Consider the following 60,948-nt stretch of genomic DNA (forward strand, 5'->3'; position numbering starts at 1 on the left):
TACGAAGATTAATACGTCAATTAACACTTTTGAATTATATATTTTATGAAATGCATTTAACTGTTTAAATTTTTAAAATAACTTTAATGCTTTGATTATAATTTTACTAGTACTTGTTTGCGTTAAATTGAAAATTTCCACCAAACATTGTGAGCTTGGATCGCAGGGAGATTTAATTCTTAGGACAGAAATAGTAGAAGAAAACTGCAAATTCAACTGATGATTGCAGGGATGGAGTTAATTCTTCTTTGGACAGAGATAGTAAAAGCAGACCTTACGGCAAAATTTCTTACCTCTGCTGGAGTAGAAATAATCAATTAGCAAACTTTGATTATTGCTACTGACTGGTGGCACTTCATTGTCCACATTTCTTATCCTTCGCAAACTAACGCGGTTCGAATATTAAAAAAAACAAAAAAAAATACTTTACGCTGATTAAAAAAAGTTAGTAGCATTTTACACTTTACGCTGATTAAAAAACTATCATTTAATTGTACTAATCTCATTTTAAAAACAAACATTACTAAACTAGCTTTTCGTGTAACTTTATAACAAGATAAAAGAGAAATAATTAAGAATATTTTAAAAATGATTTTATTAAATAAGTTAAAATTTGATTATATTTGAAGTCAATATAAAAGTAGAAGTCTTTTTTTTTCTTTATATTTTAGACGAGAGAGTACTTCTTCCCTTATAGCGTTTAACCGATTTTGGTGTACAAGCTGAAGCTAAAAACCTTTTGGTGTATGAGGCACTCAAAGCAAAGAATGGGAAAACTGTGATTGTTAGGGGAGGATACATAGGTCTAGAGCTTAGTGCAGTTTTGAGACCCAATTAGTGTTAGTCCTACGTTAACTTATAATTTTAAATTATAAGAATATCATTTATGTTGGAAACTTGGAGTGTCACGACTATTTACATATGGTATTAAAACATTTTCAGTAATAAATTTTAAATTAGAATTTGAGGGACCTTATCATACCACATAAATTTAAATTTGTTTTTAGTGATACATCTCATTTTGAGATCTTAAATGATTTTTAATATGTTTCACATGAATACTATTTTTAAATATTTAATAAATTAAATATAATTAAGTAATTAAATTTGATTAAAATGAACAAAAATATGTAAATATTAAAAAATAAGAAAATGAACATAAATTTAATTTTTATTTGCAACTAAATGTTAAACAAATGAAAATGAAAATTAGGTATACAAATCTCTACTATTTGATTCAATTTATAGTGTATAAATTTTCAGACCGATATTATGCATTTTTTTTCCGACCGTTCACGCTTCTTCCTTCGTGATTTGTTCTCCTCCCTCTCTCCTTCCTCCTCTTCTTTCTTTCTTCCTTCCTCCCCTCTGCGACCTCCCCCTTTTTCCTCCTTCGCCCTCCATGACAGTCCACAGCCACCTCAGTGACCTCCAGGTAAGTCCATCTTTATTTTGTTCTTTGCCTCTTCTGTTGGTTTGTTTTTCTTCAACAACCTTCTTCTTGTGGGTTTCTGTTTTGAAGTTTTTTTTAATTTTTTTTCAAGCTCTTCAGGTTTCTTGTAGAAGAATCCATTCTCCACCTCAGAGATCTCTATTCCCCTTTATTGCAAGATCCACACAAGATCAGATCTTGAACTATAAAGTTGCTCTTAACTACTTTCTATGAGGGGTACCGGGATACCATGCAAACACAAACATGTATTCAAAATTAGTAATAGCTGTTGGATTTGCTAAGGCGCTTTTTTTTATAAGCAACATATATATTCATAATGCTAATTGGGTGATTTGGGTCATAAGTAATTTCCCAACTAGACAAAAACATAGTGTCAGTACATCAGCAGAAAAACAGATACCATTAGGCACCACGTCGCCTAAGGCACTACCGAAACCATCCCACACAAGAACATACAGACCAAACATAAATCAACACCAGAAAACATAAAGCTAATTAAATCCCCACAACACCCGTCAAAGTATTAACAGGTCCTCACTTAAGATCCCCTGCTACAACAGGCACCACGAAGAGGCATGGTTGCCTCTAAAACTATTGACGATATTGCATTTGAAGTACTGCAATAAAACTTAGCATGCTTTCCATCGATCATTCAGGTAAAGGAAGTCATGTTAAAGGACAGCTGGGTCCTGCAAGCTGATATCGTAGCTGTTGACATTGAAGGAAGGACTATCACAGCCATGTTCAAACTGTGAGTCTAAACATTATCCCAAAAATGATAAATTTTCAACCGTAATTGGCATGACACTAGTCATGGATTCATACTGTTTCTTTCAAACAAGCATGCTGCAAGTGATGTTACTACTTGCTACTTTTCCATCAAAACTAAGGTGATCTGAGACGAACTGAACGTGAAACACATTGATAAAACTGCAGAACAGGTTACATTTGTTTACTCCAGATTTCTCAAGCTACTTGATGCATGTTTGCTCACACGTCTAGAGGCAGATTAAGCATGAATTCTACCCAGTTTAGCTTCTGCAATTTATATTCATTTAACATAGCCTTCTGTATTCAAACATACTTCTAAACACACTATACTCATTTATTTTTTCATGCTCTTCCTAATGAAAGCCTCTTCTCTAGTTTCATACTTGCTGAAGTTGTTACTCATTGTGTAAATGTTTGATTCATATAAGGTGACCAAGGCAACTGAGGATGGGAAAACAGTAGATCAAAGCCTCTCCTCTAGTTGAGTATGATTAACTAGTACACTTCAATTCTCATGCATTTTGATGCGTCTTGGAAATTCTTAGGTGACGTCCCAAGTCTGGAACATATAGGATTAAAGACAGGGAAAGTTGTTGGGGCATTTTTAGACAGTAGAATTCCTATGGAGAACAAGGCTATTGCAAAAGTTGAAAGAGAATAATACCAGTAAAGGTAAATAACCATTGTTTCCTATATAGAGGGAGAAAGATTTCCTGGTCCCTTTTTTCGAACACAAGATTTGTTTAACCGATAACAGCACAAATCTATTGCAATTTTCAAGCACTCTTCAGACTTCAATATCATTATTCACAACACTAAAAAACCTTGATCGCAAATTTTAATAGTATATAACCTCTATTAATTCCGGTGGCTAGACACACTGAATTACAATAAAAGAAACATCCATCGACGAAAAACTAAATGAAGGATAGATATATAACAGTAAATCACGGAAGAAAGTTCAACAACATCACGAAAGTAATCAATATTAAACCGAAATCTTTCAATCACACAATTCATTGGCTACGAATAGTACTACTTTACTCAAAAATAAAAAAGACAAACTAAGGACCTCTAAATCAACAATATGTTCCGAAAAAAGGTTGAAAACCCTACCAATTAATCAAAGAGACTGAATCCCATATCCTGCAAAGCAAAACAAACAGAAAATGAAACAATCAGATACTTTTCACAATAATCCAAGCCATTGCAGTACACAACATTGTGTTCAATCCAAATCTAACGAACTACAATTATTATAATAGAGTTAAAAAGCATTAGAGGAAAAAAAAACTTACGTCATCCGATTCCTCCTTCTCTTCCACCTTTTCCTCCTTCTTAGATTCGGCGGCAGCCGGTGCAGCAGCGCCACCACCGGGAGCAGCGGCCACGGAAACCGCGGCGCCACCGCCAGAAGGCACGGAGGCCAACTTTTCCCTACCGGCGGCGATAAGCTCCGCAATGTCTTTGCCCTTAACTTCAGACAAGAAGTTGCTGATGTTGTCATCATTCGCGTCAGCTCCAACTGAACATCGAAAATTCAAAGCCAAATCAAATCAATCAATGTAAAATTTAAATTCGCGTCGTGGAACAAATAAATCTTTAAAAAATAATGAAGAGGAAAAAAACGGTGTACCGGAGCCAAGGATGGTCCTTAAGTCATCAGCGGAAGGGGCTGCATTGCCTCCCAATACGGCGAGCAAGTAGGCGGCGATGACCTTCATTTTGCACCGGAATGTGAGTGTGTGACAGAAAGAGCGATCTGAGAGTGAAGTGAAGGTGAAGGAATATAGGTTATGTATTCTGTGATTTCATAAATAGGGTTTAGGGCTCCCTTCGGCTCAATAATCGGGTTCTAGGGTTTTGATTTTTTACCCATGGGCCATGTATTGGATTGAATCCAACAAATGTTTTGTGTCACAAACACGCACGCTGGCCCTGTTGAGCCTATTAACTATGGGCCTTCTTCAGTAAATGTATTCTATTTTAGTTTTTTAAAAAAAGTTAAATTAATTTTTTATCTTCTCTTTTTAATTCAATTTGATTCTTTAGTTTTTTTTATTTAATTTAATTATATATTTTTTAAAATTGATTCAATTTGATCATTTGGTCTAAATTTTAAAAATTCACACATTGTGATGATTCAAACCACCACAAAATATATATTTTTCAAAAAAAAAAAGAATCAATTTTAAAAGTTAAAAGATTAAATTGAACAAAAAAAATCAGAACACTAAATTAAATTAGTTTTAAACATTAGAATACCAAATTGAACTTAAATAATAAATTATAGAAACAAAAAAATAATTTAACCTGAAAAAAAAAAGCTTTCTTATAGAAGTTGCTATTCTCTCCCAACATTATTATTCACCACCCATGCGGATGACTTTTTGCAAAATTCCAAAAATACACTTCCTACTAAATTATGATTTTTTTACATGTGTACAACAGAACATACTTGTGTTGTAATGTATGAGGTGAGAAATAAATATATGCAATGGAAATATGTTTCAATTATACACATGTACGATGGAATTATATTTTTGTTGTATTTCTTTTTTTCACTCCTTACATTACAATGAAAGTGTGTTTCCATTGTAGACATGGTGAAAATCACACCTATAACTAATAAATTATAATAATTATTCCTCACTATTATCCTTGTTACTTGTAATGAAGCAAAACCCTTATAATTGGGATTTTACGCCTATGCATCACAATATTTTTTTCTTTCTCATTATGATTTTGGTTTTCATATGGATTTTGTTTCACACTTTATGGCACTGAAACTATAAGAAAAAATATTAAAAAATATTGCAAAAATTTATTACCTAAACTTATAATTTAATCAAGAAAACTTTTAAACTCCTCAAGTGTCTTATCAAATACATATTAACAAATAGTTTTGAAGCTTATATATTTCATCTTATCATCCCAATTACATTTTTTCTACCACCAATTGATTTGTTATTATAATATACTCAATGGATGAGGTAGTAGTAGACTCAACCAATCCAACCAACACTATTAAAGTTCATAGATTAGTATATAATAATCTACAAAACCTTGCACATAATAGAAAAATTAATATGTATTTATTTATGTATTCGAAATTAACTTAACATTTAAAATCTAAGTTTGACTTGTTTATTTAAAAGTCTATTTAACAAGTAAAAAAAATACTTCTAATTAAGCTAACATGCTTGCAAATTAAAAAATATAATTACATTAATCATAAAAATAACTAGGGCCGCATGATTCTGCCCCATTCAATAATTATTCCAAAAAGGGAGCAATCACTGTACTAATGATTTAAAACTTAGCAGCATATCTATCGTACATAAGTAGAACTTAGCTAAAAGGCAAGAATGACCTACTCATCTATTGTTACAAAAAAAAATTGGCAAACATAAATATTACGGAAATTAGTTAATTTAATCAGTAATATTAATTTTATTTAAAATCTATATATTTTAATTTATAACGTTTTGATAATTCAATATTTTTAAATTTCTCAAACTATAATATATATATATATATATATATATATATATATATATATGTATATATTAAATTCTTGTTAATAATGCATTTGAATAATTAAAATAATATTTTTAAAATACGCTGTATGAAAAGAAGTAAAGTTAAATTTCCTAGTCTCGAAGTAGTATTAGACGTTAATTAATTTATTCTACGCTTACTGTTTACAGAATTATTTATTGAGCATAACAAATAATTTATAATATAAAATATCTTATAAAAGAAAATTAATATAAAAAAAATTAAAATTTATCCCTATAAAAGTAACTAAAAGAAGTTGTGATTTAGTTTTTTTGGAAGGAGGGGATAATTTTGATAACCCCACAACATTTAAGAGAAAAAAGCACATAATAGAGGGATTTGAATGGCTATGAAATGAAGTGTCCCTTTGTCCAGCTTGAAGAACATCATGTCCAGTGAGTGGAGGTGCACTCCTTTTATTGCGATCACTCTCACACACTAATTGAATAATTAGCTAACTACTGTGATAAAGATATAAATGTCACCTACTAGCTATAGTCATTTATTTTTGTCCATGGAAGTTCAAACTCACTCCCTCTCCCCCACCTTTCATTTCCACCTTCTCTCCCAATCCACCACCGACACCAACCAACCTTCTCTCGGCCATGCCACCGCCGCCCTCAAGCTGCAAAAGGTCTACCGGAGTTACCGTACCCGCCGCAGGTTGGCCGACTCCGCCGTTGTCGCCGAGGAGCTATGGTCCGCATCCTATGCTTTCTCCATCAACCTTTACTACTACTACTACTAGAAATTATTATATGGTTCCAAAACCACATGTTTTCACATGTCACAACATCAAAATTTTAATCTATGAATAAAAAACTTACTATAAAAATAGATTATGTGTCACGCAAGGATAAAGATATAGACGTCTATTATATAATAGTCAGGAAGCTATATAGATAATTTCTCCTTTCATGTATCAGAATAGTGATTATTTTCATTATTTGAAGGTGGCAAGCCATAGACTATGTAAGACTAAACCACAGCACCATCTCGTTCTTTAATTTGCCGGAAACTGCTGCGTCACGCTGGAGTCGGGTTAAATTGAACGCTGCCAAGGTATATATCGCATATCGCTTCTGTCTTGTAGTTTAGCTAATATGAATTTTGGTACAACAATAGCTAAAGTCCAAATACTTTATCTAATGTTTTAGCTTCGGTTATTTGCGCAGGTGGGTAAAGGTTTGTCCAAGGACGCCAAAGCACAAAAGTTGGCTTTCCAGCATTGGATAGAAGCTGTGAGTGTATTATTATTACTATTACTATTTTTTTTTTTATTCGAAAACAGACTTATATATTATTTAGTTTTTTATGTTTTTATTTAAATATTATTTGTAGATTGATCCCAGACATCGCTATGGGCATAACTTGCAATACTACTACAAAGAATGGTGTAAAACAGATGCTGGCCAGCCGTTTTTTTATTGGTAAGATTATTTTATTTTACTGAAAGAAAGGTTGTTACTCTTTGTAACCTTGCGTTAAAGTTGAACCGGGTTGGGTTGTGATTCGAGTTGGCAAATGAAGTAATCATTCAGATTTAATGGACCCTGTGTTTTATGCGCACAGCTATTTTCACCTGCGTATGTTGTTTCAGTACTGTAAGTTGAATTATCTGGCTGGTCTCTTGGTAATTAGAAGCTTTGTATGGACAAACAAAACAACGTCATTTTCCATTGTGGGAACAGGGGAATCTTATTATCATGCACTTGTGCTGTACGGTTCAGCATCTAATCCCCCTCAAGTTTGTCCATACCATATTATCATTAATTATGCTTTTGTATTCAAATATGGTATTTATATCTAGTTTATGATTTAAATAAGTTATAAGGGTTTGTAACTTTGTTTTTTGTCTAGTTTATGATTTAAATAAGTTATACGGGTTTGTAACTTTGTCTCTTATCTAAACAAAGGGCTTAACATAGTGGCGTTAAGGTGCAGACTGCATAGTTTGGTTTGTGTCACTAAAACTTTTTATTTCTTTCCCTGCAGGTTGGATTTAGGAAATGGGAAGAATCTTGATCTTGAACAATGCTCTCGATCAAAGCTTCAAAAACAATGCATCAAGTATCTGGGACCTGTATGTGCATCTCTGATTTGGATGTGTGTGTATATATATTTTTCAAATGTAGTTGAGTTTGGCATTGCTGCTTTTTTGACATGTTCTATTTTTATATTCCTTTTTTCTACTGGTTCTTATTTTCCAAAATTAGCAAGAGAGAGAACAGTTTGAATACACTGTACGCGCGGGTAAAATTATCAACAAGCAATATGGAGATTTACTTCATACAAATGAAGACTCTGAAGATGCAAAATGGATATTTGTAATGAGCACCTCTAAGAAACTTTATGCTGGCAAGGTAACAGTTTTAAGGGCGCAGTTACATTTTAAAGTTACTTATTTTCTTTAAAGGCAGCTACCATGTCTTTCTTGTACCACTAATACATTGCATTACCCTTCTAGAAAAAGAAGGGATTATTTCATCATTCTAGTTTTTTGGCTGGAGGAGCTACATTAGCTGCTGGAAGGCTGGTGGCCGAGAATGGAATTCTTAAGGTGAATTAACTTCATAGGGTGCATGATTATATTATTGTGCTGATGAAACTTCTTATGATATTTGCCTGTTAGCTTTTATAGTGACAAGGAGATGGTGTATTGCTATCTTTTGCATAAATGTCCATGGAATCATATTGACTAACTAAGAAATCTGACAACTCCAATTTATGGGCATTGCAAATGTCTGATTATCAATGGCACAATGACTTTGACTTTTCAGTCCATCTCTGCTTATAGTGGACACTACCGGCCAACAGATGACACTCTTGACGGTTTCTTATCATATCTCAAGGAAAATGGTGTCAAGCTTGATGAAGTTGAGGTAATTGATCTGCATTAGGATATTTTCTGTACAACTAAATTGCAGTGTGTTTTCAATACCTTTGATCATTTAGCATTTTCTGTAGTTGACTTGGGTTATATTAATTATATAATAGTCTTTTTTGTTACTGTAGATAATGTTTATGGTCATGGTTATGCATGGCCTAAACATTATATTAATAATTAAAGCGAAGACTAGGTGGCAATCACTTGTTTTAAAGACTCTGATTCATGGTTTCAGTTGCACAAGGCAAATGAAGACTCTGATATGTATGAGGACAACAATCTTAGTAGAGCAGCAACATCTGAAGTGTCAAACGATGCTAAAATGTATGTGCCTGAAATATCTGAGGGAGCTTCCAATACTTCATCCTCAGTTGAGGAGGATCCTCTACCTGAATCTGTTACTTATACAAGGACTTTATCAGGTGGTCTTCAGAGTCCGAGAGCTGTGGTGCCCAAGACTGCAATATTGCAAAGAATCAATTCCAAGAAGGCTTCGAAGTCTTACCAATTAGGACACCAACTTTCGCTTAAATGGTCAACAGGAGCTGGACCTAGAATTGGGTGTGTTGCTGATTACCCTATAGAGCTTAGAACACAGGCCTTGGAGATGCTTAACCTTTCTCCCAAATTTCCCCCTACCCCTTCTTCATACGTGCGAATTGGTGGCCTTGTATTGCCTTCACCTTATCCATCCCCTAGTAACATTGATGGGACTTTGTGTTAATTGATTTATATGTAATGAACTCAGGTAAATGTTTATGTTTTTTTTTATGGTAAATGTTAATTTGTTAGTTTTGATAGAAATATCAATTGGAGATTTAAACTATGATCTTTTTTTTCCTCTCTTCTCCTTTTATTCTTCCCCACCACTAATTCAATCTTATATTTCCGAGTTTATACTTAATGTCGCTTTAGGTTTTAAAAGCCCAGCTTAAAGGTGCTTTAGTTAATTAATATTGAAAAACAACTGGTCTTTATATCATCTGAACTTTCTTTAGGACTTTGGTGTTATCCTATGAGGTCCAATATATCGTTGTCATGATCTCTCGCCTCATGCTTTTCTTTCTCCCACTAAACGTGAAGAGATATTTGATATGACCACCAATTGTGAAACTTTATGCTAGATTAAGGTGACATTTAAATGACCTTATTTGGATTTATATGAAAGTACTTTATAACATTTAGAATACTTTAAAAAGTTTCATGAAAAAGTCTATCAAAATAATATATTCTTTTAACTTATTTATAATTAAGCTTACGAATAAGGTATAATTTTATAAGAACTTTTCAACAAGTACTTAATTAAACTAAACGTGCTCTAATGAGATGCTACTGTGCATGGTTGGTAGTTAGATCTCGAATGTCTTCTGCACCTGACTTAGGCACAAAATATTATGCATATCAACCGCGATGAGTGAGTGACTTTAACATATTTAGCAAGGAAAATTTCTTGACTTCACAACGACAGTTCCATAATACTTGTTCTTCCTTGATTATTTTAAGAAAAATAACGAAACAACCTAGTTAGATTTAGCAATGTGCTTCCTATCCTGAAACTTTTGCTTGCTTGACCTGCATGCATGTCGAAGATATCCTTCTCCAGCTGCAAGGAAAGATTATGACAGCTCTAAAAAACGACATAACCATGAATCTCTGAGTCAGCATGAGTTATAAGTCCTGATCACAGCCAAACCACAATAAATAGATAATAACAAGGGACGACATAAGGGGACGTAAAGAAAATAAAATAATAGAAGGGACTTAAAAGTTGAACGACGACAAAAAAAAAATGCAAATATATTATATTTTGTCATTGACTTGGAAACTGTGTACAGATCAATAATTAATGGCCTAGAGACAGTCGTGTTTCTTGTGACCACTTTTGTGCCATCAGCACCACCAATAAGTAGATGATTCAATAGATGGTTTCTGTTAAAAGACAAAACTCAAAAGTCAGTATGATGATTGCTGTTAAAAAGTTTTTTTCTCTGAGATGTGTTGAATAAATCCCAATTGGGAGTTATTTTTTTTTGCTACTCAATTGGGAGTCATATATAATGCATTTCCCGTATTAATTACAGCATGAAGAATGCTTTACAAAAAAGGGTATTCACTATTCAGATACGATTCTATTCATTGCTTGTGGGTAGCTGCTAGAACAGAAATAAAAAACAGACAGTATATAATTAAAAGGTCAAAATATATTGGAAGTCATTTTTTTGTAAACTAAACTTTGGAAGTCATTTTTTCTTATAGTTTCAGAATTTTATATTTTTTTTGGAAGTAATTTTTTTTATAGTTTCAGAATTTAAAATTTGAAGTCGTTTTTTTTTAACTTTTGAAATGTAAATTCTTAAAATTATTGTTTTAATAGATGTGAAATTTAACTTTCAGAATGATAAATTTAATCACGAGTATAAAGCTTTTATTAAAATAAAATTTGACACAAAAAAGCAGGGAGAGAAAGTGCTTAAAAGAACAGAAGTGCAAATGTGCAAATAGTTTGGGCCCCTTTTCAGACTGCTGGGCAGCTCTTTGGGGGTCTTCAGCTTGTCCTTTGGGCCAATTTTGGGAGAAAAAACCTACAGCTAATGATAATTATACTTCTTCTATTTAATAAATATACCTCCTTTTTTTCCTACGATATTTTCCCCTGAATACCTTTCTTATTTATTCCCAATTTCAAATGATTATGGTTGCTTTCAGAAAATAACTTTTTGGTTACCTCCCTTACAAAGTGACTCACCCCTCTGACGTGCTTTCACCCGTACAAAGTATCAGCTACCCTTCTCAACATATACATATACTTTGATAGGCTCAAAGAAACTATTTTACACTACTCCTAAAATCTCTCGTTAAAGCTACAGAGAAAAACTAATAAAATAAATTTCATATTTTTTCATTAATACTTCAATAGAGTGCAAACCTTATATTAAATAATAATTCTAATGGATGATAACCATATGTGTATCATCATCTAGTATTTTAGGAAATAAAATAAAATAAAATCATATAAAAAATTATATATCTAAATTATCTACTCTTTAAAAACAATCTATTTGGGCCTCTCTACTCATCCTATAATACTCCCAAGCCCGAAACTGCTTAGGATCAATGATAAACCACAGCCGAAATATTGTCAAGTTGACATATGAACAAGTGGATATTTTAATATTTATTTTTAATTTCCAACCAAGAAAGAAGTGACTGTGACTGTAATTATTTGTAGTTATTTTATTTTTTTGATTAAAAATCATATTAGTTTCATGATACATAAAGTAGATTTTAAATGCACATTATTAATAAGTACGAAGAAAAAGTTAATAGATGTTAATGGTGTAATAATAAATATTTGACAATCGTGCACTCATTAATTGAAATCATCCATCCATTCATTTATTATATCATATAAAATATTATTTTTATATAATATTACCTCTTCCTTATTTTTAAAATAAATAAATAAAAAGATAATCAATAATATTTAAAGCAAATGAAAATATAATATTACTCCTTCCTTATTTTTCCTTCTCCTTTCTCTCACCCTTCCCTCTGACGTTCTCCATATTTTCCGCACCCTATTTCCTACTCTTATCCCACGCTTTTTTTTTTTTTTTTTAACTTTTAAATATAACACAATTATAATTCAAACGGAATCCATTATGTTATAATATATATTTTTCGTTTTTAATTATTTTATAATGGTGTAATTTATTTAATAATTAAATTAATTATGATATAAATTATCGTAATGACACATGTTATTTTTTTAATACTAATAAAATTAATTGTGATATAAACTATCTTTTTAATTAAAATGTAAATTAGTGATGACATAAATTATATTTTTTAATTATAATCAAATTAATCGTGATACAAACTAATGTCATAATTATTTTGATTACTGTTACTAAAAGAAATTCAAATAATAATTGATTTGATTACTTTTATAAACAGAAACTTCTGTTATAATTAATTAAAAGTATAGTTTATATGATACTGATTAGTATTAAAAAGGTAAATTGTATCTTAATAAATTTAATTTTAATTTTAAAAAATATTTTATACCATTATTAATTTGATTAATTTTAAAAAATTATTTTACAGTTATAGTTATTATAATTTTTTTCATAAAAACTTAACAAACCGAAATATAATTTCGTTGTTATTAACGAGGGTAAAAGAAATGTACAAAGAAAAATATGATTGTATAAAATAATTAATATACAAAATCATATTAGATAATATATAACAAAATAATATTTATATTGTATTGCGTGGAGAGCAACAAAATAACAACAAGGGAAGGGTATTTTTTATACTTTCAATTTATTCTAATTAAACTAAAAGATTTAAATTGAATTGTTTAGTTTATGGTGAGTGGTGGCGAGGTATTGGAGTTTGATTAACGTGGTAACCTGAATTAATTAATTTAAAGAAAGAATATTAAAAAGGGGCCGACTTTTGCAATGCGGCAAATCGCCTACGTGGTAATTCCCTCAACGTGGCCATCCAAGATACATCGCTGCTTATTATCACACATGTCCGCTTCTAAGCTCCAACGACACGTGGCACTCATCTACTATCTGTCTGCTTCCCCTGCTCACCACTCAGTGATCTCATACCCTCTCCTTTTCTCTCTTCTCTTCGCTTCTTCGCTCTTCCCACCGTTACTTGAACAACTACACTAATATTCTCTCTCTCTCTCTGTTGCAACGCCATCAACAACGTCACCATGATGGATGCGGAATCGGACAAGCGCTCTGCTTCCACCTTTTCTCCTTCTTCATCTTCTTCTTACTCCTCTTCCTCGTGCCTCCGTTTGGATCGGCTCGTCGACTCCGAGGAGATTGAGGCGGCGGAGACTCTGGCGCAGTTGGCAAACTGCAACACTCACTCCTCCGATAAATGGTGCACCAAACAAGACACAACCCGAGTCATGCGCGAGTCGCCGACTCTTCTTCACTCGGATCTCTCTCTTGGGCCTGGGGTTCGTTTTCCCTCACTCTTCTTCTTTCATTTATTTATTCGCATCATTTCAACCCAATTTCAACACGCATGACCTCGCTCGCTATCACAAATAGTTACACACACTGATACTATTGAATTATGCTATGTATTTTTATGCAATCACAAACACGAGTCCAAAAGTATGTGGATATATATTTTTTATTTTTTTTATATTGGTGCGGAAGAAGCGACTCAGATAAGATAACTATTTCAATTTCAACGTAGACATACGGCATCGGATTATGTAAGACAGGTTTTCCAAAATTGACCGAACCGTAAACAAAATAATAACAATTCTTCCGCAGTTTTGAGCCACAGCTTTGCAGTAGGGACCAGTGTTTTTCTATTTAAGACTCATCCATTGTCTGGGTTGCATTTTTGTATCTTTTTTTTTTTTTTTTAAGAAATAGAGAGACATAGTCCCGCATTCTTTTGTCATTACTGGTTATGTTCATTGGTTTTGTTAGCATCGAAAGAAAATATTTATAACATGGATATGCCTCCTCTAAAATTAGCAAATTACTATAGAGTAAAGGAAGTAATCTAATGAAATAATCAATGGTCGATTACTTTTTACTTTAAAGAGAAAAGTAAGTAATTTGATAAAACAAATTATAGATGTGTTGGAATATCAACAGTTGATTTTCTTTTCCATACATAACAGTGGACTTAGAATCTTAGATTACTTTATCTTTGCATGCTTTAGGAGAACCAAATCCACAGTACATCATATACAGCTATTTTTGGTACTCTGCTAAAGGGATATTCCTACGGTAAAATTTATGCACATGCCTGCACTAACAAATTGTATGGTAAAGCTAGTGCCTATGAGTAAAACAAGCTAATAACATGTCTAATATTGGTTGCTTGAATTTATTTCCATTTTCTATAATTGGGTAATATTCAGAATACATAGTGTGAGACTTTGTTAATGTGACATCCATGCCTAAGTATATTTTCTTCACTTTCTTTTGGTTTCCTCACTTTGCATAATATTGATTAACATTTAACATCTATGTCCCTGCATTTTCTGGAGATTAACATGGTCGATTTTCTTTTCCTTGGTATAAAAATGGATAAATCAATTCAATAAAGCTCACATCCAATAACTAAGAGAGTATTACCAAGTTGTAACATTTTATGCAGGAATTTAGAAATGGTTTAATTTATGGCAGGGCCAAGCTATTGCAGGTCAGCAGCCAGATGAAAAAATATCCACTACATCTGTAGAAACAGAAATGTTTCAGCAGGATGACTGCTCGAGGCACATGAAGGTCGAGCAGGATGCTGATGTATTACCTAACACAAGTTACTCTTTAGTTCGAACCACCAAGTCAAGGCGAAATTTAACCGAGGTATAAGATAATAAGAACGTGAATTTTTTTCTACTGCACATTCTGGGTTTAGTTGATACTTGTAATTTACTGGGCTTTCTGTTTAGGAAGAAAAAGAAGCAAGGAGGATACGCAGGATATTGGCAAATAGAGAGTCAGCTAGACAGACAATTCGCCGTAGGCAGGTATTTACATAGGCAAATCAAAATACTATTGTTAGATTTACTTATGTCCCAAATCTAAACCAAGCACACACCTAGCACATGCTTGATGTGTTTTGCAGAAATGCCAGTGTTGACCTCATTTTTTTCAATAGACCACATGGTTTGAATGTCTATCAAATTTATAGTTTGTGCCTTTTAATCATCATTTCCACTTTAGAGATCTTCAGATTAACTTATTTATTATTCATTCCCTCCCTGATACAGTTGTTCATTGGACATGGCTTATTCACACTGTACTTAGTAATTGGATGGCAATCTAAACTGTTCTTGTAGCAATGAATGTACCATGATCATAGAACAGCACATCTTTTAATGTCCTTCAAACTTGTAGCATAGTCCCAGTCCCTGTTGTGGCACTAGCCATGATATGATTGTTTTTATAAGTCCCAACTTCTCACAAGACAGAAAGATTGGAATTTAAATTTCTTAAAACATCTAATCAGAGAAGATGCAGGGATGAATCTATTGCCCCCACATACTTTTTAATTTTCTTAATACAATATGCATGTGTAATTATAAATTGTCTTCATAAATTGAAATAGTATAAAAAATATTCCATAATCAGAGTATTGCCCTCACAACATAAAATTTCTAGATCTGTCGCAGCCAAGTTGCATGTGGTTTTCTACCCAAAACTAACATGGTTAAGCATGTTTTTCATAGTGCATCATAACTATAAGCCTATTTTGATTGTATTAACAGCTAGGCAGTCAGAACAAAAATTTGGTTATAAACAACTTGACTCCTCCTTCGTGTCCCAAAATACAGAAGTTGACAAATAGTCAATAGCACGCTGTGGCAGGATAGAGGATTAAGCATGTTTTTCATAGTGCATGATAACTATAACAAGCCCTATTTTGATTGTCTTGAGAGTTAGGCAGGCAGAACGGAAATTTTGTTGACCTCTATTCCTTTGCACTTTACGATACTATTTTTTTATCCTGTCCTGTGTTCTGTTTCTTTCTTTCTCCTTTAGACTTCTCATTCACATTCTGCTAACTTTTTAGTTTGAATTAATAATATTAATTGGCAATACATGTTATGCCAATAAAATATGAAATCTATCATTTTTATTGGCAAGATTTTTGAAGCAAAACTTTCAGATTAGGAGTTCCATTTCTATATTATTCTGTATAGCAACATATTTTTAGCTCGACCAAAAGGCTCTTGAATCTATAGTTAAATTATGAATTATAAGTAAAGGTTATTGCAGATTTCAATCCCATATTACTTATGTGAATGATAAATTTAAAATAAACCTGATATTTAAAAAGAACTATTATATAAAAAAAAAACTTTGATTCTTTTTTAGCTGTCTATTTGTTCTGGTTGATTGATCTCTCATTGAATTTTTTAGAAGTTTCCCCTTTTTATGTCTGTATATATAAAAATGTTTCAGGCTCTGTGTGAGGAGTTAACTAGAAAAGCTGCCACTTTGGTGGCAGAGAATGAAAACCTAAAGAGGGTATGGTACTATCTCTTATTTGATATCTTATTAACATTTTCCTTTTCCACTTCCTCTTTATTTTGTTGCACTTATTTGTATGAAACATCTATTTAAGATATTTATAATTTCTCAATTTATTTAATCCCGTTTGATGTTTACCTGATCATTCACGCTATCTCATTTTGTGGCATTTCTGACAAAAAGGAGAAAGAATTGGCTTTGAAAGAGTATGAGTCTTTGGAGACTACAAATAAGAACTTGAAGACACAGGTAAGATGTTTTGCTGTGGTAGAAATCTGTAAGCATAATATAACTTTTGTTTGCAAAGAAAGTATATCAATACAGGTAAATCAACATTATCTTCCATTTGCAGATAGCCAAGTCAATAAACACTGAAGTGGAGAAAACTCCTGTTGAGCCTGTGTCATCTGTGGCTGAGATAACACCTTCATCCGGTAATGGTCCATGGTTCCTTTATAACCATTTTCCAGTTTCACAAATATTTTGGCCTTCCATCCTTCAGTCTTCTAATCCAGTTCATCTACAAAATACATCATTTAATTCCATCGCCATTCCACCTAATGCTAATGTTCCATGTTCTTCTGAGTCTGAATCACGTCACAAGCAAAATAACCTTATAAATGATAATCGAACTCAAAATCCATTTTACATGTTTCCGTGTCCTTGGTTATTCCCTCTTCCACAGTTTGGAAATGGACAATCATCTCCTTCCAATAGCCTGAAAGATGAACAAGATAATCTTTCTCTATGTAAACCTTGTAGTTCTAGTTCATCTTTGAATACACTGGCAAATGTGGATTATCAAGCAGCTTTACCTATCAAACTTAAAACAGAAGCTTGTGGCTGGACAGAGGCCATACCTATTAATAACCCTGGTTGTGCCACTCCAAGATCATCTTTGGATGGAGGTGAGAAGAAAACAGGATGTTACATTATAGAAAAATATCATGGACCTGCACTCGGTTGTAATGGTCATGCTTCTGCTGTCAAACAAGAACATGATTTTCAATTACTTTCTGCTCCTAACAATAAAGTATCTTCAATAGCTTATATTTCAACTTCTTCACTGGAAAAGAAACAAGAAAAGTTCATTTGCCAGGAGAAAAATCTAGTGGATGCAGTTGCTGCTGCAGAAGCAAGAAAGAGGAGAAAGGAGCTAACGAAGCAGAAAAGCATCCATAACCGCCAGTCCCGGATGCACTGTTGACTTCTTAATATGCAATATTCAAAGTTCAAAGGGAGCAAGTTCCGCGACACAGGTTAACTATTTCCATTGAGGACCTTTGAAGGAAAAGAACTGAACTCCAAATCATGTATAGCGCTGACTTAGTTGAAGGTTTAATTTTTTTTGCCAACAATCTTGCTTGTTTCTTTTTTACTCATACAAGGATTTTTTTTTCCTCCCGCGGAGGAGAGAGGGGCATAGGGAAGTTGGTTTCTTGAATGGTGAAACTGACCAAATTTTTTATTGATAGCTATTATGTTCCGGATTCTTTAAATTTCAATTTCTGATCAGTAAACCTCAGAAATTGTGTTATGTCTTGTAAGGACAGGAGGAGAGAAATTTAGGTCTATGTACCGTTTTATCCTTACTTGAGAACTGAGATATCTTTCAGCGGAAGTGGAGATATTTAATAATGTTGAGCTCAAAATGCCGTTAACTAGGTTTTTCGGTGCTTGCGGACAACGGCTTTTATACTGTGTGTGGATCCTATTACATTTCAGAGCATGGATATCTGCAGGTTGTTTATTAGGCTCAAAATTTGGCCGTCCCCTAGGGTGAATGACATGAAATAATGTCGGTGGTATTGCTCATAATCGTTTATGGCTTGAGTTGAGGCAGTGTTTGATCCTACAACTTAATTACGAAGGGAGTGTGAAATAATGAATGGATTGATCATTCGTGCTGCTAAATTCTTTTTCGTTAAGCTAAAGCAAAAATATACACAAGGCAAAAAGAGGAAAACTATTGAACCTTTATTTTTTGTCGCCAAATAAACTCATGAATCTATTTCTTTTTAATCCAAAAACTCCTGAACTCAAATTCCTAGATTATACGATGTGTCCACTACGGGATTCGGTTCAATACATTGGCTTAAAGACAAGTATCGGACTTCCGACAGTGTGTTTAGAGTCATTCCATTCAAGTGATGCAGATTCCATATATTTATCCTTCGGCATTGGAGGCCCCTTCAGCACAACCTTAAACGACAGTTTTTGTGCAGCCGACTAAACTTCGACATATCTGGGATGACCTTCACGGAAAGACCCTTGGGTGTTGTAACTTTGGCCTTGTAAGTTGAATTTCGAGATCCTACTACATTAGTTATGGTTCGAAGAAAAACTGCAGAAATTCTATCACTTGCCCTCGAGAGCTGGATATGCATGCTGGGGTAGTTGATTCCACCAGTGCCTGGCGCAGGCTTAATGCTTGTGCAATTGAAATTTTTTTTTAAAAATGAGATATATAAAATATGAGCTGAATTTAAAAAAAATGAGATATATAAAATATGAGCTGATCTTATCTAATCCAGTTTTTGCTCTTAACATTAGGTCGTCCTGCTCATTTTGCCACCATGTTTTGTATTATTATTTGGTATGCAAGACCTTAGACAGAGCCATAATGAGAATTGCATATAAACATGGATGTTTTAATTGAATTTATTTCATTTTCTTAAAATGTTATTTCTCATAGAGAGTAATGACCCTAGTTAACAAAAAAATCAGGAAACTAGGAAGCATCTCTCAATGGTTGTGTCTAAGGCACTGGTGGTAATCATGAGATATCAATGGTATTTTTTTGGATTGGCTTGATGATGACTCTAAAATGCTTCTTGTTGGGACTAAAAAATAGAAGAAAAAGGAATAGTCAAAACTTTTCCATCAGTTGAAAAAAGAACCGATGTGAAATCTCTTTGACATCGATTAGACTATAATCAATATAAAAACATTTCACTTATTACAAAATTGTCTTCATATTTTTTTATATAAGTTATTTAATAACTGATGCAGTAACTTTTTATAAAATCCATATTTTTTACTAGTGTTTATAATATAAAATAATTAAAATTATAATATAAATCAATTTATATTATCTCATATCATCATTTGATTAAAACGTTTCAAAATGAGAATAAAATTTTAAAAAATACGAATTTTAAGATGATAAATTATATGAAATTAATTAAAATATGAAAAGTAATAATTATTTAAAAATATATAATAGTTAGCAAATTTTAAATTGTGACCAAGTAATTAGATATATTCTTTTATATCATTTTTCAACTTTCAGCTTCTAAACTTTAACTAACTTGAAATTATAATTATTAGCTTATTCGTTAGTTTTTGGCACATATATACATTCTCGATCAGCATCTTATTCAAACAATTGGCGGCGCTAGGATATGGTTTAATTCACGCTTCCTAGCTCGCTTGTTTTTCTGTTCTCCTTTTGTCTTATTATTCCTATGTACCAAAAAGACAATGGGTAAGGCCAAGCATACCTTGGTTTGATCCAAATTTCATTGAAAATCGTTAATGAAAGACTATTATATATATTGATGGAATTTGTCATATAATCAAAATGATTAATAATACTAATGTTTAAGATAGGTTAAATATTTAAAAAGGCATGTAACGAATTTGTTTTCAATTGAAAATTAAGAAAGTCACAAAGATTGTCTAAGAATAATTCTTATCAAGCATGTTTTGATGCTAAAAATGATAATTTTAAATGAAACTTATTTGGAGCGAATACGTTGTAGCATGGACAACAAGAGAACATTCTATTTGCACATTGCACCACCCACAGTCCGAATAAACAAAACACTATTTGAGGAACAATCTAATTACCAAAAAGACATGCATTATTTGAACACAAAACAAAAAGAGCAAGTGATCACAACTAATGAACTAACTAGTAAAGAATGTGTTGAAGAGCGTTCATGGTTCGCAACTTGTTATACACTGCATGCCATCCAGCCTGCGTAGGGTGCACAAGATCCCAAAAGAAAGCAGATTTGGGGTCATCACAAACCCTATATTTCTTCACATTGTTCTTGTCCACGCTCCCACACGAGTACCCACTGCTTACGCCAACGCAGCACGGCGTCAACTTGTTCCGAATGTTGTGGGTGGAAGGGTGGTTCAACACCGACATGAAGCTGTCGAAAAGGTTGAGGATTACGAAGGTGGAATAACGGTCCTTGGTGGTCTCTAATTGGTTCAACTTGGTCACTGCTTGGTTCAGGAGGCTGTTGTGGAGAAGCACGAGGGCGTTGGAGGTGGCGTTGCAACGTTGGAACGAGCTTGTGGCTGTCTCCTGGGGAAGGCATCCAAGGGGTTGTAGAGCACCCACCACTATTTTCTTCACCCCCAACCCTTTGATGCGAATAAGATTGCTTCTTGTTTGATTAACAACTGAGGCCACGAAAGATGGTAAACCCTACATACATATATACATGCAAATTAAGAATGCCACGATTAAGTTGCAAAATTATTTATGTAAATGCTAACAAGTTTTCTTATGACATTGATTAACAAATTATTAAGATATGTAAAATTTTTTATTTATGATTTTTTTTCGTTTTTTTAATAATTTTTAGGATAAATTTTTTTTTATTTTAGTTTATTAATCAATGTTAAGGACACTTATTAGTAAAATTTAATTATTTATAATATGACTTTTGTTTAATATACTTTGGTTTATTTCCTTGGGCTATTGTTAGAATTTGACAATTGTTGGACCTAAAAGTGAAGGTGAATTTTCTTCCCAGAATAATTGTATACCTAACCCACCTAAATCTAAGTAAGCCTACTAAAAAGAAGATGATACTATTGAAAATGTGAGCACAATGAGCCTTCTGTTTTATTCTAAAATATATTGAATTTACTTACGTTTTTATGACTTTTAATGATTATTTTTATTTATGAATAATGTTTAATCAAAATTTAGGGGAGAAAGGAAAGAGTCTAAACTGGACATGGTGTAAATAATACAATGCCTAAAAATTAATAATTAAACCAAGAGTATGCTGTGATTTTTTTTCTCTCAAAAGAAGAAATAAAATTCTCTAAAGTGAAGACTAGCTAGAATAAATAACTCAAAATAATGATTTACCTGGGAGCCATTTGTTAGCATGTAACGACCGTAGTCATTTCCAGCGACAGAGACAAGGGCCACCGAGTTGGTGAGATCTAAGGTAGTGTACACTTTGTCTTTGATGAGTTGCTCCAAGAAATCAATCTGTGTTGTCATGTTTGGGAGTGGAACGAAAGTGTTAAAGACACCAGTGCCCCCAAACGCAAAGTTCATCCCATATTTCAGATGTTGTGGCATCAGTTTCCTCAATCTGTAGGGGATTGGTGATTTCACTTTCAAATACTTAGCTGCAAGATCACGACCACACACATACTTCATTAATCAGCTAAACGAAAACTGATAGTATAACATAGTTATTATTATGAGGGCTTGTAGCCAATCAACAAAAGAGAAAAAGATTTGAAAAGAAAAACAAGTGGCAAGATTAATATATTTTTTTTAAAATTTTCTGCACTAAAAGTTGGGAAAAAATATATTTCTTCAAAAAAGTTTTTACTGACGACACTCTTTTATATACTTTTAAAGAATGGGAAACTTGTTAAGATTCTTTTCTTAATTGAGTGAACCAAATAGATGATTAAACAAATGAAAGAAAATCAAGAGGTCTCTCTAATTAATTGTTATTAGCATCAAATACTACTTTTGTTTTTGGAGTTGAGGTGTAATCCTGGTAAAGTAAGACAACGCTTTTACTTTAATTGGCAAAGCTGCAGAAGTCTAGATCAGAACCACTAATGATAAAAGGCTCCATTTTTTGGATAAGAAAAATAAGTATGTCCCAAAGCCAAAGACGCTTTGGTATTTTGACCGAAGAAAAAATGGAATATGCAGGACAATTACATGCTAAACGATATGAATTCAATTTTAATGGCATGGAATTAATTAATTAGCTACTACATACGTTTTCCTTTTTGGCATAATTAATACGTGTTTGACTTTTTTTAAGTTTTTAGAAAATAATCATTTATTTTTTTAAAACTTTCTCAAAAAATCATAACAAATAGAATATAGTAGTAGTAGTAGTAGTATTTTTCTTAAGCAAGTACGCATTTATTTGTCCAATTAAAAGTTTATATCATACCATGAAATGTAAATAAGTATGGCAGTAAAGATGAAATTAAGGGAGGGCAGGGTCGGTAATGGAAAAACACAATTAAGTGATTACTAGAGTGGAGCACTGAATGTTAAAGCAATGATTAAAAATAGTAATGATAAAGACAAAAGTGTCTGCATCCAAAGCATGGTGTAACGACAGAAAGTAAAGAACATGGCACAAATAATTCGATAAGGTGAAAAGAGAGGGATAAAATGCAGCTCCCACGCGCCATCCAAACAAAAACAGAGTAAAAAAAAAGAGAGAGAGAGAATTGGGAAAAAGTGACATGTTACAACATAAGCACAATAAAATGCAACATTTTAATGGCAAAAGAGAGAACAGCACAACATCAGAATCATCAATAGATAGACAATTAGCACGAGAAAAGGAAAAGTGGAAGGCCAGCAGAGAAATGAACCCCACCAATTCAACTTCTATAATCAACAGTCTAGCATACTAGTATTTACATTATAATATGAAATGAAACAAAGCAGGTCCAAAAGCAAAAACTTTTGTTGAGAAAGAAATTAAAAGCTAAAGATAAAATAGTGAGGCAAAAAAAAAAAAAAAAGTTGCACTTGATGAGAATTAAGAAGTGTTAGAGTTGCACTTACCGATGTAATCGGTTAGGACTCTTCCGTCGGAGAAACGACCGGCGGGCTTGCCGGGAAAGGTGATGCCATAAGGGTCCTTCCATGAATTTGAGACAGTTCTCTGAATGTTTCCTGTGTCAGCATACGAGTCTCCGAAAACGAACAATTTTGTTGGACCATGTTGAGGACTTGCTTCAGCTTGCAGCACTACCCTTTGTCCTGTAATAAGGTAAAAAATAAATAAATTTTAAGCTTATCATCAATTAGATAAAAAAAAAAAAAAAAGACCCCATAAGAAAACAAAGGACAAAAAACATGGGGTATGTTTATCTGTGCTTATATTATACCTAAGAGGTAGAGAACTAAGAAAAGTGAGAAGAGGGGGAAGAGTTGTTTGTGCGAGTTCATCATGTGCGTGAGAGTGCTTTGAAGATAGGAAAATTGAAGTGTAAGAGAAAAAGTTAGAGCCTAGAGGTGCGCCAAGGAAGTGAAGAGAAAAACTAGATATGCGTTTTAGTTTTATAGGGACTGAAGCGAGAGCAAAGCAAGTTTTTTATTTTCTCTGTATTTTTCCTTGTCAAGAGGATCAAATTTACCTATATAATTTTGAAAATTTTGTCAACATTATAAGGAAATTAATTTCCATTCATGGTCAAACTTTTCTACCGTCAATTGGTCAAGTAATTAATAATTATTTTATGTATGACTTCAAAAGTAATTGTTATAAAAAAGTAATAAATTTCTTATGTATGATAATTTATGACTAAAATGATAATGTATTTTAATTAAATTATTTTTTAAATATTATTTTCTTTTATTTTTAATTTAATTAAATTTAAAAATTGTATAACAGTAATTTCTTACGCTTAAGAATTACTTAGATACATAAAAAAATATTTATGGATTTAGAACTAACTCTGTATTAATTTTAAAAAAATATAGTGATGTGAAAATTTAATATACATTTTTTGGCTGTACATTTAAAGTATATACTACCTACGTCCCTCTAAGTTAATTTGTACTACAATTAAAATAATGACCAAATTCTCTCTATTGTTGGCTCATTGTTATTCCTTGACCGAAAACTAAAAATGTTGTGCACTTGTGCGCGTGCTAAACTTAGTTTAAACCAAAGTCATTTGAAAAGTTGATTCGTTTCCACCAGTGGCCAAATACAATGGTGTTAATTACTTCATCCATAAACTGAAAATTAATTAAACAACAAAGTTACACGAAATAAGATGAGGTCAAAATCGCTGCGTCGGGATATAATATAACGTGAGAACTTCGCTCTTTAAAATCTTATTTGAACTCTTGATTTATTGCTATCAAGATATAAACATCCTAATCAAACAAGGTAAGTGGTGACTCCATTTTCGCACCTTTTATCTACCCAAATATAGAGAAATTATTGGTTGAACACCACTAATAAAAAATTTACAACTAGTAAAACAAAAACAAAAATTATTCATCATTTATTACGTTTATTTTGATTCCTTTTAACGAGGATATGATATAACACTTTTCCACGGTTGTTTAAACATAATTTATTATTATTAATATGACTTTCAAAATAATTATTACAAAAGTTAATTAACTTAATAAGTTGTAATTAAATGATATTATAAAATTATTTTATATTATAACACATAAATATGATAAATATTTATACAAAGAAATTCTTTAATAGATATAAATGCAACATTAAATATTAATTGAATACATACATCAATCCTATTTAATTAATGCAATAAATACATCTATTTGTGTGTACATGTGGACGGTGGTGGACCTATGTTGGCTTCAGGTGCACTTGCACTCCTCATATTTTTAAATTTATTAAATAAAATTTTATATTTTTATATTTTATTTTATCTATATTTATATAATTCTGATTTTATTTTTTATAATTTACCTCTATTGACTTAGGATCTTGAATTCTCACTGTACATGTGTAATATTAATTATATATTAGATCTATTTTCTTAAAGAAAAAAATTGCATGAGTAATTTAAAAAAATAATTTTTTTTAGAAGAAGATATTATTAGCTTCTTAAAAAAATAGAAAACTATTTTTTATGATAAAAACAACTTACACAACACACATAAAAAAAAACATAATTTTTTTTACTTTATTACAAAAGTTTTTTTTAAAAAAGTGTTTTTTAGAATAAGATAGGAATTGTTTCTTAAAAAACCAGAAAACTATTTTTTATAATAATAAAAATTAGACAAACACATGAAAAAAGCATAATGTTTTTTTAAAATATGTTTAAACAAACGGCCTATTATGTGTAATATTAATAATATGCTAGTATTTAATAAAAATACTACCTATATTCTTTTTTAATTGTCATATTTTTAAGAGAAAAAAATTATTTATCAAATACTGTCAAATTTCAAGATAACATTAATTTTTCTTTTCTCAATTATACCCTATTTTCTACCTAATCTTTAATTAGTTTAACCATAAGCATTTGTTGTGATAAAGGATAAAATAAGAAATTAGAAAACTATTTTATTAGGATCAAGAAAATTTATTGTATATCTTGCTTTCTACATAGAGTTTTAAGACAATTAAAAAATAACGGAATGAGTAGTAATTTATATATATATATATATATATATATATATATATATATATAATATTTAGTATTTATAAAATACTATATTAATAAGTACATGTAATATTATTTAATGATTAAATTGAGATCTAATAATTTAAAAACTTAACATAAAAACAAAATTTGATATAAAAAATTACTATAAAAAAGATATCTTAATGTAAAATTAAAAATGGAAAGATTTTTAAGATATGCGACTAAAAGGAAATCTTTACTATGAAAACAAAAAAAAATGTAAAAGTGTTTAAAGTTGAGATTTGATAATTTGAAATCCTAACATAAAGAGAAATTTTGGTATAAAAAATTTCAATACAAAAAGATGCTATAACTTAGAAAAAAATTGAAAAATAATTAAGATTATAGAATAAAAGGAAATTTTAAATATTAAAATATATAATTCATATGTTTAAAATATTTATTACTATGGATTTTAATTATGACATACGTTGACTATTCACATGCACAATTGATAAAAATTAAAGTAATATATACTTCGCATGTTAACGGTGAAAGAGACTAACATAATTAAAATTAAAAAAAGAAAAGTATGTCTCATGAATGTCAAGGATCATTTTGGAAAAAAAATATAAGTTGAAGGAAAATTTAATATTATTAAATTAACTAATTTCCTTAATCATGTTGAATTAGTTAAGAGAAGTAATAGAAACACTCTTTCTAATATTTTTTTATTGCTTAAAATTTATTAAGAGAATGTATGCCATTTAGTGTTTTTAATATTTACCATTAATTAATTAGTTCTTATAAGAAGGATTGGAGGAAATACTTATTCAAATTCCATGTTATCTTGGACCAGATTTTTTTTTTTATTTTTGAAAATTCATATTGAATCAGTTATTACATTTAAGAAAAATGATAAATTTATGGTGTTAGAAATTAGAATAGCTATTGATTTTTATTGGAATCATAGAATGAATGAGTAGAATGTTTTATCAACAATATTAATGGTATTCACAAAAATTAAATGAAAAGAATTTTTTATTTTTTTTAAATGTGAATATCTTTCATAGAAATTATTGTGATTGAAAAAAGAAAAAAATATTATAAAATAGGAAAAGTTTGAGTTTCATCGTTGCAAAAAGTTTAGTTTATTTTTTATTTTCATAAAATTATAATATGTCAAATTTTTTCTCAAAATAAGCTTCGGTTATATCCAAAACTATTGAAAATTTTTGAAAGTTAAAAATTATCACAAGTTAAAAAATAATACCACAAATTAAAAAAATGCAATTTGTGGTAGTTTTTTGGGGTTTTGTGATGATTTTTCACTTCCAAACTTATAATCACCACAAATTGTTACATTAGGTTCAAATTTACTTAAATATTATTGGAGATCAAAATTTAATATATTTTAATTTTATGAGGATAAAAAATTTTGTGTTAATAAAATTTTAACCTTTTCTATTTCAATTCATAAGGAAAAAAATATATTTTAATCTAAAAAAATAGTAGGAATATATAATATTTTGTGATGATTTTATATTTTTTTTATTGTTCTGTTATTTGATTTTTTTTCAAATTTCTAAAATGTATATTTTTAATTACTCAAATTGATTATTCAATTTGAGTCAACTCAATTAATCAAGGTTGAGTTAGGTTGCTAGGCAAAAAAAAAAAAAAAAACTGTAAATTTATTGAATCTGGTAGTAAATTATACAAAAAGTGAATCTAACTCAAATCATTTATACTCTTATCGTTCAACTTATTTTGAAGGAAAAAAGATAAGAAGTATTGTACGTGATAATAAAGGAAATGCAAAGAGATCAAATAAAAATAAGTATCATGTATCTTTTTTTAATTACCCTTATTTTTATACTTACAACTAAAACTTTGATTTTTTCGTTCCGCACATTTTACATCCACTTTACACTCTTTTTTTTTTTTTTAATCTTCCTCATGAAGTAAAATGATGTAAAAAAGGAATACGAAAAATCACCACCCTTCCCTACCAACCAGCAAGGAGTTTGATGCATTATCACCCTTGATGCTTCAGACGACATATTTGTTCTTACGATAAACCGCACCCTTATGAGAAGCTTTTCTAGTTTTCTTTACGTAAAGTAGAAGAACCGTACCTCTTCCTCTTGTAATCTTGTTCAACAAGACCACAAAAATCAATACTTTTTTTTTTTTATCGATTCGTGAAAGGGTTAATCTTGATAACGAGACCAGGGAAAACATCATCAGGGTCCTGGATATGTGGATTCTCTTCAACGATATATGGATCCCCACACTTGTTACTAATTGTTTGCAGAGTCTCTCCCTCACGAACCACGTATATCTCATCACACGCTTTGTTGATATTCATCTGCATCAACATTGGAACACTGAACTCGTTTGTGCTTGACTCGCAGCCGCTCAACACTAGCACTAGTTCCACAAACACAACAACACAGCACCAATATATCTTCTCTGCCATTGCTTTAACACCCTTACTTTATCAGATATGTTTAAAAACAATATCCTCTCAATAACACATTTATGTCCTTGGCCATTATAAGTTGAGGAGTTATATATATAAGGTAAGAGTTTGCTTTCTTCGCAGGTTGTTGAAGTGGGATAATCCTGTGCGGAAGTTGAAGTGGTTCCTTCAGCGAAGTAGGTAAATGCCAATTTGTTGAACTAAAAAAGTGGCACGAGTTGGTTTAACTGCTTTGTTTAATGTGGTTGATCTATGCCCTTTCGTTTGACTTTGCTTGTTTCAAAGCCAAGCTTTTAATTTCCTTATCCTTTCTTTCACGTTTCAACAACTCAAGCTGAACTTGTGCTATATGTTAGTGCTTCATTATACTCTCATTCATGAACCATTTGAAGAGATCGATGCATCTTTTTGATCTTGCAGAATTTGTATCACTATGTTATGAGCACTCTTGTCTCTTGATCTAGCAGGGCTTTAAAGGCCCACATGACTGATTGATAAGGGTGGTGTGTGTGACTAATTATTAGTACGATCATACACTTTTCATCAAACTTAATTAATGTGCAAAATCAATTCAAGAATTAGAGAGCGCCAATAATTCTCAATCGTAACTGTAGATAAATTGACCTGAGAAGAAGTAACAATCACAAAATATAATGAAGTTAAAACTACTCCAGAACGACCTGTGGACTCAACCAACGACATACAGTAATTAATTAATTTTATATACAGATTAATATGAACATATGATATGATTGAATATTTCATCTTCTTTCCCTGTTTTCTTCTTCTTCTCCCACGCCGCACACCCCACGGCCTCCCACTATGGCAGCTCCTTTTCTAGATCACCGTAAGCCCGCCAACTTGCCACTACATCAGTTCTCTATCCGAAGACGAAACAAACTTGAGGTTTTCTCTCTTTTCTTGTTTTTTAATTGTTGAACTTTTTTTATAAATATTATTTATATTTATCTGATAAAAACATATTGTTTATATTTCTGATTCCTCCTCTCTTTTTTTTTTATAAATGATTATTAATTATATTATATATTTATTATTCATAATATATATATATATATATATGTATACATATATATATAGAGAGAGAGAGAGAGAGAGAATTCATTTACATTGGGCTTAGCCCAGTACAAATTACCAAGGAAAAATCTTCTACAAATCTTGTTAAAAATTCAAATTTTCCTCCTTTTTACTTGCATATAGTACTAGCCGATTGAAAAGCCCACTATAAATTGTATTGAAAAACTCAAACACTCTCATTTTTATCTGTTGATTACTATGGGCTTTTCTGTTAGTGTCATCCAGGTCAAATTATTGACCAAAAATCTATTACTATAAATCATATTGAAAATTCAAAATGTTCCACCTCATTGCCCTGGATTACATTGACTTAGCCAAATGTATTATAGTGAAATTTTTTGCCTGACAGCTAGTGATAACATTTTCTTATAGTGAAAATTCAAGTAAGATTAGTAGAGTGAAATTATACATTAATCATAATAAATGCATAAAAAATGTAATTGAGCCCAGTAGTTAAATATGAGAATTATGAAGTTTACTATCTTATATTTATTAAATAACTAAAAGTTACTAAAAATATTGAGAATGCATTTTACTTAACTTTGATAGCATATAAAGTTCGTAGAGTAATGTCACTGCGAACACTTGGCAGGACTTTTCTGGAAATTATTTGTGCTCGACATATCAAGTATCAACGCAGAACCTTAAGTATATTACTCTATGCTTACATAGAATATTTGTCCATGCCTTTAAGAAAGAATATTGGTTTAGTCAAATATAGAAAGTGTATATCCGTGCCTTTTAGTTAGCTTTTATTATTATTAAAAGTAGAACTTCTCTAATTAGACTATTTAAGTGTTTTTTTTTTGTTTTTTATTTAAAAAATAATTGTGGTAGATTTCTTACCACTTAAGCAACTTCATTGTTTATAATTTAGCATCAAAATTTAAGACAAAAAATCATGTTAAATTGGAATTCACGGACTAGGAAATTTTATATTACCATACAGCTTATATTCTCTGTTTTTCTATTGGAGGTATATATACTCATATTCGAATATTACGTTAACTTCATAAACAAACGTATGTAATTCGCCAAATTCTTAAGAATCTTGCATAGCCATACGAAAATGACGCATAGCCAAACAAATTGCAGCATATTTCTTGTCCTTTCATCAGAATTCAGAACTGAGATAGTAACGGAATTATGAATTTTCTTGCCAAATGAGCGGAAGAAGTCTTTAGTGCGATGTTCAAACCGAAATTCTATAGTACCAGAGTAAGAAGCAATATGCAAGTTCAGACAGAGGTAGGAAAAGTAAAGAATGACTGCTTTCTTCTCAAAGAAGGTAGAGAATTCCATTGGTACATGAACTTTATAATATTAAACGGCGTAAGAACTGGTTGTGAATCCTTGACGCCCAAAGTTCTGATTGACATTCAGTGAAATAATGAAAATGACCTTATACATGTTTTTGCAAATAAGAAGCTATCGTTTCTATCACTTTCCAATGCTTTTGTCTGTCAGATGGGTAGTACAAATGCCTATAGCCTATACTTCAGGGTTTCATCAATAGCTCCCTGATATAATCAAGAACTCCCTTGACATTCACAGTCCAAGCAACTGCAACAGGAGAATAACCCGTCCATGGGTTACTCGTATTCCACCTGCATGAATGAATCCAATTATGTTGAGCACTAAATTATAAGGAAAAATTAGAGTGAATAATAATAGTTTTAAATTTGGACAAACTTTTTCAATCCTTGGTCCAGAAGTGTGTGCCCAACACAGATGCCTTGTGTCTCTACCCTCACTACCCCCTTCTTGTATGTGAAAAGATCTGGACGCACAACTGCCACAAAACTGACAGGATCATGGAGGAAAATTCCTGAAAGAAGCCAAATCATCATTCCCATGGCAACTTTTTTAGTAGAAGCATAACTAGTGACATTGAAGTAGAATGAAAAATTACCATGGACACGGTCAGATTTTACATGAAAGTCCCTATAGAATTTGCATATGTCACTCAAGAAGGGAGCATACTTTCCTTTGGATTCCTTCAGATCAAGGAGATCAGCATCTGAAATCAAAAGACAATGTTCAATTTATGGTGCCTGACCTAGAATAACAGCAAATAGCTCAAGATAGACCAGAAATTGGAACAAACTGGGATAAAAATACTACCTGTGAATTGGACTTGGGTTGTAATGTTTATTCCAACAACAACAACATCTGCCCCAGAGGTAAACACAATATCTGCGGCTTCCGGGTCCCCATGGATCTGCAAGTAGAATAGTCATTTGGACTAGGACGCATTTGAGATGAAATCAGATTATTGGGATTGGTCTAGAATAGAATCCATTTATTAGCAGTTATGACCATTAATTGCTGGCCCCCAACCACAACCAAGAGAAATGCTTGCAATATATTTAAGTAAAACAGTTGCAAGTTATATTACTTAGCGCGTAAAACTGTAAAGGAAACTGTAAACCGATAAACTAATATTCATAATTGCATTCATTGATAACTAATTTAGTGTTGGGGGTGGGGGTGGGGGTGGGGGGGGGAGGCAAAGGCACTAAGTCAAGGAGCTCAATATTGGATTGCATATTTTTTCAAACATAAGAAACTTACAAAATATAAATGGAAAGGCCAAATGCAAATTAGTCGTATTTTTTTTTCCTACTCAAAGAAACACAACTAACAGAAATCACCACTTACATTTGCTTCTGCAGCAGGATTCACATTCCCCAAGGCAAAGAATGCACCACCAAGAATAACTATTCTCTTCACTTTGCTTGCAAACGCAGAATCTCGTTTGATTGCCTAATAATGGAAGTGACACTGTCAAATCAACAAACGTAGGGAACTATAATTTGAAGTTATAAAGGGCAGGACCATAGAATACAATACAGCAATGTACAACTTACCAAAGCAACATTTGTTAGTGGTCCAAGTGCTAGCACAGATACTTCACCGGGATATTCCGAGACTTTCTCAACCAAAAACTCACTAGCACTCTTCTCAATTTTCTCACCTTTAGGTGGGGGTAGGAATGTGTTCCCTAGTCCATCTTTACCATGAACAAAATCAGCAACACGAGGCGTTCCACCCTTTTGCAGAAAATAAATCATAATTAATACCAGAAAAAAAAAATGGAGAAATCGGATCATGCCGAGTTCAAAGGGATATAGCAGAAAATAAAGTCCGCATTCAATTAAAACAAAATTTGACCAAATCAACATTAGAGAAGCTCAAATTTACACATTAAAATAGTTACCTTCAACGGCTCAGGGCTTCCCTGTGCAACTGGAATATTTTCACGGCCTGCGATCTCACACTATCCTTTTTGCATATTAAAAACACAATCAAGATCACATTTCCACTAACACAAAAGACATGGAAAATTTTAGTCTATTTAGATAAACTTCTCCATAAGCACTCACCGGAAAATAAAATAAAATGAACTGAACTCGTAAGCTAAAATCAACTAAAGTACATGAGTTGATTTCAGTTTTGCAAAAATTTCCAAAGAAGTTTATCCAAACATGAAGACAGGAATTTTGAAAATAAACACATACCAAAAGCAAAGCATTGCGTGTGGAAACTTCAGTAGTTGTATTACCAAAAATGGTTGTCAAACCCAGAACCTCCACGTCTGGACTTTGAAAAGCCATAAAAATAGCCATGCTATCATCTGCAGAATCACAAAAATGCCATTCCTATCTCACTAATGAAACAATAAACTACTTTTCAAAAAACCAATGAAAAGTCACAATCCAGATATCAATACAAGGAAATTCTAAGATCGATTCTCATCAATCAAAATCATCTTCATCTGGCATCTCCAATCCAAAATATTGCAAATTAAAACTCCAATTTCACAAGTGAATTCCGTCAGTTTTTCAAGTGTTCTTATAAAAAAAATGAAGGGAAAAAGTAGTAAATAAACGAAGAGAGTAAAAGCAGAGTCGGTAAAAAAAAGTGAAAACTAACCGATCCCAGGGTCGGTGTCGATAATGAGCTTCTCGGATTTTCCGAGAACGCCGTTAGCATTGTTGAATAGAGAGGCCATTATCGGATCGGAGAAGAGAACAGCTAGGGATTCAGCGAAGGAAGAAGAATAAGGAAACTAGGTAGAGAGATGCGTATGGATGGATGTATGTATTTATGTGCTTACTTGACGCGAGGAAGATGAAGCGGATGAGGAGAAATAATATTTAATGGCTTCGCTGGCTGGCTGGCTGGCGTGGAGTGCAACGAAGCTTTTATTGCCTTTGTAATTACGTCCAATCCAAACGCCACACGCAGCGCATCCAAATCCCCTTCTTGAATATCCCTTTTCGCATCCTCCCACACTATTCTCAATGCAAAAAACTCATAATCATATATTCCTTTTCTTTCTTTTTTTATGTTTTTATCAATTAAAATTTATATTTTTGAGAATTCAACTCACGCAAAACAAATGAAAATATTTATACAAATTTTATCTAATAAAAGAAAATGTATAGAAAAATGTGTTATTGGTATCTTTCTTTTTAAATTACTTGTTACCTTTTTTAACTTTTTGCACCTAATAATAAAGAAAGGCACGTGGTGGTTTAAAAATTTAATTTTTCTTTTAATGTGAATTTTTTAGGGTTGAAAATTCATACTTTATTGTAAGAAAAAAACTCAAATAGACGAATTTTCCATTCATAAGTCAAAAAAAATTACAAGTAAGTTATTAAAGTATCTCATTTCAAATTAAATAAGTGCTGACTATTTACTTCATATGAATATTTTCTTATATACTAAGTTCTTTTGTTTCTTACTAATCCGCCGAACTGAGTTGTGAGTATATTAATTGGTTAATCTTTTTTTAATGTTTAATTTTTATTCACATGGTTTAATTTTAACATTATACTTAAAAGTGACTAATAAATATATTTTTATTTATTTATTTACGTTATTAAAACTAGTGATATAAAAAATAAATAAAAAGTGGTGAACCTTTTAAGCTCCTTTTTGTTCTCTTTTATTCTCATACAGTGTACTTGGAATAATTTAAAAGGCGAATCTCCATATGCTCTATTCAGAAGGAGATGATTCTCATTTCTCCGCTACAAATTAAGGAAGTAAAAAACTTTTGTTTTATGAAAATGACACATTCTAATTTTAAGATTCACCCTTGCTTTTTGTAAAGGCTCGCAATTATTTTACAAAATTACCTCGTAACGCAATCACTTACTGTTAGTAAGGAAAAAATAAATTTCCTTTCATAATTTATTCAAATCGGTTCATAAGTTACTTTTAATATTTCTGAAAAAGACACATGTAACAATTAGATTTATTTTATTAAATCAAATACATTTTTTCTTATAATTTTAATTAATTTTTTTTTATCTTTATGCTTTCAAATTTTAGTTTATTGTCTTTATGATTTTACTCTATTTAAGTTTTAGTTTCTATCGCATATGTCATCACAAGTATCCTTTGAGAGATAACCAATAAATCTAATATATAGTTAATTACAAGAATCAAAACTTAAACGGCATGAACTACAGAAATAAAAAAAAAATAGATAAATAAAATGTTTTACTTTATTATCCTTATGTAACAAGAATAGTAAGATTCGAATTTACCATATTTGAACAAACTTTTACAAAAACACAGCTCAAATATAAAGGAATTTAAATTTAAATTCACCTCGACTTTATAACTTTGTAAAGACTAATATTCATAAATTAAATCAACTTTCAAGTTTTGTGTTCCCAAACACAGTAGTATTTTTTTTATATAGATTTTTGTCGTTTTCAACTTTTTCTTTTTGTTGTCAAATACTCAAATCCAACCATACAATACGAAAACAACAGAAAGTGGGATTTATAATTTATTTATTAATCACAGTCACTCACAAATTAGAACAAAAAATACCTTAAAGTATTTATTAAAAAAAGAATTTTAGATACAAATAAACTAACGAAAGAACTTGTTTGTAATAAATAAAATCATTGAAGGGCAACGTTTGAATAAAGAAAAATACTGAAAAATCAAAATTACTTACCAATCAATCATGACAGAAAGAATAAAAATGTATTTAAACCATCGCACGAACATTTCATAGAGTCAATAACTTTATATGCTTTCGAATAAATAAATTATCTTATATGCTTTAACATAAAAATAATTTATTTCTTCCCATTACCAGCTAAGGATGACATGGAGGATAAGACTTACAGCCAATGTTTGATCCGTTCCGTGTTACGAAATTGGAAACAAATAATTTTAAAATGACGGATATATTAATAGGCTTCTCATGCCACGTTTATATTACATATAATATAATAAAATCACTAGGTTACTTCCAAAAGAAAAATCACACTGATTTTAGATATACAAATTCGTGTCAAGATATGTATTTATAAAAAAAATAATTAGAGTATCTTATTAGTTTTATGATTTTTTTTATCTAATTATAAATTATTGCATGATTAAAAATATGAAATTTTATAATAATTACTTTAAATATTATATTTATAATTAGTTTATATTAATAATATATTAAAATTAAACTCTATTTGTAAAAGTCACAGGTGATCAATGTGTGATCTTCCTGATGCAATTTTGTATATTGTTAAGAATATTTTTAAGTTTTTTTTTATAAATTAAAAATTGCCACATACATGTACACCAGAAACAGCTGGATGCCCGGTCCTATTCAAGTGGCCTTTCTCTATACTCGGATGCTTCCTCCAAATATTCAAAACGTAAAATTTAAAATAAAATATTACAAGAAAAACATCAAATGCTACATGATATGTAAGGCTTGAAAACCTCATAGTGAGAGTGGACTAGAAAATTTGAATATCAAACACAAATGGTTAATTTAATTGTATTTTCAGTTAGTCAAATGATTAAAAAAGGATTTAAATATTTTAATAGTTTTGATTTTTGAAAGAAAATAGATAAATTAATACAAAAAAAAAATTGGGTGACGATAAAAGTGATCAGAGATTATAATTCATTAGTATAAATTTTTCTTCAATTTTAGTTCCATTGTAATTTCTAAAGATATCACTTTGAAAAGATACACTATATGATCATGATAAAATTTACCACAGTCGTGGTCGGAAATGATGCTTAAGTTTTTGGAGTTGTGGATTGACTACACCTTTCATGGTTGACTACGACCCTCATGAATTAATCATGTTCATGGTGAATTTACTTATCACCGGTGTTGTCAGATCGTTGACGTTGTTTTCTCGAAGACTATTATCATCTTATTGTGGTCGTGTTGCTTATTGTAACACCTTGACGAATCGCATCAAAAAGAGAGAAATCTAAAGGTTGTGCAAGTATGAGACTCTATAATTGATGATGACTTAAAAAATTAATTGATATCACCTATACCAATCATATGTATATACTTTTTGGTAGTCCATTACTTAAAATCTTTGTATTTAAGCATGTTTAGCTTAGAGTAATTATGGAATGAGTAACTTTCTAAGAAGTTTTTCGAAAAATGTGAGTGAGGATAAAGCATAATGAGAAGTCTTGTGTTGATTTGTGAGAGCAATTATTGATCCTAAGAGCTGACAAAACTGATTTTTAATGTCTCAAAAAGGACTACTTATGAAGAATTATAACCGGGGGAAGATTCTGATCAACAAGAATAGTGTAAAAATCATTGAGAAATCAACATTCAAGGATGTTATACTTACCACAACTGTATTTATAAGTGTAGAGTTTTCAATTTTCATGAAGTTATATAATTTTTAACTCTTTCACTCAATCGAGCGGTTATATTTTAACAATACAAACTTAGTTCCAAATGTGAGTTCTACCAAAAAATATATGTAAAATGATATAAAAACATACACAAAATATTACTCAAAAAATAATTTATCAATACAAAATAGAAAGAAATTTTTAACTCACAATTTTATGTTTAGAAAGAATTAACCTAATAGATATTTGGTTACAACGAATTTATCCAATATAGAGTCAATAATTAAGTTGAAAAATTAATTGATTAATTTATTCTTTCTACTCCTATATGTGACACATTATGTACTCATTATAATTTATCTTTATCTTACATCCAATTATTTTTAAATTATTTTTCACTCTTATAAGCCATGTTATTATCATTATCGCCATTATCATTATTATCACCTATCTCACCATCAATTTTTTTTTAAGATCCTCTATCAATCTAGAATTCCTTTAAGTGAGAATAATTAGTTTGAGAATTATATATTAACATGCCTATGAAACACATGTAGGCATATGTAGCATGTCTAGAAGTTAAGCAATGACACGTTTTGCATCCATCTTCTTAATCAATCATAACTACTCTCAACATGTGCACGTACATGACATATTTTTCTTATTTGTAGTTGCTCATAGTTTTACTCATTAAAGCATCAATTATTTAATTTTGAAAGGTTTTAAGACGAACAATGAATTATTCATATTTACTAAATTATATTAGTCGTCTATTTCTATGCATATTTAATATGATTATATTAAATATACAAAATATTAAAATATATAAAATTATCTAAATTTTAAATATACAAAATATTTTAGATAAAACATTATTAAAAAATTGTATAAAATATTTAAAATAAGAAATGTTTAAAAAATATATAACATATTAAATAAAATCATATAAAAAACATACACAAGATATTAAAAAAAACTTTAAAAAACATAAAAAAACAAAAATTATATTAATCGTCAACTTATTTGTATGCATATTTACTATGATTATGTTAAATATATAAAATATTAAAATATAAAAAATTATCTAAATTTTAGATATACAAAATATTTTAGATAACACATTATTAAAAAATTATATAAAGTATTTAAAATAATAAATATATAACATATTAAATAAAATCATATACAAGATATTAAATAAAACTAATGACAAGTAAAATTAAAAATATTTAATTAATAATTAAATAAATAAAATTTAATTACAATTTTTTAAAAATGAAAACAAAACAAAAAAATACAAGTAAATAAAAATCCTAAAACATTAAAAAAAATTATAACTTTAAAGTCGTAAAATTTAAAAAAAATTAACGACATTAAAATCATAAATAAAAAAATTTATATTGAAATCATAAATAATTGTATGACTTCAATTAAAAAAATAATAATAAATCGTAATAGATGTTATAATGAGAAGTCATAATACGTTTTACAATTTGAAAAACATTCCCACATTAAAAAAGCAAAAAATAAAAAAAAAAAATTACACGCGAATGATAAAAAAAAAAGTGAACTTCAAAACTATAAAAGACATGTCTACTGTTGTGCATGATTGTTGGCTACATATGTCTAATATGCAAAGTTGTGTACTTCCTCCTTCCTATTATACAATTATGATCATAAATTATTTTAAGCAGATAAAAAAATTAAAAAATAGATTAATAATAATAATTTTTTGAAATTATTTTTTTTAACATTACTTTATTTTTTTTTATAACTCATATGATTAATATTATAAAAAAATATAAATAGGAACAAATAATTAATGTTATATTAAAAACTATAATAACAATTATTTTGATATTTTTTTTTATAGACAACGATTTGTATGAGACGAGAGAATAACATATTCTTGAATATATGAAGCGAGTAAAATTGTGTATCATTATTGATCTTAATAATATATAGCTTACTCTTCTCTACAACTATGATGTTTTCACAATCTCACTCTGCCCTTTTTCTTTGTATTTACTTGGATGCCGCTAACGAATTACAAGGAAAAAACACATGTACTTATCAATTTCGTATTAGGATAAGTTGACATTCTTGAAATCCAAGTAACTTGATCTACCTATGCACCTGAGTAAGTAGGTTGTCGTAACCTGTAAAACAATTTTTTTTGAATGAAAAATAAATAAACAGAGGAAGAGATTAAACATTTGACGAACCTACTTTGTCTTGTAATTTTTATGTCCCCGGATATTCCTGCCTTGCATATGGCAAAGCCAACAATGTCATTTCCTCGTAATGTTAGATTTTTTTTCTTAAATATTTTTTTAATCCTTTAAATTTGAAATTCTTTCTTTTTTTAGTCTCTTGAATTAAAACTTGGAATTTTAGTCCTCAAACTCTTCAAAAATATTCTTTTTAATCCGTTTCGTGGTAAAAAAAATGACAGATTGAGATTGTGTATTTAAACTATCAAAAATCAATCAAAAAGAGATTTAAAAAAGAATTTTATGAATTTAAGGAATAAAAAAATAAAAAATTTAATTTGATAGACTAAAAAATATAGATCTCAAACTCAAAGAATAAAAAATATATTTAAGGTTTTTTTATCCGTTAATATTAGAATCTATAAAGAGAGACATTTATGTAAGAATATTATAATCTATAAAGAGAGACATTTATGTTTTTTGGTGAATCAAGAGAGACAATTATGTAAGAATACTTTTAAAAATAATCCGAAAATTCATAATTTCTAGGTAATCTCAATAGGAATCAAGCCAACTGCTATGAATCGTGTACAATTAAAAAATTATAAAATGAAATTAATGTTCAAAATCATATTAATATACACAAAACATGAATATAAAATTAAATGAACATAAATTTTTTGGATGGAGGTATATTAATATTTAAATTATGAATATAACGTTACATAACGTTATAATGGAAAATTTATTTAAATCATAAAAGTAAATGTTTATGTCACTCAAAAATAAAAAAAAACTTGCATAAAATTACATTAATATTTTAATAGAAAGGTAATTGTTTATATTAATTTAGTAGACATTTTTTATGAAAAAATATTAAAAATTAATTAATCAAGTAGGATCAACCTAACGATAAGAGTTGGAGTATAAACACAAGGTCACAACTCACAAGTTTGAATTTCAGTGGAATCATTATACACATAAAAAAATAATTAATAAGGGTAAATATCTAAATCACAAAAATGAAAACTTGCATCATATGAAAAAAAAATATTTTTTATAATACGAATAATAAATATATACGAAAGGCATATTTAATTTGATTAAAATATAAACTTATTTATTAAAAATAAATTGGTATATATAATAAGCTATTTAAAGTATTTCGCTTAATGAATAGTAAGATTTTGGTTTAAATATAAAATTTCGTACAGTAGTACAGTACAGACAAATTACATCAATCAAATTTGAAATATTTATTATCTTAATTATTAACTTTTTTATTATGTTATTATATAAGCAGATATATTATTTTAAAACGAATAATACTTCTCTCGTACATATTTAATCAACTAAATGGTCAACTTAGTCCCTAAAAGACTAAAGACTAAAAGTGCATGGTCATTTCTGGTTAGTCCCTAAAATGAAAGAATTTTTTTTAAAAAAAAATTCTTGAAAGTAACTCATGTAATTTGTTAGTCCCTTGGTGGCACAATGACATTCACACAATTCTTTTTTTTTTTTTTACAAAAAAATATCTATTTATTTAATTCAAAATAACACATAACTTGAAATATGATAAAAGGTTATGGATGCTAATAAAAGATAGTGATGTTCTAGCTAACGTGTAAGTAACATTGTTGACTTGCTTTCTTATAAAAGTCACCAATGAATTTGAAACATTGTATAAAACCTCACTACACTTAGAAAAAATGATTTGCAGATCTGTATTTTTTGTTATTACAACCCATTAAACCATCCACCAGTGACTTACAATCAACTTCAATGATAATACTATGATAACCCGGTTCTTGAACCCAAAGACCTTGTAATAATGCCCACTCTTCTGCTTCTTTCAGATGAGGTACTCGATAATTCCACTGAGTTCTTGCCTTTATTAATCTCCCATGATCATCACGTATGCACATGCCAAAACCAAAGCAAAGCTGATTTCAAAAAATTGCAACATCAATATTGTGTTTGAGCGAACCTGTTTCAGGAGGTGTCCAACTGTGATTAGCTTGATGTTGAGCTTGATTTGAATTCTGAGCAATATCTTCTCTAGCTTGCTTCCATTCCAATAAGTACTGAGTGGTATCAGAAATAGACATATGAGTTGGAAGCTCTAGAGATTCCCATATTTTATATGGTTCCTCCTTGTCCATATTGTCCATAAAATAACAGCTAGCTAGCTGCTCCTTATGCTAGGGTTGAAGATAAGACAGAAGATCAAACAACAGCTCTTTGATGCCCTCTGCTGCTTTAGCCTTATGCTGAATTTTGGACCAAATAATGTCCTAAGTGTTTGTCCATGTGGCATTTACATAAGCAAGGGACTAAAATAAAATTATTAAGATGTATCTTTTTCTTCTTTATCTATTTTTCTTTCTTCAATTCAAGGGACTAAAATAAAATTATTGAGCTTTGGGCAATTTTGCTTGGAATTAAAATTGCTTGGAGTCGAGGATCTTGTTCAGTTGCTTGGATTTTTGTGAATCTGATTCTCGGGTTTCTATATCTTACTAAACAGTGAATGTCCTTCCTACCATCCTTGTTTTAGTATGATCCAAGATATTAAGGACTATGCCTTGCAGGGAGGTTCTTTGAAGTGGAATCATACATTGCGAGAAGGGAACAAGTTACGGATGTGTTGTCTAATTATATGATGATTTATCCCTAAATAGAGACAATTAAGAATATTTGATAGAGTTCCTCATTTTATTTCTCTTGCTGCCAATGCTGATGTAATATCTACTGGGTTTTCACGCAATTTTCAGTTTTGGGCATTTTCCTCTGCCTTTCACAAAAAAATATAATTAAAACTCAACCTCTTTTGTCCTCTTCTTTTCTTGAGTATGAATTTTCTTCTATTAATTAATTTTTTACTTATAATAGAAACCGGAGAAAGCTTATGATTAAGATCTCACATGTTTTTTTTTAACTGAATAAGATTTTTTCCTTCTCTTCTTCCTTCTTATTTTTCTTTCTCTTTTAACAAAGGTGAGTGAGATGTGTCAGTTAACGCACTGTATTATCAAAGTTAACAACATTATTTAACTATATCCATTCAAAGATGAATGTGAATGCCTGCCTGTTGGAAGTTTCTTTCAAGGACTTTTTTAGTTTTCTTTTTTTATTTTCTTTCAATTTAGGGACTAACTTGAAATCGTCATAAAAAAAAACATATTCGCTCGAAACAATGAGTATGTAAAATTAGACCAAGTGATTGTTAAGGTTCACACAGAAACATACACTGTGAATTTAAAAGGAAAAAAAATTGAAAACGTGCCTATTCTTCTCACTTGGAAGAAAAAAGAAATACATTGGAGTATTGATGTATATCATACTTCAGAGTTTAGTTATAGAAAATTAGCAACGTCGATATCTTATAAAAAATAAGTTATTTATGAATTTTATCAAGAAAATCATGCAGTTTTTTTTTTTCATTACGAAAAATCAGATGAAGTCAATATTCATTATCTTTCATCCGGAGAAGAACACTTTCAGAGACAAAATTATTCACTTAACTTTTTCTTTTAATATTTATAATATTAATTCAGAGTATTTATTTACTGAAGATTAATTAATTAGTCTAATTTATTATTACATCCCATGGTTTCACTGTATAAATAACATCAAATGAGACCGGCAGAATGATGTAACGAGAACTAGCAGCAGAGGGTTTTCTTATCGTTGTTTGACAAATTGAAAGGTCGCGCGTGTGGGTGCATCACAAATTATAACATGTTGAAAAATGAAAAACGAATTTGGCATGTTGGTTAAGATATAAAATAAGCTTATTCTCTTTTGTATTATTTAATTATAATTAATTATCAGGGTGGGTCTAAGTCTAACTAGGTGCCACGCCTTCTCACCAAACATGCTTTGGCTCCCTCTCCTTTTCTATTTCTACCGTGTTTTTTATTTACCACTGCGTTCAGAGATTTTTTTTTTTTCCCTTCAGTTCATGCATTTCCACTTCCGTTCAGTTTAGTTTGATGAGAAATATTAATTAATTAAATTTAATTGAGAATTAATTTAAACTAAATGCCAACTAGCACTGATTAAAAATTAGTACTTTACTAATTTTTAATAAAAATTTTCTATTATTCATTTTCTAATTGGTTATCTAATTAATTGAGAACTTTTATCCTTAATTAAATATAACTGACCATATTTTTCTCCTTGAAAGACCCCAAAAAAATGATGTATTATTCAATAATCACTTATTTTTTAAGTATTTCTCTTAGGTGCGTTGAACTTTATGTGCCACTGCCTTCTTCTCCACCACACCACTGCCGTCAAAGCCAGCCTGTCTCTTTTTCCATCTGACGTTAACGCCAAAACAATTAATCACTAACCTAATTAACAATAATGCATAATTTTCTCCTCCCAAGTCTCGACATAACTTTCCATCCCATTAATTAATTATCCTCTTAAGAATGACCAGTTGAAAATGATTAATACTCATTTGTCTCTTTTCACGGTGGCTTCGTCTCTCTCTCTCTCTCTCTCTCTCTCTCTCTCTCTTTTTTTTTTTTCCTTATATCCTTTCCGAGTTCCAACTCTGTTAATCATTCTCCGTTAAGATTCTTTCCTCTTTCCACTCTCGTTCTTATCTTCTTCCCAAACCCACAACCACTCCTTATTATAAATCAGGTACTAACTCTTTCTCCTTCTCCCCTCATCCCAATACCCCTTTATTTTTTTCGTTTTTTTTTTATGGAAAAAAATATTGTAGCAATTTCGTCGTAGAAACAAAATTCCCCTATTTTCGGCACGCCGTTGTTGAATTTCCAATCTGTGATTTTTTTTCTTCTTCTATTTATACGTGATAATTCCAAAAAGCCTAACGCGAGAGATTCATCAGCTTTTCAATTATTCCTCGAATTATTTTGAAGGAATCATCCAAACTGCTTGAAATATTCATCATCAACAACCTCACGCTGTTATAGATATTCTCTCTCTCTCTCTCCCTCTCTCTCTCTCTCACACACACACACACACAGATCCAGACATGGCCGAAGAACACCGATGCCAAGCTCCCGAAGGTCACAGACTCTGCTCCAACAACTGCGGTTTCTTTGGTAGCCCCGCCACCATGAATCTCTGTTCCAAATGCTACAGAGACATCCGTTTGAAGGAAGAAGAACAAGCCAAAACCAAATCCACAATCGAAACCGCTCTTTCAGGATCTTCCTCCGCCACCGTCACCGCAACCGCCGTCGTTGCCTCCTCCGTGGAATCCCCTTCGGCGCCGGTTGAATCCCTCCCTCAACCACCGGTGCTGATTTCGCCGGATATAGCCGCACCGGTTCAGGCGAACCGGTGCGGCGCGTGTAGGAAGCGCGTGGGGTTGACAGGGTTCAAGTGCAGGTGCGGAACAACGTTTTGTGGGAGCCACAGGTACCCCGAGAAACACGCGTGTGGCTTCGATTTCAAGGCGGTGGGGAGAGAGGAGATAGCACGGGCGAATCCCGTGATCAAAGGCGAGAAGCTACGGAGGATTTAATCTGCGCCGTTGGATGATCGAAGCGATTAGGGTGAGTTGATCAGGACCGTTCGTCGTGGACCGTTGATACGAACCGATTTCGAGCGTGTAAAAAAAAAAAAATCTATTATTATGACGACATTGGGAAGGGTTGAATAAGTCATATTTTGGTGGCTTTGGTTTGTGTTTGTGCATTAAAAGTGGAAAAATGTTAGGTCCACCCACGTTCGGAAATTGAGGGGTTTAGAATTGAAATGAAATGTAAAAAAGTTTAGTTTGATTATTTTTCTACGGCATTTCTATTTTTCTAGTGGGTGGCGCGTTTGCCAGAAAGGGAAATTATCGTCGGCATTGTATCCTGTCGTTCTCTCTTTATCTCTTTCTTTTTGTTGTTGTTTGGATTTTTGGTTGAAAAATGAATATAGGTAAAAAATCAAGTAGACGCCTCGAATATAATTTCTAAATCCGATAGTGGGAAGTTGTGATCACATTATACATTGGCTCATTATAAATGTGTGGGGATAAATCAAAACTATTCTGGAAGGAAGGCTGTGGCCGCTGTGCACTGTTTCTTCCGTGGGACCCAAAAGGTGTGAGAGTGGATGAACTCAAGGCCCAATTGGGGTCTCCCAGTTGAGGTATTAGCTTTTGTGAATGGAAAAATGACATTTGGGATATGAAAGCTACTGTATATTCATTACTAGTAGTTTCTTGCTTCCTTAAAATTATATTCGAGATATAGAAAATTACATTTTCATATGTAAAACCGAACATACTAGTAGTTGGACTTTAACGATTGTCATCTAGTTTCGGGAGCGAATGTTAAACGCAATCTACTCTTTATAGCTATAGAGCATGTTTGTTGTTGTGTTAATCGGTTCTAACTTGTATATTTTGATGTTTTTTATCTATACTAATTATAAAATGATGTATTATGTATGTAAAACGTGGTGTTATTATTTTTTATCAGTGATTTAATTGAACAGAAAATTGTCAACATAACATGTTTTTAATCAAGAAATTAAAGGAATTGTTTAGTACAAAATTGAGATATTAAAATGTTACATCAAATTTAATAGAAGGATTAAAAATAGAATTAAATAAAAAAATTAAAGTATTTTAAAATATGTGATAATTGATATACCCAGAAAATGTAACGATTGGTGTTAGAATATATGCGTGGTTTTCTCTGACCAAATTAAATCTCCAAATTTACACTGATCACCCCCCATTATCTATCTCAATTCTCAACTGAAATAAATCAAAAAATATATTAGATCTTCACTTTTTTATATGAACCGTTCTTGGTAGAAGCAATTATTCTTACACGCGTTTCCCTTCTCTCTAGTCACCTTAAAAATAAACAATATTATTTATTTTAATGGAATAACGACTCTCATACACCAGCGTTAAACTGTTGTTACATTCTGCCTGTCTTATTTTTTTATTTTTCGGTTCGGGAAGTTATAATTTTTTTCTTTTGGGCCATAGAATCATAGTTTTTTTCTTTTGGGCCATGAACCCACCCACCGCTTTCTTTTAAATTTAATTGCCCGTCTATTCCAGTATTCCTTCAAGTCCTGTCATGTGATACAACGACCCAAGGGTGATGCTTCTACTGTGAACTTAAAAATTATTAGTGCATACAATGAGAATGACCTGAAACAACATGCTGGATTATTATTATATTGCCACACACACACAACTGTGTTCATAAAAGGTTATGCGCATCTATTTTGTGTCTATATTTTTCTTTTTTATTTATAGTCTCATTTATTTCATGTTTAATAGAAAACTTAACTGTAAATAAGTTATAAGATTAGTTTCATGTTAAAGAAATAAAAGAGAAGGAAGATATTATGAGTTTATATCTCTTCATTAATATTTTAACAAAAATTAATAACTAATATTTGTGATTAAAAAATAATTTACAACGTAACTTTTGAAAATGGAAGAATTTATTGACGAGAAAACTCATTTGAATTTCTCTCTAGATTTTTCTTTGCTTGCCCGACAAGTTTGTCCTTGTCACATATGCCACATATTCCATTGTGACCTATTTTTCTAATCTTACCAAATTTCTTCTTCAAGGTAACGATGGAATTTTTTTAGTAAAAATAAACGTACAAATGTATTGTCAAAGAAAACTGAGTTACAAAGAAAATGAAATTAAGAGAATCATGTTTTCCATTTATTTTGATCTGAATTTTAATCTAACATCAAATGGAAGCATGTTCATATATATTCACATCAAATTGGTGAAGGGTCCTGCTATTTTTTACGGTAACATTAATAGATAACATTATTCTCAATCTGGATTCTTATTTGGATCTAAATAATTTTGGTTACAGAGGACTTTTGTAAAATCATGGGCCTTATAATTTGACAAAGATTCGAATCAAGAACTGAAGTGCATTGAATTTAAAGACAGTAAAACTCTTTTTTTGAACTCAGATATCATATCAAAGAGACCGAGTGAGATGAGATGCTAGCACACGTTATAATGTGTTTCACTCCTCATCCTAACTGAAGATACTTGCAAGTACTTAATGATCTTCTCTTTCTTGTTAGGATAATTACCTCTCCAATAAGAATTTTATAGCTCTTCGTTAGCAGCATATTGTTGGTATGGTGTCTTCGAGCATGCTTTCGAGCTGCTTAAACTCTCTATCCAAACACCATCAGCTACAACCGCATCAGCATCATTGTTTCGGTGCCATGACCAATGTGCATGTGTTTCATTTAGTATTCGCAACCTTCCATGTCCAAAGCTTGGCTCTCGATACAATGAGAGCGGGCTTGAAGGGTTCTTAAACCTATTCTCAACAATCAATATGCAATAATGATATTAATCTGTCAAGACCCCCCAAGAAAGAATAAAAAAAATCTTTGAAAATATATTATAAATTAAAAATATTGGTTAACATTTAACATTGAACATAAAAATTAATAAATAGTATATCTCACATTAACGCAAGACCTTCCCTGTTTCCTCCGTCACCAATTGTCACGTACATTGGTCCACACGAATCAGCCTTATTGTCGTAAATTCGAGTCTGCAACGAACTCAATTTAGTTAATAATAAAAAAAAAGTTGACTGCTAATTAAGACTACTTCTGATTCTATTTATAAGAAACTAGACTATTACTTGTTTCTTATAAATAGAACCGATGGTAAGTTGTATAAAATACTGAAAAGGTGTGACATACGAAGCGTTCATATGCATGAACATGGCCAGCAAAAACCAAGTCAACGCGTGCCTCATAAAGCAACTCCTCCATGGCTTGTCTCATGGATTCACCTTCACCTTGGTGTGCCTCATTAGTATTATACCAAGGTGCATGCAGCAACACAATCACCCAAGGTGTCTTGACCCTATCAATGTTGGCGAGGTCAGATTGAAGCCACGTGTACTGAAGTGATTGGGAGTCAAAATCAGTGTAGGAACCTAGCATGATGACGTGGGTGCCGGCAACCTCGAAGGAGTAATAGAGGTTTGAGGTGGAACCACTTTGTTGGAAGGGCATGGGCCAGCGAGCGTTGTAGGCTTGGAAGCCTTGTGGGTAGATAATAGGGAAAATCTCAATCTCGTGGTTGCCTTCGGTAACCATCCATGGCCTTTTACTAGCATATGGCTCCACCAAACGACCAAAAGAGTCCCACAAAGGTTGTTGGGAATCGGCATAGGATAGGTCTCCTGGTAACAAGAACACATCATAGTCGCTGCTATCAATGTGTTTTAAGGTTGATGCAGTCCATTCTGTTTGTCCCAAGTCACCTGCACACCAAAATATATAACATGATTGATCCACATCTCTTGTCTTGGGTGTAGACGTGCACCCAGAAAGAGAATTGAAAAAAGTTTAGAGAGGTGAAGAGTTTTAAACATGCTGAAATCTCTCCTCGAATATTAATCTTAAAGGATTAAAGTTTGTAATGATGCCTCGGCAGGTTAAGCCACGCCAAACTCTTAATTAACTATCATAGTCATAAAAAGAAACAACGAAAATGAAGAGAAAATGGAATCTAATAATTCCATTTTATTTTATGCAAACCAACATATTAAGGTAATTTAAATTTTGGATTCAATTACGTAGTCCATCTCAACAATTTTTACACTAAAAATCAATGCAAGTTAACGAGGTGCGAATAGCATGGGCCTTATATGTCGGAAGTGTCTTCTGTATATTTTCATGCAAGGCCCAAGCTTAATTTTCTGCTTTTATATATTTAAATAGAAGTGAGAGCTCCATAGTAAAGGAGAAGGAAAAGAAAAGAAGAAAATAAAACTGAGCTCTTCTCCACAATTTCCATAAAATTAAAAGAAAAAAAAGGAAGAATAAAAAACATAGCCGAAGTAAAAGGGGAAATAATAAAGAAGTGCCCCTAGCTAATTTAAGACGCCTTAGTTTTCTGTTTTTAAGGGCTAAGACACCTTAGTGAATAAAACTGCGGTAAGATGCAAGAGTCTACAGGTTCAAATATCACAGTGCACTTTGCTTTATTTTTGCCTTCACTTCCGCATGTGTAGTAGGTTTGTCATTTTTCAATAAAAAAAAGTATTGTTATATCCTTTTAAAATTCTATTACAAATCGTCCTAATATTAGATTCTATTTAATATTTTATTCATTTAATACGTGAGGAGATTAATAATCCTAGAGTTATGCATGAAGATTTAGAGTTATTCTAAAAAAAATTATGGAGTAATGATTGCCTATTGATTTTTTTTAGGCAAGTTTGGCAACGGCCAAACAAGTGGTGTATACTTTTAGGCGATATTTAATCCTTAAAAGCTACCTTATCCTGCCCCACGGTATCGTTGCGTTGGCTTGAAGAACTCATCAACTCACTCACTGTAACTAACTGATCTTAACTCATCTAATCTAACTAATTTAACACCACCAGTTACGAGGGGGCATACAAAAAAGAACAAACAAGGAAACCAAAGCACGAAACCGTAATAGTAGTTTATGCGAAACCAGACAGCATCAAACCAAATCGTGAAGCAAAAGAAATCCCAACAACAACTAACTAACGTACCAACGATGACAAATTCAATGGGACACCTGGGTGGTGGTGTCTTGAAGGAAAACTCAGGACCTGACCCTCCGCACCTGTAGAAGTAAGTCGAACCAGGCTGCAATGGCCCAATTACAACGTTGTGAATCTTGCCGGAGTTATAGAAAAAATATTGGTACGAGGTGTACACCCCCGTTGCTTTTGCGCTATATTCCCCTGCCTTTGTTCCGTACTCCACCACAGATTCTGCGTGCTTGTCTTCGGTTATCCACGACACCCTCATCTTCTCTTGGCCCACCAAAGAAATGTGTACCTATATATATGCAAATAATTCCAAACACGTACTCATGTACATATAAAGTGATATATATGGGTGGAATTAATTTTATGGTGAACCAACCTGTTGGGGGTCTGAATGGGAGCGATGGTGGGGAGTGATGATGAGTTGAGCAGCTGGCTGACGAACAAAATTGTTCTCCTGAGAAAGGAGGGGTTGTGAGAACAAAAGGAAGCATAGGGTGCGTAGGAGGAGGATTGGGAACGCCATAAGGGACTTACTACATTTTCCCATCATGTTTATTCGGGTTGGACTACTTGTTGATTGTTGCAATTTGTTGCTGGGAGTGAAAGGCACCATTTTGAATATGGAGGGTCTGTTATATAGTGGGGTTGTGGAAGGTACACAGAATGAGATGGAATACATTTAAAAAATAATTTGGGAGAGGGTGCATCAGGGTAGTGCGATGGCTTTGATTTAGATTTGTGGGAATTAAAATTCGTTGAATTGTGTTATCTTGCAGCAACGAACACACGGAATCCTCTATCCTCCTCCTTTTTGCTTTAGTTCTGTTTCTCTCAGCCTTCACAATTTGTACACGCACGCATGCTTCCAACATTCTCATTCATTGAGTAATAAAACACACATTTTATATATCAAACACTTTATTCAACCAAATATATATATATATATATATATATATATATATATATATATATATATATATCAAACCCTACTAATATTTATTATATTATATTATCCATCATATATATACTTCTTTCTCTTCCTCTAAGTATCAAGTAACATTTAAGTGTCTATGAATGATTTTTCATTGTCATTATACATTATGGAATCGTGTTTGCACATTAAAAAAAAGGACATATATATATATATAATATAACCTTCTTAAACTATTACAAAAAATTTAGATGAAGGTTGGAAGTATCAGTTGGGGGATAACAGTAGCAGGTGTGTTATTATAGGTAACCAAGTCATTCACGCAGGGGAGGAGCACCATTGGACGGTTCAAGAATCCTAGCTAGGCATTTTAGTAGAAATAGAAAGCGGGGAAAGGGACTTTAATTACTTACCTCATTTTATCTATTTATTGTGCTGTTTGTTGAAAAGCTTAGTAAGACTAGTAAGTACTATATAAGGAATGCAAAATTTGAGTTGCTTATTGGCTACTCCTCTAAGGCATGTTACGTTATATCTTTTTCGGTTAGCGTATTTTAGTACTACACATGTTAGACATTAATCATACGAACAACGACTTCTCATTTCTGGATTTTCAAACTTAGTTTATTGTTGCCGACAAGTAATTCATTTTCAGAATATCTTCAGAATATGCTTCCATAAAAAAAAAGTTGCTATTGAATTGAAACAAGCCGTGCCACGTTGGAAAAAAGGACATATATATATATATATATATATGAAGTGGCATACATCAAATATAATTAGTACGTAATACACTTTTTAACATATCCTTTTATTATTGATTAATTTTTAAAAAAACTATAAAATTATGAGTGTAAAGATTAAACTAGGAATAAAAGTCACATAATTTTATAATTTCAAATATTTTTTTAGTCTATAATAACGTATTTAAAGAGTGCATTAAGAATTGCTAACGATATATTTTCTGACACACTTTCATTACTAATTAACATTTATAAAAAGTGATAAAATTATGAGTAGCTAGGGGTTAATAATACTATTACTTTAATTTATTTCCAATTTAAATTTGACTAATCAGATAAATATCTTAAAATAAGTATGATGGGTCTCAATTAAAATATTTGTTTGTAATTTTTTTTTCAATTTTAAAAGTCTTATCTCTTTTAATATAGAAAACATCAAACAGTATCAACTTTTGTTTTATTTATAATATTCTTACAATGTTATCTGTTACATTTGTACTTTATTGTAATAAAAAAATTTGTTTTCTTGATATAAAAAACAAGTTTAGAAAATAATCAGACAAAATACTAGCATAATATTCACAATTGGATTTAAGAAAGCGTTGGGCTTAAACAATTTTACTGAGAAAAAATTACTTAAATATAGGATTGAATGAATATAAATACAGACTAAATTAAAGATATTAAACATAACATATATTTTGTTCTTTAAGAAAAAAAAATTACAATTTTCATTTTTATTGTTTATATATAATACAATAAAAATGAAAATAAATTCATATTAATTTATGAATAAAACTAAAAAAATAAATCAAATAAGATAAATAAATATTCCTGTATCAATCTTTCTATTGATTTTTTTCTGATGATATTATTAATACGAAATAATCTGGCTGAAAGCGCAGTAATAATTGATTTTTCTATTTCAATTGTCTAAAATATAAAGTACATTCGTCTACCAAATACAATCAACAAAGAAGCATTGACGTTAATTAGATGTAAAGCGACAAATTAAGAAGCAAATCAAGCTATTAATTTGTTCCAATTTGAGGACAAACAATTTGTTTTGACTTTTGACTGCATGCATCACCATTATCCACGATTTACTAGTAGCAGTGTAGCACTCAACCTTTGCATGTCGTCGACGCCCCGTAATTCAAATTACAAATTTTATACTCTTCCCCAAGACAAAGGAAAAATAAATCACAGCTCTAATGGAAGCAAATCATATCACTTTCATCGTTATTTGAGATAAAATTTCTTTCTCCCAGAATACTTTCTTGTAAGTTTTCATTAAGTTTTCGTGCGAATCATTAATTAAATCATTTAAGAAAGCATAATGGTCAATTTGTTTTAGGATTTTATTTACACTTTAATTATTTAATTGGGAGCAGTTAAAAACAATTAGTTAATACTCTCTCAGAATATAAACAACAAAAGATCCATTTATTTTAGCCTTAAATATAAATAAATCTCAACTAATTTATTATATTTAATAAATTATATTTGATGAGATTATTTTTAAAATACTGTTCATGAGTTTTTTTAATAATTTTTTTAATCAGTGTCATTTTTTTTTGCTAATAATCATGATCGGAGTACCACCTTTATTATTTTACAAGTAAAATAATTTATTATTATCAAATATCATTAAAAAAAGTTTTATATTATAGATATTATTTTAAACTCTTACCTTTTTGTAAGAGAAAATAATTTATATAATTAATTAGATACCTCAAGAAAAAAAAAGTCAATGTTTCAAATTTAGTACATGTTTATTTTAGTATTAAAATGAAACCTATTACTATTTGTTTTGTTATAAATTAAGAAAAAAGTTCATTTTATAGATATATTTTAAACATTTTACCTTAATTTCTAATAACAAATAGTTCATGTATAATTAGATACCTAATGGAAAAAGAATGCTCAATAATGTATCAAATTTAGTAAATGTTTGTTTTAGCCCTCCATCCCAAAATAATTATCACCCAAAGTTATTTTATATATACCAGAAAACAACAATGAATAAATAAAAGAAAATATTAATTTTATAAAATTAACCTTTTATCATCTCTAATTCATTTATAAATTTTGTTATTTACCATTAATATTATTAAAAATATAAGTGAAAAAAGATAATTAATTTTTTAAAAATTAATTTTTTAGAGTAATAGCAGTCATCTCTCCCTCAAACTCAAAGATTCTCTATGTGGGTTAGAATTTATTGAAAAAACTTACCAAAAATGAGGAGAAAAATCAAGACCTATCAAAAAATAATAATTTCTAATAAATTTGAAAGAAAATGTTAAAAGAAGAGTATAGAGAGAGTGTGACTCGCATATATCAATTAATTAATTAGCAGCATCTCTGCCCCAAGAGTATCCTATGCACAGGTGGAGTTCCAAGACACGTCCACGTTCAAGTTATGACATTCATTCATCCATGGATTGGTTCACTGTACAAACTGTGAAGTGTGAACGCTATATAAAGAACTCTAGACATAAAGAAGTTCATTACCGGTGGAGGTAGAATATTCAAATCACGTAATAAGTTTAAATATAGTGTGCCACCTCCTCTTTCTCCTTCGTTCGTCGTTGCTACAACATTATTAGCACCGAAATTTGAAAACAATGGGGATGCGAATGCGTGTGCCAGGATTCATGCTTTTGCTAATCATCGGAATCTTCGAACTCGATGCTGTTTATGGTTACGTTCGACCACCACCTCGTAAAACACTCTTTGTTCCACATGCAGATCAGGATTCCCACTCGCCTCAACAGGTACTACAACTACATCTTCACAAATTTAACATTTAATTTTCTGCATCAATTATTCATTGCTGCAAAATGACAAAAGCGCACTGTTGAGTTGTGACTTGCAAGCGTCGTGGCCCTCATGTTTTTTTATTCGTTTAATTTAAGTTGGTTGAAATTCGTGCATGACTTAAATAAAATTGTTTGATTTTAAATTCACATTAATGGTGCATTTAATTTTCCTGAAACTCCACCTCCTGAATAATCGAGAAGCGTTCATTAGAAACATCCTACTATTGATTAACATGTTTAAGGTTCAGATTTCTCATCCGAAAATGATTGTGTGTAAGTTTTATCCAAAAAACATTCTGAATCGAAAATTATTTTCTCAGTGGCTCTCCTTACGTTTTGGTTAATAGTTAGGTCAACAAGACAACCTGTTGGATTACCAAAATGAAAAGTATTCGCTTATTTTGGTACGAAACCAATATGGTTGTTTGGTTGAAAATTAAACACTAACAGGGATTGAGAGAGAAGACGAACGTTCTCAGCTTTTAACGCAGAACAAAACATCCGCTTTGGATTTGGTTTTGTTCCAAAGAAAGTTTTTGACATGGGCAGTCTATCGTGCAACTTAACCATTCCATTCTAAAGTAGTTGCGCGACAGTTATTTCTCTAAAATGATTAGTGATGTGAAACACTAATACTTATTAGTTTTTCAATTGTTATTTTGTTTTTTTCCTAAAAAGAATCCAAAATCTAAAAAAATTAGAATCCAAATAATAAGCCTTCACAAATTGCACATTCAATATATCTTTTTTGACACACTAATCCCAGTTGCTGAGAAGGATTAAAATAAACATTTTTCAAATTTGAAGAACTTAACAAAACATTTGAAGGAATAAAAACATATTAAAGTCTATATTTTTTCACGGACTAAAATTCATACCTCTAATTTGAACTGAACACCTTAGCACTCATATCAATATGAATTTGTCATGTTCCTTTGATAATTTTTCATGTTCTTGATTTTTTTCCATTTGGGGAAAAAGTTTATGGGGCCTAATGTTGACAATGGATGGGCCTAAGGTACACATATCTCAAGTGGGCCAAAACAAGATGAGGATATCATGGATCACAGACAGCCCAACTCCTGCAAAGGTTATGTACGCTCCATCTCCTTCAGGTAATACAGTCTCTGCCACAGGAACTACCTCTTCGTATCGTTATCTGGTCTACGAGTCTGGTGAAATTCACAACGTCGTAATTGGTCCCCTCAACCCCAACACTGTCTACTACTACCGTTTGGGTGACCCACCTTCTTCCCAAACATACAACTTTAAGACTCCACCCTCCCAACTTCCAATCAAATTTGCAATAGTTGGTAAGTGCTCAATATCTAATTAAACCCTACAAAGCTACAACCATGTTCATTTTTTGCAGTCTAATTCTTGTGAATAATTAGTTAATGATTATAACATAATCAACATGTGATTTTATATTATTATTAAATAGAAACGTAGAATACTAGCATATTAGTTTATTCTTTATCACTTTAACTTGTGTATCTTGGCATAAAATACAAGTAAACTTTCTCGATGAGAAATATGTAATAAGTTGTAAGAATGTGTAATTTGAGGAGCGATGACAACACATTCTCCAAATTTTTTTTATTAGTTGAAATTAATGTAAATCAAACTAATTTGATAATGATACAAACTTAATTAATGAAAAATGTTACATGGAGTATTTTCTACTATTTCACCATGCAACTTATGTTTTTAATTAATACACACAGGAGATCTTGGACAAACAGATTGGACCAAGTCAACTTTGGAGCATGTGAAGAAGTCAAACTACGACATGTTGTTATTGCCTGGTGATCTATCCTACGCAGACTTCAACCAAGATCTATGGGACTCCTTTGGTCGATTAGTTGAACCATTAGCTAGCCAACGTCCTTGGATGGTCACCCAAGGCAACCACGAGGTCGAGACGATTCCATTGCTTCACAAAACACCATTCACAGCCTACAATGCTAGGTGGCTCATGCCATTCCAAGAAAGTGGATCAAACTCTAATCTTTATTATTCTTTCGATGTGGCTGGTGTTCATGTCATCATGCTTGGCTCCTACACTGACTTTGACCCTTCTTCTCCACAATACAAATGGCTTCAAAATGACTTGCAAACGGTAAACAAGAGAACAACTCCTTGGATTGTAGTATTGATTCACGCCCCGTGGTACAACTCTAACACTGCTCATCAAGGTGAGCCTGAATCCATTAACATGAAGGTTGCCATGGAAGATTTGCTCTATCAAGCCCGCGTTGATGTTGTTTTTGCAGGGCATGTTCATGCCTATGAGCGTTTTGTAAGTATTAATTACTACCTCTGGTATTTTTTTTTTAAGAAACAAGTTTTAGTGTTAAATAAGCTAAAATTTGTTTCTTATTATAATAAAGACCGAGTGTAATATTATATTATTACTATTTCTTGCTTTGAGTTTGATCATGCAATTTAAGATTTACTAATAATTTAATGTCTTACTTTCCTTTTTGCTTGTTTTGTCAGACACGTGTTTATAAAGACAAGGCTAACAATTGTGCTCCGATGTACATCACAATCGGAGATGGGGGAAATCGTGAAGGCCTTGCTACTAAGTAATTAACATTTGTCATTTTTTTTTCTTTCAATCGAGCAAGCTTAATTTTGACGAGCACTTAGAATTTCTACAAAATGATGTTGTGTATTAGTTTTGCATAATAATTAATTCACAATCTTAACTATATATAATTAATTTTCTATGTTTTGTGTCGACAGGTACATGGATCCCAAGCCAACGATATCAATATTCAGGGAGGCTAGCTTTGGACATGGTACGTTAGAAGTATTTAACGTATCTCATGCACGCTGGACCTGGCATAAGAATGATAACGATGAAGCAGTTGATAGTGATTTTGTGTGGCTTACAAGTTTCTCCTCTATTCCTTCCTGTAAATAGTGATACTTTGTGAAAATAATGATCCTAGTGGTGTTTTATTTGAAGCCAATATGTCTCATTTATATAGTATATATTAACATATATTCCACAAATTAAAGAATAATAGAAAAATATATTGAAAAATTACAATATATTGTTGATAGATTGTAAACTTATCTGTAAAGGACGTGTGTCTTATTTAAATTGTTTTTTTTTCCTTTTAACCCAAGTTGGATCATTAAGTTGAGTTATTAAAAAAAATATCACATCTTTAGATCTTGAAAAGAAAAGAAAAAATACCTTAAACTCAAAAAACAATAAAAGATATTTTCAAAACCAATATTTTTAAAATTTGTTTTATCACTACTCTTCAAAATAAGGTTCAAGAGAGAAAGTCAAACATAATATATTGCTGGAACATTGGCATTTAGCCGTAACAATGTGTGCAATAAAATATATATTCACAGTATTCATAAAACACTGTTTGTATTCGTAGGATAAACCATTAACCTGATTAGGTAATCATTCATAATGATAAAACATAAAACAAGTAACCAGTTTAACCATTCACATTATTCATAAAACATAATATTAATATTTTTCTTATATATATGTTTCCTGTATATTCGGGTTAAGTTGTGTTTAATTGGATTCAGAACTCAAAATATATTACTTAATCAAATTTTAATTGAGTTCAATAATATAAATCCAATTATCCAACACAATCCAAAAAAATATAATTGGATTAAATTGGGTTGAAAGGAATTATAAGTTACACGCGTTCACTTATATTCTTATTCTTGTGATATTGGTTAAAAAATTAAAAGATAAAACTTTTTGATATAAAAATAATAAAAAAAAACAAAAATAATTGTTCACATTACATTATTATATATTTCAATAAAATAATATTTTTAATTCTTTAATTAATGTCTTAAAGAATATTAGTTAACATTTGATGTACTATATATTGACATGTTCTACTGGACAAAGAATGATATTTGACTGGTATATAAAATAAAATAAAAAAATGACTTTTGACTGCAAAACCATTAAGGCATTAACCACGTACGTTTTATGTCCTCGACGTCCCATAGTTCCAAATTATAAACTAGGAAAAGTAAAGCGCTGCCCCTATGCAAGCAAAACATGTTGCTATCGTCGTTGTAATTTCCTTCAAGCACAGTGCTTTCTTGTAAGTTTTCAAGGAGTTTTCGCGCGAATCATTAATAAATCATTAACTAAACCATAAAGAAAGCTTATTAATCAATTTATTCTATGACTTTATTTACGATTTAATTATTTAATTGGACGTCATATAATTCAATTAGCTTTTTTCTTCTTCTTGAAAGCAAATATTTCGACAACCAAAATCTATAGCTATTAATTCGAGCTAGCCTGAATGGTTCAGGTTGGGGCATTAACCACGTTTTATGTCCGCGTACCAAACAGGTTGGCCCACGGAACACTCATATTTTTAAAATGTAAAAATTAAAGATCATCAAAATAAATTATTTTTTAAATGACAAGTTAATAAAATACTTTTTAATCACCATAAGCTGAAATAAAACAATATAGCTTTTCATTTGCACCATAAAATAGCATTATAATACATACAGATAGAAATAAAATAAAGTATATCAATTATAACAATAAGCAAGTACTAAATGTATCAATAAAACTTAATATGCATAGATTATTAACCTTAAAATAAAATTAACCACACATCTAATATTAAATTTATCATTTATAATTCTATTAATTACAAAAAAAAAAAAAAAATAATTAATTCATGAGTCAACTCAGATCACACAAGTTAGCCCACTTTGAATCAACAAAAAATTAAATTGAACCACGCTAAGCTAAAATGGGTTTAGACTTGACTTTTTTCACAGCCAAACCCAATCCATTTGATGACCCATCAGATTAGACTTATTTTGACACTTTTACAACAAGCTACCAAGACTAATCTTCCAAAAAAGTAAAATACTAGTTAAAGATATTTTTTATCCCACGAGTATTGCTTTGTTCACATAATAAAAATACAACCTTTGTTATATGCTTAAAGAATCCAAATTATTGTTCACTTATGTCTCACCTTGCCAATAAAATTTAATCAATTATTACCACCTTTGTTATGCTATACTTAAAAAATATATTTATTATTGTCAAATATCATAAAAAAACTTTTCATTTTATCTATTTTTTTTAACAATTACCTTTCCTAACAACAAATAATTTAATAATTAAGAAAAAAAAACCTTAGTCATGTTTCAAATTCCCGTACATGTTTATTTTACGTTAAAATTGAGACTAAATTATCTTCTCCTCTAAGAGATGCAAGTATTACAATATCCTTTTCTCCCATACGCCCCATTTCTTTAACAGTTTCAAGTATATAATACTTTACCCTATATTTTAATTTTTTATTAAAGTTTCGTTAGTTTTGTTAAAAAAATTATTAGCAAAAAAACAAATACAAATTACACTTTATTTTATTTTTAATTTTTATTATAAAAAATTTATGACTAAACTTTTTTTTCAGTCTCCTTTAGCTTGAGAGATTTAAAAATTACATTTTTATCTTTTCTTTTTTAAGATATACAATTTTTCTATAAAATATGCATTAAAAAATATTTGTGAATATATTTGTATAGATTTGACCAGAAAATGATACTAAATTATTTGAATTTTTTGTCATAATAGCTTAAATTATCGACGAGTACCCATTTAATTATCCATATTCTATCCTTTACTGAGTTTATCTGCTAGTATGTATGTAATGTATGCATGCATTGCTTTATCGAGAGAATTATAAATATGGTAATTTTTAAATTAAATTAAAACAAGTATGTTCTAACTTTTTTAGTTTATTGTCTAAGGAATGCATTCATAATTTGATATGGCTATTTATAATTCATCCCTCGACAAAAGAATAGTTGAGACCGCGTGTTTAGGGTGGACAGTGAGAGAGACGGAAAATTACCTATCTAACACCTCTATTATCATATTTGTGCAGGTTGTGTTGATCCTAATCAATTTTGAAGATGCAAAAAAAAACCTGCACATAAACAGAACCAATAATTTAAATTGGAAATCCGCAATTGGGCTTGATATCATGGGCCTGAGCCATCACAGGGAGCTTCTTTCATGATTTCTCAGGTTAACAAACGTTCCTTGTGAGTTTTTTTGCATTAAAGTATAATGATGCAACAAAGTGAATTCTTTGATTGATAAGGATAATTTTTTATATAAAAAACTTTAACATTTAAATTTATTGTAGTTTCTTATGATTTTTTACATTGGAATAAAATTTCTACATAAATTCTTTATGAATGATATAACACGGATACCAAAAAAAATGATATAGGGACCACAAAATAATAATTAAGAAACCCAAATGAATTTATTGGAGATGCTCTTACTCTTACAAGCCCGTTTATAACTCCCAACTCTCAAAATATTCCGTGTCAAGAAAAAAA

At 30.8% G+C, this 60,948-nt stretch overlaps 9 protein-coding genes across 10 annotated transcripts; 4 read left to right on the top strand and 5 right to left on the bottom strand.

Moving 5' to 3' along the window:
- Positions 1-3,130: 3,130 nt before the first annotated feature.
- Positions 3,131-4,028, bottom strand: LOC114398119 (60S acidic ribosomal protein P2-2-like). The gene is made up of 3 exons (XM_028360269.1): positions 3,861-4,028; positions 3,523-3,749; positions 3,131-3,370 (listed from the first exon to the last, which is right to left on the bottom strand). The coding sequence occupies exons 1-3, from the start codon at positions 3,946-3,948 to the stop codon at positions 3,344-3,346; spliced, it is 342 nt and encodes a 113-aa protein (XP_028216070.1). The 5' UTR covers positions 3,949-4,028; the 3' UTR covers positions 3,131-3,343.
- Positions 4,029-6,156: 2,128 nt separating this feature from the next.
- Positions 6,157-9,501, top strand: LOC114399207 (IQ domain-containing protein IQM3-like). Its single transcript, XM_028361342.1, has 9 exons — positions 6,157-6,484; positions 6,739-6,847; positions 6,961-7,026; positions 7,127-7,215; positions 7,781-7,868; positions 8,002-8,148; positions 8,253-8,345; positions 8,566-8,667; positions 8,908-9,501. Exons 1-9 carry the CDS (start codon positions 6,264-6,266, stop codon positions 9,394-9,396), a joined length of 1,404 nt encoding a protein of 467 aa, XP_028217143.1. The 5' UTR covers positions 6,157-6,263; the 3' UTR covers positions 9,397-9,501.
- Positions 9,502-13,272: 3,771 nt separating this feature from the next.
- On the top strand, positions 13,273-18,360 carry LOC114398390. 2 transcript variants are annotated; one of them, XM_028360576.1, is made up of 6 exons: positions 13,273-13,662; positions 14,858-15,037; positions 15,124-15,201; positions 16,640-16,705; positions 16,892-16,957; positions 17,061-18,360. In XM_028360576.1, the coding sequence occupies exons 1-6, from the start codon at positions 13,408-13,410 to the stop codon at positions 17,913-17,915; spliced, it is 1,500 nt and encodes a 499-aa protein (XP_028216377.1). In that variant the 5' UTR covers positions 13,273-13,407; the 3' UTR covers positions 17,916-18,360. The 2 variants fall into 2 exon arrangements, with proteins under 2 accessions (XP_028216377.1, XP_028216378.1); XM_028360577.1 differs by having other exon boundaries at positions 13,445-13,662; positions 14,874-15,037.
- Positions 18,361-20,432: 2,072 nt separating this feature from the next.
- Positions 20,433-24,033, bottom strand: LOC114398444 (GDSL esterase/lipase At5g03610-like). The gene is made up of 4 exons (XM_028360640.1): positions 23,846-24,033; positions 23,520-23,717; positions 21,828-22,096; positions 20,433-21,152 (listed from the first exon to the last, which is right to left on the bottom strand). Exons 1-4 carry the CDS (start codon positions 23,907-23,909, stop codon positions 20,625-20,627), a joined length of 1,059 nt encoding a protein of 352 aa, XP_028216441.1. The 5' UTR covers positions 23,910-24,033; the 3' UTR covers positions 20,433-20,624.
- A 3,870-nt stretch (positions 24,034-27,903) lies between these two features.
- Positions 27,904-28,623, bottom strand: LOC114399783. Its single transcript, XM_028361999.1, has one exon. It carries the CDS (start codon positions 28,557-28,559, stop codon positions 28,272-28,274), a length of 288 nt encoding a protein of 95 aa, XP_028217800.1. The 5' UTR covers positions 28,560-28,623; the 3' UTR covers positions 27,904-28,271.
- Positions 28,624-30,906: 2,283 nt separating this feature from the next.
- LOC114398356 (uridine nucleosidase 1-like) lies at positions 30,907-33,917 on the bottom strand. Its single transcript, XM_028360541.1, has 9 exons — positions 33,594-33,917; positions 33,179-33,294; positions 32,878-32,937; positions 32,528-32,710; positions 32,319-32,423; positions 31,782-31,878; positions 31,570-31,677; positions 31,350-31,485; positions 30,907-31,264 (listed from the first exon to the last, which is right to left on the bottom strand). The coding sequence occupies exons 1-9, from the start codon at positions 33,670-33,672 to the stop codon at positions 31,156-31,158; spliced, it is 993 nt and encodes a 330-aa protein (XP_028216342.1). The 5' UTR covers positions 33,673-33,917; the 3' UTR covers positions 30,907-31,155.
- Positions 33,918-44,089: 10,172 nt separating this feature from the next.
- LOC114400137 (zinc finger A20 and AN1 domain-containing stress-associated protein 4-like) lies at positions 44,090-45,448 on the top strand. The gene has a single exon (XM_028362437.1). The coding sequence runs from the start codon at positions 44,538-44,540 to the stop codon at positions 45,030-45,032; it is 495 nt and encodes a 164-aa protein (XP_028218238.1). The 5' UTR covers positions 44,090-44,537; the 3' UTR covers positions 45,033-45,448.
- Positions 45,449-47,313: 1,865 nt separating this feature from the next.
- On the bottom strand, positions 47,314-50,939 carry LOC114399263 (purple acid phosphatase 22-like). The gene is made up of 5 exons (XM_028361414.1): positions 50,433-50,939; positions 50,054-50,345; positions 48,222-48,790; positions 47,979-48,067; positions 47,314-47,827 (listed from the first exon to the last, which is right to left on the bottom strand). Exons 1-5 carry the CDS (start codon positions 50,733-50,735, stop codon positions 47,608-47,610), a joined length of 1,473 nt encoding a protein of 490 aa, XP_028217215.1. The 5' UTR covers positions 50,736-50,939; the 3' UTR covers positions 47,314-47,607.
- Positions 50,940-54,228: 3,289 nt separating this feature from the next.
- Positions 54,229-57,536, top strand: LOC114399292 (probable purple acid phosphatase 20). Its single transcript, XM_028361456.1, has 5 exons — positions 54,229-54,510; positions 55,574-55,868; positions 56,283-56,857; positions 57,058-57,146; positions 57,307-57,536. Exons 1-5 carry the CDS (start codon positions 54,361-54,363, stop codon positions 57,485-57,487), a joined length of 1,290 nt encoding a protein of 429 aa, XP_028217257.1. The 5' UTR covers positions 54,229-54,360; the 3' UTR covers positions 57,488-57,536.
- The last annotated feature ends 3,412 nt before the right edge of the window (positions 57,537-60,948 follow it).

This window comes from Glycine soja, chromosome 19, assembly GCF_004193775.1.
Source record: "Glycine soja cultivar W05 chromosome 19, ASM419377v2, whole genome shotgun sequence".
Taxonomy (NCBI): domain Eukaryota; kingdom Viridiplantae; phylum Streptophyta; class Magnoliopsida; order Fabales; family Fabaceae; genus Glycine; species Glycine soja.

Excerpts from the sequence above, each read along its gene's own strand:
- LOC114398119 (XM_028360269.1), bottom strand. The coding sequence starts at position 3,948 with ATGAAGGTCATCGCCGCCTACTTGCTCGCCGTATTGGGAGGCAATGCA. Across the intron at positions 3,750-3,860 it reads AAGGACCATCCTTGGCTCCG|TTGGAGCTGACGCGAATGAT; the intron begins GTACACCGTTTT and ends TTCGATGTTCAG. Across the intron at positions 3,371-3,522 it reads AGAAGGAGGAATCGGATGAC|GATATGGGATTCAGTCTCTT; the intron begins GTAAGTTTTTTT and ends TTTGCTTTGCAG.
- LOC114399207 (XM_028361342.1), top strand. The coding sequence starts at position 6,264 with ATGTCACCTACTAGCTATAGTCATTTATTTTTGTCCATGGAAGTTCAA. Across the intron at positions 6,485-6,738 it reads GTTGTCGCCGAGGAGCTATG|GTGGCAAGCCATAGACTATG; the intron begins GTCCGCATCCTA and ends CATTATTTGAAG. Across the intron at positions 8,346-8,565 it reads CCGAGAATGGAATTCTTAAG|TCCATCTCTGCTTATAGTGG; the intron begins GTGAATTAACTT and ends TTGACTTTTCAG.
- LOC114398390 (XM_028360576.1), top strand. The coding sequence starts at position 13,408 with ATGATGGATGCGGAATCGGACAAGCGCTCTGCTTCCACCTTTTCTCCT. Across the intron at positions 15,038-15,123 it reads CAAGGCGAAATTTAACCGAG|GAAGAAAAAGAAGCAAGGAG; the intron begins GTATAAGATAAT and ends CTTTCTGTTTAG. Across the intron at positions 16,958-17,060 it reads ATAAGAACTTGAAGACACAG|ATAGCCAAGTCAATAAACAC; the intron begins GTAAGATGTTTT and ends TTCCATTTGCAG.
- LOC114398444 (XM_028360640.1), bottom strand. The coding sequence starts at position 23,909 with ATGATGAACTCGCACAAACAACTCTTCCCCCTCTTCTCACTTTTCTTA. Across the intron at positions 23,718-23,845 it reads CTTAGTTCTCTACCTCTTAG|GACAAAGGGTAGTGCTGCAA; the intron begins GTATAATATAAG and ends ACCTTATTACAG. Across the intron at positions 22,097-23,519 it reads AGTCCTAACCGATTACATCG|CTAAGTATTTGAAAGTGAAA; the intron begins GTAAGTGCAACT and ends GTGATCTTGCAG.
- LOC114399783 (XM_028361999.1), bottom strand. The coding sequence starts at position 28,559 with ATGGCAGAGAAGATATATTGGTGCTGTGTTGTTGTGTTTGTGGAACTA.
- LOC114398356 (XM_028360541.1), bottom strand. The coding sequence starts at position 33,672 with ATGGCCTCTCTATTCAACAATGCTAACGGCGTTCTCGGAAAATCCGAG. Across the intron at positions 32,711-32,877 it reads GAAGCCCTGAGCCGTTGAAG|GGTGGAACGCCTCGTGTTGC; the intron begins GTAACTATTTTA and ends TTTCTGCAAAAG. Across the intron at positions 31,678-31,781 it reads AACCCAAGTCCAATTCACAG|ATGCTGATCTCCTTGATCTG; the intron begins GTAGTATTTTTA and ends TTTTGATTTCAG.
- LOC114400137 (XM_028362437.1), top strand. The coding sequence starts at position 44,538 with ATGGCCGAAGAACACCGATGCCAAGCTCCCGAAGGTCACAGACTCTGC.
- LOC114399263 (XM_028361414.1), bottom strand. The coding sequence starts at position 50,735 with ATGTATTCCATCTCATTCTGTGTACCTTCCACAACCCCACTATATAAC. Across the intron at positions 48,791-50,053 it reads CATTGAATTTGTCATCGTTG|GTGACTTGGGACAAACAGAA; the intron begins GTACGTTAGTTA and ends TTTGGTGTGCAG. Across the intron at positions 47,828-47,978 it reads AGGGAAGGTCTTGCGTTAAT|GTTTAAGAACCCTTCAAGCC; the intron begins GTGAGATATACT and ends TGTTGAGAATAG.
- LOC114399292 (XM_028361456.1), top strand. The coding sequence starts at position 54,361 with ATGGGGATGCGAATGCGTGTGCCAGGATTCATGCTTTTGCTAATCATC. Across the intron at positions 56,858-57,057 it reads TTCATGCCTATGAGCGTTTT|ACACGTGTTTATAAAGACAA; the intron begins GTAAGTATTAAT and ends TTGTTTTGTCAG. Across the intron at positions 57,147-57,306 it reads CGTGAAGGCCTTGCTACTAA|GTACATGGATCCCAAGCCAA; the intron begins GTAATTAACATT and ends TTGTGTCGACAG.